Raw genomic sequence first — 70,244 nt, 5'->3', positions numbered from 1 at the left:
CAGGATGGGAGGGTAGACCCCCAGGATGGGAGGGTAGACCCCCAGGAGTGGGGGGGTAGACCCCCAGGATGGGAGGGTAGACCCCCAGGATGGGAGGGTAGACCCCAGGAGTGGGAGAGTAGACCCCCAGGATGGGAGGGTAGACCCCCAGTGTGGGAGGGTAGACCCCCAGGATGGGAGGGTAGACCCCCAGGAGTGGGGGGGTAGACCCCCAGGATGGGAGGGTAGACCCCCAGGAGTGGGGGGGTAGACCCCCAGGATGGGAGGGTAGACCCCCCAGGATGGGAGGGTAGACCCCCAGGATGGGAGGGTAGACCCCCAGGAGTGGGAGGGTAGACCCCCAGGAGTGGGGGGGTAGACCCCCAGGATGGGAGGGTAGACCCCCCAGGATGGGAGGGTAGACCCCCAGGATGGGAGGGTAGACCCCCAGGAGTGGGGGGGTAGACCCCCAGGATGGGAGGGTAGACCCCCAGGATGGGAGGGTAGGCCCCCAGGATGGGAGGGTAGACCCCCAGGAGTGGGGGGGTAGACCCCCAGGAGTGGGGGGGTAGACCCCCAGGATGGGAGGGTAGACCCCCGGATGGGAGGGTAGACCCCCAGGATGGGAGGGTAGACCCCCAGGAGTGGGAGGGTAGGCCCCCAGGATGGGAGGGTAGACCCCCAGGAGTGGGGCGGTAGACCCCCAGGAGTGGGGGGTAGACCCCCAGGAGTGGGGGGGTAGACCCCCAGGATGGGAGGGTAGACCCCCAGGATGGGAGGGTAGGCCCCCAGGATGGGAGGGTAGACCCCCAGGAGTGGGGGGGTAGACCCCCAGGCGTGGGAGGGTAGACCCCCAGGCATGTGGGGGTAGACCCCCAGGCATGGGGGGGTAGACCCCCAGGATGGGAGGGTAGACCCCCCAGGCGTGGGGGGGTAGACCCCCCAGGCGTGGGAGGGGTAGACCCCCCAGAAGTGGAAGGCCACCCACCACTGCCTTCACGGCCCACATGGGCGCCTGTGCCCCTCAGAGCCCGGCGTCCCAGCGCTCAGAGCCCTGTGCCCACCCAGCGCCCAGAGGAGAGGCGTCCTGCCATGGGCTCCACACTGACATTCTGTCCGCGTGCACATCAATGTGTTCTTATCCTTTTTATGAAGAGCACAAAGGTTAGGTGTTTTCACTCACTGTTGTGTGTTTTTAATTATTTTTTTCATTTGATTTCAGAGAGGAAGGGAGAGAGATAGAAACATCATTGAGGAGAGGGAACCATTGAGCAGCTGCCTCCTGCACACTCCCCACTGGGGTTTGAGCTCGCAACCCAGGCACTGCCCTTGCCAGGAATCAAACTCTGGACCCTTCAGTCCCCAAGCTGTCGCTCTATCCAGGTCTTACCTGTTGTAAATTGTGCTGCTATGAACATAGGGGTGCATACATTCTTTCTGATTGGTGCTTCAAGCTTCTTAGGATATATTCCTAGAAGTGGGATCACTGGGCCAAATGGCAGTTCCATATTTAATTTTTTGAGGAAACTCCATACTGTTCTCCACAGTGGCTGCACCAGTCTGCATTCCCACCAGCAGTGTGCTAGGGTTCCCTTTTCTCCAAATCCTCACCAGGACTTGTCATTTGTTGATTTGTTGATGGTAGATATTCTGACAGGTGTGAGATGGTATCGCATTGTTATCTTAATTTGCATCTCTCTGATGATCAGTGACTTTGAGCATCTTTCATGTCTCTTGGCCATCTGAATGTACTTTTTGGAGAAGTGTCTATTCATGTCCTTTGCCGGTTTTTGCATCAGGTTTGGGGGGTTGTTTTTGTTTAGTTTAGTTCTCTCTATATTTAGATGTTTGATTTGCAAACATTTCATCCTATTTTGTAAATTGCCTTTATACTCTAGTGATAGTATCTGATGCACAACATTTTTTAAAGTTTCACGGAGTCCAATTGGCCCATTTTTTCTTCTTATCATCCAGGCCTTTGGTGACATAGCCAAGTCACTGCCAGTCTGGTGTCATAAAGTTTGTGCCCTAGTCTTCTTCTGAGAATTTTACAGGGTTAGCAGACATTTAGGGCCTCCATCCATTTTGAGCTCGTTCTGTACATGGTGTGAGGTAAAGGTACATTCTTTTGCATGGGGATGTCCTATTTTCCCAGCACCGTGTGTTCCCCATACCTTTCCCCTTGAATGGTCTTAACACCTGTCATTTGACTATACACTGAGTGGCCAGATTATTATGATCTCTGAACCCATAATAATCTGGCCACTCATTGTGTGTGTGTGTGTGTGTGTGTGTGTGGCCAGGTGCACAAGGGTGTGTGTCCCTCAGCCCACCCTGTCAAATCTGGGACCCCTCAAAGGATGTCCTACTGTTGGTTCACAGGGATCGGGCCTAAACCAGTGGTCAGACAACCCTCTCACAATCCGGGACTGCTGGCTCCTACCTGCTCATCTGCCTGCCTGCCTGATTGCCCCTAACCACTCTGCCAGCCGGCCTGCTCGCCCCCAAATGTCCCCCCGCCAGCCTGATCACTCCCAATTGCCCCCCCGTGCCAGTGTGTTTGCCCCCAATTGCCCCCGCTGCCAGCCTGCTCACTCCCACCTTCCCTCCCCACTGGCCTACTTGCCCCCAACTGCTCCCCTGCTGGCCTGCTCACTCCAAATTGCACTCCCTGCTGTCCTGATCACCTCCAACTGACCCCACCCACCCCGATGGCCTGCTTACCTCCAACAAACCCGCCCCCCCACCAGCCTGATCACCCACAATTGCACTCCCCTCTTGGCCTCTAACTGCCTCTACCTTAGCCCCACCACCATGGCTTTGTCCAGAAGAACTTCCGGAAGGTCTCCCGGATGGTCTCCCTGTCTAATTAGCATATTACCCTTTTATTAGTATAGATAGAGGCCTTGTGCACAGGTGGGACCCAGCTAGTTTTCCCTGAAGGCTATCCCAGATCAGGGTAGGAGTTCCCTTGGGACATGAGACGGCTTGGGCAAGGGGCCTGTGGTAGTTTGCAGGCCAGCCACACCCCCATGGGGTGAGGGTCCCTACTGGAGGGGTATGGCCAGCCTGGGAGAGGGGCTGAGGGCCATTTTCAGGCTGGCCACACACCCTTCAGGGTGGGGGTCCCCACTGGGGTTCTGGTCAGCCTGGCTGAGGGGCTAATGGCTGTTTGCAGGCTGGCCACACCCCCCAGTGACCCAGTCTCCCAGCCCCTTCTTCTTTTTTTTTTTTTTTTTTCCATTGCCTCCTTGAGGGGTCAGTTGGAAGCAGGTATCTGGGATTTATTTATCTTCTATAATTAAAACTTTGAGCAGAGGCCAGGGCAAGCCAGGGCAGCGGGAAGCTTGGCTTCCTCCATCACTGGTGGCAACCCAAGCCTCCTGCTCTCTTCAGCTCCATGGCCACTGCCATCGTTGTTGGGTAATTTGCATACTTGCTCCTGGTTGGCTGGTGGGCACAGTCAATTTGCATCTTTCTCTTTTATAAGACTAGAGGCCCAGTGCACATAATTCATGCACAGGAGAGGGGGTTTCCCTCAGTCTATCCTGCACCCTCTCCAACCTGGGACATCCCTCTCATAATCCAGGACTGCTGGCTCCCAACCACTTGCCTGCCTGCCTGCCTTATTGCCCCTAACTGCTTCTGCATGTCAGCCTGATCACCTCTAATCACTCCCCTGCCAGCCTGATCAACAACTAACTGTTCCCCTGCTGGCCCAGTTGCCCCTAACTGCCCTCCCCTGCTGGCCTGGTCATCACTAACTGCCTTCCCCTGCTGGCCTGGTCACTGCCAGCCTGGTTGCCCTTAACTGTCCTCCCCTGCAGACCTATTTGCCCCAACTGCCCTCCCCTGCTGGCCTGGTCACTGCTAACTGCCCTCCCTCGCCAGCCTGGTCGCCCCTAACTGCCCTCCCCTGCCGACCTGGTCATCCCCAACTGTCCTTCCTTGCAGGCCTGGTCGCTCCCACTGCCATCCCCTGCTGGCCCGGTCTCCCCTAACTTCCCTCCCCTGCTGGCTGATTGCCCCTAACTACCCTCTCTTGCAGGCCTAGTTGCCCCTAACTGCCCTCCCCTGCCAACCTGGATGCCCCTAACTGCTCTCTCCTGCTGGCCTGGTAACTCCCAATTGCCCTCCCCTGCAGGCCTGGGTCCCCCGTAGCTGTCCTCCCCTGCAGGCCTAATGGCCCCACCTGCCCTTCCCTGCCAGCACTCTTGTGTCCACATGGGGGCGGCCATCTTGTGTGTTGGAGTGATGGTCAATTTGCATATCACCTCTTTATTATAGAATTAGAGGCCCGGTGCATGAATTCGTACATGGATGGAATCTGACCAACCTGGTCAGGGGAAAGGACATGGGCGGTTGGCCGGCCTGCCTGCTGGTTGAACTCTGCATATTAGCCTTTTATTACATAGGATATATACTGAGTGGCCAGATTATTATGCATTCAGAGATCATCATAATCTGGCCACTCAATGTATATGTTGACACAGTGGTGGTTACAAGACAGTGTGACTTTGTACAACTGCACACATGGGTTCATTATGTGTAGGGCTTGAAGCCACTTCCTCCACTTACCTGCTGTGAAAGGTGGGGCACGCGCACCTTCCTGCACCTCCCTTTCCTGTGGCCTGGGTTGAGCTGTGCGGAGTTAGAGCACTGTGGCCCCAGGCTTGGGCTCCTCGGGCTGGGTGCTCTGTGGCCCCATCATCAGATGTGGTGCTTGTGGCAGCGGCCCAGACCTGTGAACCTGAGCATTCTGCGAGCACTCATACCTACGACTGTCCCTCTGCCCAGATCCGCCTTGGCTGTTGGCATGAGTGTCCCCACTCAGCTCAACCTCCCAGGAAGCACAAAGCTGCTGGGCACCTAGGACAGTGGTCAGATGGTGGGGACCCTGGAGTCAAAGTAACAGTACTCTGGGCATTTAGTTGCTTCAATTTCCAATGCCTGGAGAGGAGAGACTCAACCAGAGCTCTCGCCGCTCGAAGACCCAAACCCCCACCCAATTAAAGTAGCGTGGAACTGTAAATGTGTGCCATGCAAGACAGAATATCCTTTAAATAGAGAAATAGCATATTAAAGCAGCTTTGGAAAACTTTTGACTTCACTGTAATGTAGCATTAAACTCTAAAACATAGTTGAGAGACAATGTTCCAGAGCTTCTCAGGTTCAAAACAGTGTTTAGGTATTTGTTTGTCCATGTTCCCAATGCTTATACTTGAACAAGAAGGCATAATATTGGAAACTAGAAGAAAACAGTAATTCAGAGAAAATAACAGTAAATAGATGAGAACTCGCATAGAACATGTAGAAAACAATTCTCCAAGTCAGTTGTTAGGGTAGAAAAGGTTTCTAAGATCCAGGAAAACCTTAATTACACTAAAGAGATCATTAAACAGTGTATGAAACCAATAAACCAAAAAAACCACATAATTATAAAGGTATGTCATACAAGACAGAAATCCTTGAAATAGAGAAATAAACATATTTAAGTAACTTTGGAAACCCTTACACTCACTGAAATGTAGCATTAAATTCTATAACAGAGTTGAAAGACAATATTCCCTCACCCTAACCCTAACCCTATCCCTAACCCTAACCCTAGTCCTAACCCTAACCCTAACCCTAACCCTAACCCTAGCCCTAACCCTAACCCTAGTTCTAACCCTAAACCTAACCCTAATCGTAACCCTAGCCCTAACCCTAAACCTAGCCCTAACCCTAACCCTAGCTTCCCAGCTTCATAACAGTGTGTAGCAAGTTGTTTGTCCTTGTGGGCAATGCTTATATTTGGATAAGAAGGCCTAATATATGAAACCACGAGCAAAAATGAGTAATACAGAGAAATCAACAGTAAATAGATGAGACCTCATATAAAACAGCTGAAACAGATTTCTACAAGTCAGTTATTAGTGGAGAAAAGGAATCTAAGACCCAGGCAATCTTTAATTAAATGGAACAGCACATTAAACAGTTTATGAAACCTCTATTATTTTCTTAAGGTAGCCTAGAACTTTAAATGTGTGTCACACAAGGCTTGAAAGAGAGAAATAAGCACTATTAAGCACCTTTGGAAATCCTTAGACTTTACTGCATTGTAGCATTAAACTCTAAAACATAGTTGAGAGACAATGTTTCCAAGCTTCTCGGGTTCATAACAGTGTGCAGGAAGTTGTTTGTACATGTGGGCAATGCTAATACTTGGACAAGAAGGCCTAATATAGGAAACTACATGAAAACATGAATAATTCAGAGAAAATGACAGTAAATAGATGAGAACTCGTTTAGAACAGGTGAAACAGATTCTCCAAGTCAGTTGTTAGTATAGAAAAGGTATCTAATATCCAGGAATTCCTTAATTAGAGTTAAGAGCACATTAAACAGTGTATGAATCTCATATTATTTACGTAAAGGAGCCCAGATCTTTAAATATGTGTCACACAAGGCTTGAAAGAGAGAAATAAGCACAATTAAGCAACTGGAGAAAGCCTTAGACTTCACTGCAATGTAGCATTGAACTCTATAACATAGTTGAGGGACAATGTTCCAGAGCTTGTCAGGTTCATAACCGTGTGTAGGAAGTTGTTTGTCCATATCTCCAATGCTTATACTTTGACAAGAAGTCCTAATATTGGAAACTATAAGAAAATATCAGTAATTCAGGGAAAATAACAGTAAATAGATGAATACTGGCATAGAACATGTAGAAAACACTTCTCCAAGTCTGTTGTTTGTGTATAATAGGAATCTAAGATCCAGGAAATCCTTAATTACAGTAAAGAGCTCATTAAACCGTGTAGGAAACCCTCTATTATTTACTTAAAGGAGCCTAGAACTGTAAATGTGTGACATGCAAGGCAAAATATCCTTGATATAGAGAAATACGCACATTTCAGCATCTTTGGAAAGTCTTAGACTTCACAGCAATGTAGTATTCAACTCTATAATATAGGTGAGAATCAATGTTCCTGAGTTTCTCAGGTTGTTAACAGTGTGAGAACTCGCATGTAATATGTAGGAAACACTTCTCCAAGTAAGTTGTTTTTGTAGAAAGGTATCTAACATCCAGGAAATACTTAGAGTTAAGAGCACATAAAACAGTGTATGAAACCTCTATTATTTACTAAAGTAGCCTAGCACTGTAAATGTGTGTCATGCAAGACAGAATATCCTTGAAATAGAGAAATAAGCATATTTAAGCAGCTTTGGAAAGCTTTTGACTTCACTGTAATGTAGCATTAAACTCTATAACATAGTTGAGAGACAATGTTCCAGAGCTTCTCAGGTTCAAAACAGTGTTTAGGTAGTTGTTTGTCCATGTTCCCAATGCTTATACTTGGACTAGAAAGCCTAATATTGGAAACTAGAAGAAAACAGTAATTCAGAGAAAATAACAGTAAATAAATGAGAACTCGCATAGAACATGTAGAAAACACTTCTACAAGTCAGTTGTTAGTGTAGAAAAGGTATCTAAGATCCAGGAAAACCTTATTTATACTAAAGAGATCATTAAAACCTATATTATGTACTTAAAGGAGCACATAACTATAAATGTATGTCATAAAAGACAGAAATCCTTGAAATAGAGAAATAAACATATTTAAGTAGCTTTGGAAACCCTTACACTTCACTGAAATGTAGCATTAAACTCTATAACAGAGTTGAAAGACAATACTCCCTCACCCTAACCATAACCGTAGCCCTAACCCTATCACTAACCCTAACCCTAACCCTAACACTAGCCCTAACCCTAACCCTAGCCCTAACTTTAACCCTAGCTTCCCAGCTTCATAACAGTGTGTAGCAAGTTGTTTGTCCTTGTGGGCAATGCTTATAATTGGATAAGAAGTCCTAATATATAAAACAATTAAGCAACTTTGGAAATCCTTAGACTTCACTGCATTGTAGCATTAAACTCTAAAACATAGTTGAGAGACAATGTTCTCGAGCTTCTCGGGTTCATAACAGTGTGCAGGAAGTTGTTTGTACATGTGGGCAATGCTTATACTTGGACAAGAAGGCCTAATATTGGAAACTACAAGAAAACATCAGTAATTCAGGGAAAATAACAGTAAATAGATGAGAACTCCCATAGGACATCTAGAAAACATTTCTCCAAGTCTGTTGTTAGTTTATAAAATGTATCTACGATCCAGGAAATCCTTAATTAGAGTTACGATCACATTAAACAGTGTATGAATTATTTACTTACAGGAGCCTAGAATGGTAAATGGGTGTCATACAAGGAAAGATGCCACAGCATCCCTGGTGCCCTTCTCCATGCCAGCAGTCTTCTGGAGCAGTCCGTTCGCTGGGCCCACCCTTCAGAACGCATAGTCCCAACCTGCGCCCGGCACAAGGGCTCGTCTGCAGCCCTTTCCAAGGGGCCAGAGGACTGAGATGGTGAACACTGCTCAGTGCAAAAATGTCAGCAACAACCATTCTTAAAGGACCGCTATCCACAGCCAAGGTTTAACTTGGGTCTTCACAGGTCAGTACCAGTCCTCCCAAAACCCTAAGGGATTTGCTAGGCGCTATAAAACGAGCCCATCCCAGAGTGCTGGCGTGCTGCAGCGCCAGGGGAGCATGGAGACCAGCCCAGTTCAAGGCACCACGAGGGAGGAAGGACCCAATCTGTGAGTTGTCACCCTGCAGGGACCACGCAGCACCTTCCAAACCTTTGACCCAGGACAGTCTGGTTCTCAAACAGGGAAGGAGCCGTGTATCCAGCGAGGGACTGACTGTCGAGTAAACTCAACCCAAGGACACTCACTTTGCAGGACCTTCCTCACTTGAAGATGGAGGAGACAGTGAGGCGGAGGGGTTACACACACGGGGAAGCCACCAGGGCATGTGCCCAGAGACTCAACCAGAGGTTACACGCTCTCACTAGGGACCAAACCTTTGCACCACTGGACACAGCAAGATCCCTCGAAAGATGCTTGTAAGTCCAAACGTTGGGAGGGGAGCAACCAGAACTAGTAGGAACTATATTAATTCCACTCTCCTTGGGTCCAGCTGTCCCGTGTAGGACACAGCTCTTCACCACCGCACCCCTCCAAGGATAAGGCTGCCAGTGCTTCTGAATTTTGGATCTTAGCATTTTAACCATCTTTATCTCCTTGTTCCTCACGCACATGTGAGGCCCGTGAGGTTTGTGAGCCACCACCTCCGTTAGGAGCACTTTCCCCAGAGCTGGTGTCCTAAGGAAGCGTCTCACCAGGCTGCCCGGGGGTGGCAGGCTTGTGGGGAGCCTCCCGCAGCGTCTCTCATCCTGTCCCAGGTGCTGATCTTGTGACCCAACAAGGACCCAGCATGCAGGCGGCCTGTCCGCTGCATCCTCAGCATGTCTCCTGGCAGCCCCAAGCCCATCATGCCGCACGTGGCCCATCTCCAGAGTGGCGGGATTGGACCAGGTGTGTCGCCCATCTGCCAGCTGACCCTTCCTCAAGCCCAACGGCGTGAGCCTTGGGGACAGTCTGAGAGGGAGATGGGGCCAGGACCACCATGGGGCCCTCCCGGGCCTCTGCCATTCCACGAGAAGGGCTGTGCCGGCTCAGTCTCGCACGGCACTTCCCTGCTGAGAGCACGTGTCCAGAGAAGCAACACAGACAAGCAGCCCCAAGTGGCAAAGTGCTGTGATGCCCGTGAGGGACCAGCCCTGCTTCTCCAAGACCTTCTCAGGAGTAGGCCACACCTGTATGAAATCCGAGGTCCCGGTGACACCTGACCTTGACCCCTCCCCCTCTGGGAAGGCAGCACCTCTCCTGGGAGAGAGCTGCACCACCCAAAGCACCGGATGCAACCATCCAGCCCCAACACTGAGCTCCCTATTAGCTCTCTGGCACCAGTGGGTCCCTTCCCATCATATACACTTTACACAAGACACGCTCCTCGAGGTTGAGCTGTCTGCATAGCCGACTCCCGGGGACTGTCAGGAAAACGGGCCCTGGGTCCATGGGCACACGGCTGCACCCAGGACTGTTACAACACAGGGCTTCCAGGTGCAAAGCTACAAAATCAAGTCTTCAGAGCAAGTCTTGGCTTTCAAAAGAGTTTTAATTACAAATGTGATTCTGAAGCCTGGGCACACAAAAGTGACACCCTCTCAGAGGGAACTCACCACTCCATGCATGTGCATGTGTACATGTGCACACATGTGGGTGTGCACATGTGTGTGTTTGTGTGTGCACGCCCGTATGCAGCAGATTGTCTTCCATTCAGAGAGTGGTACCATGATCTACGTGTTGATATTTCTATAGAAAGAAAGTCACCTGATCAGGACATGTGCAGAGATGAATGTACACCCGTGTTCTGTGAAATAACCCAATTCACCTTCAGTAGCCTCTGCTCTGACCCCCAGTGCACACCAGGTGTGGCCTCCTGTCTCCTGAGTTTCAAACACGCATGCTGGGAAAACAAGGACACAGTGCTGTGGTGACAGACCAAACGTTCTAACGAGTGGCTCGTTTGTGACATGGGTTTGGCCCGCAGTGACAGTGACAGCCCTGGAGACCAGAGCGACACGGCCAGAGGCAGGGCTCCCTTCAAGGCTGGGAGCCGTCTGGGCACTTGGTCAGCAACTTGCAGTGTTTCTGGACCCTGTCATGGCAATGCTTCCGTTTGCATATACAGTTGGCAATTAATGCATGTCTTGCTCTTCAGCAAATCCTAGTCAAGCAGCTTTAACTTAAATATTTAAAAGTTATCTTTCATCATTGAAGGTTGGCAAAAACACACAGAACCTGACAGCGACCATTTCATTTAATCCAATGCTCTGAAACACTCATTCTGTTCCCGACGCAGACAGCAGTTCCTAGCCGCAGAGAGCTCGCTGCAGGGTTAGTTTCAAGATCTGTCTTTTCTGTTACTGGTTCCAATTTAAACTACTTTTGGACACTGTGACGCTGCATTCTAAGGAGGAACACGGTCCCTCCTTCCTGTTCCTTGCGCTAGTTTCAAATTTATCCAGGCTGCTGTCGGGTGAGCATGCCCCAGCTGACCTGTCACATAGAAGGAGTTGAAGAATGTTCCTTTCCAAGTTTTAATGAAAACATGATGATCCCAAGGGAAGCTTTATGGAGAGACGGCAACGATAATGAATGGCTGGCAATCAAAAGTTAATTAGGATCGAGTCCTCAGCCAGGATGGTGCTTTCTCCGTGAACACGGTCCTTAGAAAGGCCGGTGCTGCCGTACTCGGAACTCAAGGAGCCACGTGGCGGAGTCCAGCTGGCAGAGGCCCGGGTCCTGGGGCACTCCCTGACCTCAGTAGATGTCCGGGCAGCCTGAGAAATCCCGCTCGAAGTAGCCACCTGAGTACAGCCAGTCGGGGGTCCCGGTGTGTGGATTCCTGCCCTGGTGGAACCACCTGCAACACAGAAGAGGCTCAGGGATGGCTGGGCAGTCACTGCTGCCGGCCTCCGGGCAGGACAGAGAATCCTCTAATTAGCCATCACCCAGAAATGTGCGTTTCTAAAGGCAGCCACTTCAACTCGGGCTTAGTAATCACATTTTCACAACTACACTCCCCTGCACACATCCCCAATGTCAGCCTCACTTCCTGACAAACCTCGTGGAGTTAACAGAAAACACTCAGGCGGGGCCATCACCAGAGAAGGGGCGCTGAACCCCAAGCCACTTTGTGCCTTCCAGTGAGAACAGTGACAGTGCTATTTCCATCCTTTCGAGATGGCCAGGTCTGCACGGTCTGTTAACTGGGAGGGGCGGATCAAGGACAGAGAGGGTCACAATGGCCTCCAGCTTGTCTATGAGCCAAACCAGTCACTGTCATTAGCCTCCATCAGGCTCCCAGCACATCCGTCACCCCCCTTGGCCTCTGAGTGGTGGAGAGAAGTGGGAGCAGGTGTGGCGGACTCGCGGGGTAGAAGTAATTGTCTTCTCAAGATACAATGTCATTATTTTCACAATAAAAAAATACAGTGTAGGAACACTATTTTCAACTATCGTTTCCTGAAACAGCAAATTCCACATATCAAACTATCCTATATAGTAAAGATGCAATATGCAAATTGACCATCACACGCTCCCATAAGATGGCCACCCCCATGTGGTCACAATATGGCTGCCATAAGATGGCCGGTAGGGAAGGACAGTTGTGGGCGATCAGGCCTGCAGGTGAGGGCAGCTGGGGGGGGGGGGACCAGGCTGTCAGGGGAAGGCAGTTGGGGGTGACCAGGCCAGCAGGGGAGGCCAGTTGGGGGCAACCAGGATTGCAGAAGAGGGAAGTTAGGAATGTGGGGACCAGGCCTGCAGGTTAGGGCAACTGGGGGGAGAGGGGGGGACAGGCAGCAGGGGAGGCCTGTTGGGGGGGACCAGGCTAGCAGGGGAGGGCAGTTGGGGGGGACCAGGCAGCAGGGGAGGCCAGTTGGGGATGACCAGGCTGGCAGAGGAGGACAGTTAGGGGTGACCAGGCTGGCAGAGGAAGGCAGTTGAGGGGGACCAGGCCAGCAGGGAAGGTCAGTTGGAGGGGAACCAGACTTGCAGGAGAGGGCAGGTGGGGATGTGGGGACCAGGCCTGCAGGGGAGGGCAGTTGAGGATGTGGATACCAGGTTGCAGGGGAGGACAGTTTGGGGGGGGGGGGGTGACCAGACCTGCAGGGAAGGGCAGTTAGGGGCAACCAGGTGGGCAGGGGAGGACAGTTGGGGGCAACCAGGCCTGCAGGGGAGGGCAGTTGGGGTGATCAGGCCAGCAGGGGAGAGCAGTTGGGGGCAATTGGGCCGGCAGGGGAGCATTTAGGCATCAATAAGGCTGGCAGGGGAGTGGTTAGGGGGTGATCAGGCTGGCAGGCAGAAGCAGTTAGGGGCAATCAGGCAGGCAGGCAGGCAAGTGGTTGAGAGCCAGCTGTCTCGGATTGTGAGAGGGATGTCCGACTGCCAGTTTAGGCTTGCTCCCACAATGATCAGGCCTAAAAAAGCAGTCAGACATGCCCCAAGGGGTCCAAGATTGGAAAGGGTGCAGGCTAGGCTGAGGGACACCCCCCCCCCCCCCCCCCGCCAACCCTGTGCACGAATTTCATGCACAGGGCCACTAGTCCTATACAATAAAAGTCTAATATGCTAAGTGTCCCGTCGTCCAGTTGGCCATTCAACCAATCAAAGTGTAACATGCTATTGATATGCTAAGGACACTCAACCGCTTGCTATGACATGCACTGACCACCAGGGGCAGACAGTCGAGCAGTTGGCCAATCACTATGACATGCACTAACCACCAGGGGGCAGATGCTCTGACTGGTAGGTTATATTGCTACTGAAGTCCAGCTAATCAGGACTGAGCAAGATGGCCAAACATGCCCTGGAGCCCTCCTGTGGTCCCTCCTTTGCTGTCCAACCTCCCACGTCCCTCCCTGGCCCAAATCGTGCACCAATGGGGTCCCTTGGCTTGGCCTGCACCCTCTCGCAATCCAGGCTAAGGGACACCCCCACCCCGAGTGCACAAATTTCATGCACGGGGGGGGGGGGGGGGGGATTAATGCACCAGGCCTGTAGTTAAGAACATAATATTAAATAGGAAGCCCAACCCCTTTGAAAGTTAGTTTTAAAAACGATAGCCGCATAAAAGTCACCAGGTGACTTCACTGGGCCCTGAACACGACAGGCAAAAATATCCTGGTTAACAACTCAGAACCACCAGTTTTCTAAGACTACAATTGTAGCTTACATGTACCTTTAAATTTTGTTTAAACATTACAGTACTTAACCAAGTCCTTATTAAGTGGACTGTTGTCACATCTATAATAATAAAAGTGTAATATGTTTATTAGAGCGGACATCCTTCCGACCAAGCCAAGGCTGGTAGCAGCCGGAGGGAAGCCTGGGTCCGAGGTGCCAGAGGGAAGCCAGTGCTGGCACTAGGGGAAGGCCTTGCATGAATTTCATGCACCGGGCATCTACTTATGACTATGAAAGAACAAATGACAACTAATTTGTGATACTCCTCTGGGTCAAGGCCTGTGCAGGCACACACATGTGCACTCCACTCACATGTTCATGGGATGAGTGCTCCCAGGCAGGGGAAAGACAGCCAGCCCGCTCCCATCACGGCCACTGGGGCACCGGATCATATGGATGGGGAACATGTGGGGATAGCACGCCACTCCCAGCAGCACCTGGGGGCTTCTGGGCGCACAGTACCTCTTCTCTGAGAACTGTTTCCCCTCAGTTAGTGGGTTGGCTCTGGCTATATTGCCTTTTTAATTTACCATACTTAAAAAGTGCTCAGGGTCAAATATCCAGGGGCCAGGAATGGGAGGCCGGTCCCAGGTGACCTGTCTCACTCCAGCAGGTGGCACTACTTTTGGGAGCATCAGCCTATCAGCGTGGTGGGTACAGCCTGGACAAGGAGCCGAAGCAGAGATGACTTCTCAGCCACAGGGGTGTGGGTCCTCCTCACTGTGCCCAGGTGTGTGTAGTCCTCCTCACTGTGCCCAGGTGTGTGTAGTCCTCCTCACTGTCCCCAGGTGTGTGGTCCTCCTCACTGTGCCCAGATGTGTGTGGTCCTCCTCACTGTCCCCAGGTGTGTGTAGTCCTCCTCACTGTGCCCAGATGTGTGTGGTCCTCCTCACTGTGCCCAGGTGTGTGTAGTCCTCCTCACTGTCCCCAGGTGTGTGTGTGGTCCTCCTCACTGTGCCCAGGTGTGTGTAGTCCTCCTCACTGTCCCCACGTGTGTGTAGTCTTCCTCACTGTCCCCAGGTGTGTGGTCCTCCTCACTGTCCCCAGGTGTGTGGTCCTCCTCATTGTCCCCAGGTGTGTGGTCCTCCTCACTGTGCCCAGGTGTGTGGTCCTCCTCACTGTGCCCAGGTGTGTGTAGACCTCCTCACTGTGCCCAGGTGTGTGTAGTCCTCCTCACTGTCCCCAGGTGTGTAGTCCTCCTCACTGTCCCCAGGTGTGTGTAGTCCTCCTCACTGTCCCCAGGTGTGTGGTCCTCCTCACTGTCCCCAGGTGTGTGTGGTCCTCCTCACTGTCCCCAGGTGTGTGGTCCTCCTCACTGTCCCCAGGTGTGTGTAGTCCTCCTCACTGTCCCCAGGTGTGTGGTCCTCTTCACTGTCCCCAGGTGTGTGGTCCTCCTCACTGTGCCCAGGTGTGTGGTCCTCCTCACTGTGCCCAGGTGTGTGGTCCTCCTCACTGTCCCCAGGTGTGTGTAGTCCTCCTCACTGTCCCCAGGTGTGTGGTCCTCCTCACTGTCCCCAGGTGTGTGTGGTCCTCCTCACTGTCCCCAGGTGTGTGTGGTCCTCCTCACTGTGCCCAGGTGTGTGGTCCTCCTCACTGTGCCCAGGTGTGTGTAGTCCTCCTCACTGTCCCCAGGTGTGTGGTCCTCCTCACTGTCCCCAGGTGTGTGTGGTCCTCCTCACTGTCCCCAGGTGTGTGGTCCTCCTCACTGTCCCCAGGTGTGTGTAGTCCTCCTCACTGTCCCCAGGCGTGTGGTCCTCTTCACTGTCCCCAGGTGTGTGGTCCTCCTCACTGTGCCCAGGTGTGTGGTCCTCCTCACTGTGCCCAGGTGTGTGGTCCTCCTCACTGTCCCCAGGTGTGTGTGGTCCTCCTCACTGTCCCCAGGCGTGTGGTCCTCTTCACTGTCCCCAGGTGTGTGGTCCTCCTCACTGTGCCCAGGTGTGTGGTCCTCCTCACTGTGCCCAGGTGTGTGGTCCTCCTCACTGTCCCCAGGTATGTGGTCCTCCTCACTGTCCCCTCATCCACGCAGGGTCTCACCTTGTCTGCCACTCCGTGTCCTCCTTGGCGCGCTCCTTCCGGGCTTCCCTCTGCTTCTCCTCCAGCCGCTCCTTCTCCTGGCTCGCCAGATCTAGGCCCAAGCACACGGCTGGGTGAGGAGTCAGGTGGACAGTGACGCTCCTGGTCACCGTTCGAGAACCATGGAGAGTAACTGTCGTCAGGAAACCAAACCCAAAGGCCTTGGCCCGGGACGTAGAGAGACAATGGGGTCCTAGTGCAGTACCAGCCCCGGGCAGGTGCTCAGCCCTGGGCCATGTCACCCACAGGGGCAATGTCAGTAGAGCCCTGGCATGGGTCCCACCCTGGAGCCACTTCCTTCACACCGACGGTTACATCAACCTTAACCCTCGGGTCAGCGGCTGTGCTGTCCCAAGGACTGAGGACCCGACCACAGGTGCCCACCCACCGCCCTGCCCTCCACACACGTCCCTGAGCAATTTGCTGACCCACAAACCGCAGCAGGCGCACCCTGCATAGGCACCGGGAGTGCTGCTGCCCTCGCTCAGAGCAATGCGTGGTGAGCAGGAGGCAGCCGCTCATCACACTGACCCCGCCTGCCGCCCCACAGCGGTCACCCAGCGTGTGCCGCCAGGTGCCGGACTCAGGACTGTCGCATCCCACCTGCAGCAGGGCCCACACGACGGCTGTGGGGACTTTATCGACCAGCATGCGGTTCTGAAAGGCAGCCTGCACTCTACCTAAGAATCGAGTACTGGGACTTGACTGGTGTGTATTCCTCTTCATCGCATCTTTCTAGTAACTTAACCTTACTGTTATTTACAAAAGTCCAGTCCTACAGGCTGGACTCTGAAACCGTCACGCTGGCAGTCCGCGTGCTGTGCCGTCCCCGGGCGGCCACGTAACTGCCCAGTGCTCAGGCACGCACCCATGTTGCCGTTCTCCATGCTTCGGATGTCGGGACGCAGGCGGCAGTCTGTGGGGGCCAGGATCTTCTCCATGCCCGTCTGCAGTTCGTTGAGACTGACAGTGAAACTGGTGAAGTTATACATCTGAGGACAGACAGAAATCTGTGACGGCACCGCCCACCCTGGAGCCACAGACACGCTCCCTGGAGACGCCCCGTCAGGATCACACGGGGCAGGGTTCCTTCCTGGGCCCGAGACGCACCAGCCTGGGCTCCTCTAGGCCACCCTACTTGATGCCCAACTTGTAGGTCTGACTCCCCAACATCTCTGGGATGAGTGGCTTATTTTTCACATGCTCTGCTATGTTATTGGACATGGTAATACAATAAAAAATTATAATACATTGTATATTTATTCTAATTCAGAATATGAAAAGTACTATATAATTTATTACATAATGTTATATTTATTATGTATTTTAATATATATTATTGTATGCAACAAATTTATATGTAATAGAAATTGTCAGTTTAATTTTCAAAAATAAATGTCAAAATGCACTGAAGCATTTAAATTGACACACTGGGAAAACAACCCCTGCAAGCCACTCTGGAAACCCCTTTGGGTAAGATGTGGTTGTATAGACCTTCCAGGGTACATGGTGTGTCCCGAGGCACCTCTACCCAGGAGAATCCGGGGCCACTGTGATACTGTGATGTGTGCAGACATGCGTGCCAATTCTGTGTCAACATGCCATGACTCATGCAGACAGAGCACTGCTGTGTTGCTGGAGGTTCTGCGGGACAGGAAGTCCTCGGAGGCTCACACTGAGCTCAGCCTGATCAGGGGATGGAGGGTCCTCTATCTGCTCTGGGACAGAGGCCTGAGGTAGCTGGTGTGCACATGGGGCTGGAAGGGCAGGTAGGGGGGAAGCACTGACCTGGGCAGAGTTGGGGGGCCGGGTGTTAATCCTCCAGAGGAGCCTGCTGCCTGGAATGACCTGCACAGTGTCCTGGACCTCAGGCACGGCGTCCACTTCAGTGCCAGCGTCCTCCACGCCAATGGCCTGAAACACAGAGCACGCTGGTCGGCAGCCGGAGGGAGTGGCCCTCGGGTGCCTTTCACCCCGTTCTGAGCCCACGCAGAGCACGATGAGGAAGGAGGCGCCGCTGCCCCGCTGTGGCCTACAGGCTGGGCTCCCCTGCCCCTGCACGGGCTCCTGCACAGGGGCCCCGAACACAGGGTGCGGAGTCAGTGGCAGGCACGGCTGTCCTCCTGGGAGTCAGGCACCATGAAAGGAGGAACTGGCACCATCAAGAGCACATTCATCTAAGCTAAGGGGACTGAGCAGCTCATTTCTGAGAGGGGCACTTCCCTCCGCGCTGTCCTCAATAAGGACGTGGTCCAGACGGGGGATCGCGTGATATCCCAGCACTTCTAGACCACACCCCACTGGAGACCAAGCCCTTTACAGAGATATGCCGCCTGCGGCTACCTTTCCAACCCGAGGGCGCCTGGAGATGGAGCAGTGGTTATTCACGCAGCTGCTGGGGACAGTGTGCTGGTGTGACAAGTGTCTGTGTGACCCACGCAGTTTAAGGGCCCGCCACCTGACAGCAGGCACACAGTGAGGTCCAGAGCTAAACCTCACTCTGTCCCCTCCAGGCTGCCCAGGACAGCGAAGCTCAGTGCACACCGAAGGCATCAGCCAGGGTCTAACACGCCGGTCTGCACAGTCTCTAAGTGGAATTTAACTTCTCTGAGTGACAGGTCATGGAAGCCACACTGCCGGCACATGGGAACGACCACATGAAGACACGGAGCAGGCGGGAAGGCCTGTGCCGCCTGAGGGGCGTGTCATCGAGAACACGGGGCGCCTCTGTGAGCGCATCTCCAGGTCCAGCTCCGAGGCTTAGGGCAGCGGGATGCAGGCTCCCGGGAGAAGCCCCCTGCCTGGCACAGCCCTGACTGTAGGTGTCGTCTGGACTCAGAACTGAAACGGCAGAGGACGCTCACTCGCCTGAACAGGTCTAAGCTGACAGGGCAGGCAGACAGGAGGTCTGTTAAGAGGCATCCAGAACATGGCATTTCCAGAAGGAAATGGAAGCGCCTGGTTCTACTTTGCTTGCCTGGGGGACAGACGCTGTGACACAGGACCTGTGCCCTCCCGCTGTCAGAGTGCAGATACACCCTCCCGACCCAGTGGCCCACAGACAGCAGCTTCACTGGCAGCAGGTTCTGTGCCTCGTCTTCCCACAGGGCCCTGCTGGGGGTCATGGCCGGTTCCTCTGCCAAGCAGTGCTAGGAGCGGGGCAGGAATGGTGCGAGAGCGGGGCAGGAGCGGGGCAGGAGGGGGGCAGGAATGGTGCGAGAGCGGGGCAGGAGCGGGGCAGGAGGGGGGCAGGAGAGGAGCAGGAGGGGGGCGGGAGCGGGGCAGGAGCAGGACAGGAGGGGGGCAGGAGAGGAGCAGGAGGGGGGCGGGAGCGGGGCGGGAGTGGGGAGCGGGGGGGTGGGAGTGGGGCGGGAGTGGGGAGTGGGGGTGGGAGCAGGGGCAGGAGTGGGGCGGGAGGGGGGCGGGAGCGGGGCAGGAGTGGGGAGTGGGGGTGGGAGCAGGGCAGGAGCGGGGTGGGAGCGGGGCAGGAGCGGGGCAGGAGCGGGGCAGGAGTGGGGTAGGAGTGGGGTAGGAGCCGGGCAGCGCCTTACCGACTGTGACTTCCTCGGGGTCTCCCCTCTCCGCTCCTGCTTCCGGAAGGACTCATACGCCGCAGGGTCTATGCCCCACAGACACTCCGTCCACTTGCCGTAGATGATGAAGAGCTTCTTCTTGCTGGAACCAAGGGGTTTGGAAGCCAGGCTCAGACAGACCACCCACCCCAGTGCAGCATCCCTTCCACCGCGGCGTCAGTCCTGCCTGGCTGTCCTCTTACAATCTTAGGCTACCTCTGCACAAAGACGCAAAGACAAAAACTTGCATTTTAGGATCTCTGCTCTGCCATTCGACACTGATGGTCCTGATACCGAATACCAAAGGAAGGAAGAGGGAAGGGCAATAGCTAACAAGGTGGGTGAGGGTGGAGACAGGCAAAGAGGCCATGCTCAGATGTAAAACCCCATGTGCCGACCCCCCGTGAGCGCTGACTTCGAGCCCTTTCTCTATAAACCCCGGACAGGCCTCTTCCCGCGGAGCGTGCTTTTCCCTCCAGGCCACACTGACAGGCGGACTCCGTGTCCTTCTGCCACCTGCTTCCTCAGGCAGTAACAACCTCTGGGCCCTTCCCAGACGGGCCTCCTGTTGGCTCCCGAAGGAGCAGAGCCAGCGTCGGGCGGTTCCTGTGCAGCCTCCGGGAGAGCACAGGGGCCCCGAGCTCCCGGGAAAGCTGCTGTGCCAGGGGGGGCCGGGGCACCGTCCTCAGAGGCCCAGCCTAGAGGCCGCACCCTCTCAGGAGACAGCTCGATGGACGCGCACTGTCACTCACAGGCCAGCGTCAGGAAACGGCTCACTCGAGTTTGGGGTGGAAAACAAAACCAGACCAGTGGGCGCCGGACCTCCGGGGAGAGGCTGCTGTCCTGAGGGTGCAGGAACAGTGGTTCCCAGGCTGAGTGGGACTGGGCAGAAGGCCTGCTGCTCGCAGGAGCTTGTTTCTACTGAGCATGGACAGATTCAGGGAGCGGAAAGGAGTCTTGGCCATTACTTGGCCCAAATCACTTATGGGGGAAATGAGAAAATTGAGACCCAAAACGAGATTACTAAACCAAAGAGGGGAAAACTCAGACAATGTGCTAAAACGATACTAACCATTTCTCTGCTCAAAGCCTTTAACTTCCCCCTTTACGACTGGCAGAACCAGTGTCGTGTGGTGAAGCTCACAGAGCCTCGCGAGCTTCACCGCCCGCCCGCACACATGGCGCGGGAGGACATGGGGCCAGACTACAGCCGCGTGGTCTGCAAACCGGCAGCAGCATCTCAGGAGCCCTCCTGCTTCCGCCTGTCCACATGGCCCCGCCACTCCCCACCCTTGGAGTGACGCTAAAGCTGCTTTTACCTCCTGTTATGCTCAATCATGAAATGGTTTTCTAAGTAAAGAACGGTACAAAGGGGTCCTAATTTTTCCTGCCCTGAACAGACATCATTGTTTAATGACCTTCTTTGAAGTGCACACATGCTCTCTGAGCCAACCCGCACGCGGACCTACTTTTTGTCTTGAATGTGTCCTTCCACTTTGTGAAGCTCTTTTCCAAACAGCCCGCAGGGTCTGAAGTGGAGCACACATTTGTCTCCAGTCCTGCGGGAGAAGCACAGGCCTCGGTTGTGGGACTTGAGCCGTCCAGAAAGATGAGAGAGCGGGAGACAAGGTGAGAGAGGAAGAGCAAGAACAGGAGTGGGAGAGGGAGGGGAAGCAAGAGGGGGGAGGGAGGGAGGGAAGGAGACAGGGAAGGAGGGAGAGCAGAGGCTGCCTGGGGCTGGGGAGTGACAGCCAAGGGCACAGGGACCTTTCCAGGGTGACGGGAAGGCCCCAGCAGTGCCCGCGGGGACAGCTGCACAGTCCAGTACTTAGTACATATCACTCTATCCTTAGGTGCCCACTTTTACTGGGTGGACTTTATGACATGTGAATTACATCTCAATGAGGTTGTGGAAAACAGAACTGGTATCAAGGATGTCCAGGAAGAAGGAATGACAGGCCGCAGTGTGGACAGGACAGAGGATGATCACTGTATTGTTTAAAATTTCAAACTAAGACGAAACCGATTTGGCTCAGTGGATAGAGCATCTGCCTGCGGTCTGAAAGGTCCCAGGTTCAATTCCGGTCTGTGCACATCCCCAGTAGGAGGTGTGCAAGAGGCAGCTGATCGATGATTCTCTCTCATTGATGTTTCTAACTCTCTATCCCTCTCTCTTCCTCTCTGTAAAAAAATCAATAAAATATATTTTTAAAAATTTCAAAATAAGTTAACTTGTGATTAGAAAGAAAACTTTCAACACAGAGCGTGAACGGTGCCTCACGCTGACCAGAACCAATTCCCACCAACGCGAGGGAATTGGACAGCGAGGTGGACAGGGAGGGGCAGAGCAGAGTGAAAGCGAGTCCTGAGATCACAGCCAGCCTCCAGGACAGTGTGTGGGCCACGCGGCGTGCGGTACCTGTGGTTTAGGATCTCCACCGTGCCGTACTGCTCTATCCAGAGCTTCCCGATGATCACGTTGTGCACACAGCAGGTAGGGTTGGTCCAGGTGTAGGCCTCATTGTGTCTGTCAGAGACCAGAAAGCACGCCTGTCAGAGCCAGCAGACACCGGTGCGGACGAGGAAAGCAGCAGCAGGGAGTAATTGCCCTAATACCCACGGCAGAGAGCACTGCTTTGAACTCCCTCCAATAGCGGCTCCTTACTTAGCATTCGTTTGATTCTTCTTTCCTTTGTAGCAACAACAAAGGTTTCTACTTGATATCAATGCGACTGAGACAAAGAGCTCTGCTGTGAGGATGTGAGAGCCACCACCTCCCGCCAGGTGCTCCCAGTGGGATGCGTGGTCTGCAGTTTGCAACAGCACTGCGCACACCTTCCCTTTTGTTCCTCATCCTCCCGTGACCTGACCCCAGAAGAAAAGGCCCCCGGACATGAAGGGAGCGGATTGCCAGATCTGTGTCCCAGGGAGGCTGCGACATCAGCTCGGTGCAGGGTATTTCGAGACAAATATCTGCAATGCCTTGAATCTCCCAGTTGGAAGCCAGACACTTGAACCAACAAGGTTTGCAACCTTTCAACTCTACCCGCCTTGTCCCAGGAAAGTGAAGAAGACCACCGCGAAGTCTCCCGGAAGAACTGCTCCCCGAGGTTCCTATGCACCCCTGGCAGCCAGCCAGGCAGGGCCAACAGGGAACAGGTTCCATCCAATGCTCCCACGGTGCTGCCGCAGCTCAGAACAGCCCCTCCCTCCCCCATTGTGGCCTGGACTCTGATGGCTCTGCAGATGCTACAGACTCCACTTTTGAGCTTTTGCTTTGAGGTGTGGACAAAAAGAGGCCACATGCTAACCTGACTAATTCAGGGAGGCCTGCATGGTGGTGTTGCAAACTCAGTAACCACAGGATGGTCTGAAATTAAACTTTTTAAACTAAAAGCAGTGACGGTTCGAAGTCCTGTTCTAGGTGAGTCTCTTCCCTGACGAGGTCCATCTCCACCTTAGCCGAGCCTGTTGTCTTTCTGCATCTCAGACAACCTATCCCGGAGGTCAGAGTAATTTCCCTTTTCTGGACCCCTCAGAGCACAGGCACCACTCTGCGGAGACATAACCCCCCCCCCCTGTCATGGAGTTAATTGTTAACTATCCCGCACCCGCTGGGTAAAAGAAGCAGGTGTCCATCATTTTACTTCTTATCCAATCCCAGAGGTCTCCCGCTGTGCTTACTCCCGCCCCCCTCACCCACCACCAATGGAGTTCCTGTGACCACCCGCCCTCCTGTGACAGTGATGCATGAACAAGGTGCAGCCCGCTGTTCTCCAGAGCCCTGTCTCCACACTGGAGGTTCTGCTTCCGGCAATTATCCACAGTTTGGCTCAAATAAACTCGCAAACACTCTTCACAGGCTGAACGTTTTTTACGTTAGCAGTGTGTTATCGACATCAGATCGGGGCAGGCAGATTTAGACTGGACAGGGGTGGGGCATCCTCCAAGGTACCCCTTGCTGTGGCTCCGGAATTCACCCCGCCTGCACTCGGCAGGGCAGGTCTGTGTGACCAACAGCACAGTGTGGGGGAGGGTGCAGTTGAGTCATTTCTGGGTCAGGTCATAAAAGACACTGGCTCCCTCCTGGTGGCTTCTCCCCTTGGACCCCCGGCTCTGAGGGACGTCAGCACCAACTGCCAGGGAAACAGGTATGTGCCCAAGTCCCAGGTGCCCAGCATGACCCTGCGCAAGTCCCGGCTGCTCAGAAACCACGTCCTGAGCTGCAGAGTGGGGTCTTCGCACAGGATAGGTCACTGCTACAACAGTGCCCGGAGTGTGCGCAGGCCACGAGGGAGCACGCCCAGGCCGCCTGGGGCGTGTCAGGTGGGCACTAACAGGGGGCAGCCCGGCCCCTCCCTCCAGAGAAGAGCCCCAGGGAAGAGGTTTCCTTCCACAAACAGCTGAGGGGAGGGAGGCAGCTCCGGCCCAGGAGGCTCACCTGAGAAGCTCCAGAGTGATGGTGCCCCGGGGCTCCGCTTCCACGCTCTTCCCCCAGAACTTGAGCTTCGGGTAGATGGAGCCGTGGAACAGGAAGTCCTGACCGAGTCCTTCAGAGTAAAACGCACTAACAGGAGGGTGGTGGCTGACCTGCTCGGATATGAACCTGAACCCTAGGTCTTCCCTAGGCACGAAAAGAGAGGGGAGCCCGTTAGTGACAGCAAAACCCATGAAGGCAGCACAGCGTCCCTGTCAGCTCAGGGGCCACGCGCACGGGACTGCAGGGCCCTCATGTCCCGGAGAGGCCCTGGGAAATGGGGACCACTCCACGCTGCCACACGTGGCAGAAATATGCAACACAGAATTATGCTCTGGTGTCACACTTGCCTAATGCTGACACCACACGCATGCATTAAACTGTGCTCCACGGGGCCACCCAGCACACGGAGGTCTGCAAGCATCTCTTAGAGCAGCGATCACCAATTGGTGGTTCGTGAGGTCCGAAAGGTTGGCGACCGCTTAGCCAGTGCCTGAGTGCACCCAGGGCAGACGCCTGCCGGCGCTCAAGGGCTACCCACTGCCCCCCGCCAGGAGCCATGACTCCCAGCCTTCCCAGGGGCTCCTCTTCCATCTCCTCTAGGCTCCTGTAAGGTGGGTGATGAGATGTCTCACGCTTTAAGATATTTCTGTCCAGGAAATAGGATTTTTAGTACACTCTCTTGTTCAAGAAGAATGTCATGTTTTAATTATTCCGGATCTGTGAATACACCTACAGTTGTAGTTTAATCATTATAAAAGCTCAACCTCATAATTACTAACTTAACTGGAATCTGAATTTCCAACCATTACAGAGGAAAAAAAGTTGAAAAAATAGATTTTTAAAGGTTGCCTGCCAAGGCATGTAATTTACACAATAAATGCCTGTCTAAGCAAAGCAGTCTTTTCTCAGCAGCAGCCCAGGAGGATCTGTGGCTCCCTAACAGGAAGGCTGCTCAGGTCCCAGGATGCACAATGAGCCACAGACACGGGCACGCGGGGACCTGGGACTGAGATGGGAGAGTGAACTGGGGTTTAGAAAGAGCGTGAGTTTTCTCTGTCCGGCGTGGAATGGTGGTCCGGGCCTGATGGGGTGCAGATGAGGTGTTCACCCAGCACTCAGCACTAGTCATGTTCCTTCATCCCATGGGGCTTATTTCCACCGCCAAAGTTCTGTTCATACCATGCCTTGACTCCCTTTTGTTCAAGACATTTCAATGACACTCGGAATGTACCAAGATACTAACTAACCCCTCTGCTCGCATCTAGCTGAGGCCGGATCCCGGCCACGGGCACCCACACCTGCAGACAGAGGCAGACACCCGCTCAGCATAAGTATCAGGACAACGCTACTGGATTCCAATAAAAGACCCCCTTAGTAGTGACTCTTGGGCATCTGGGCCTCAGTTTCCCCGTATCTAAACTGAAGGCACAGGGCTGCTCACCGTCTCTCTCGCTGTGGCATGCTGTAGCCCATGGTCACCTGCTGCACCTGTCATCGGCAAAGAAGCCCGGGAGGCACACACTGCTGCTCTCTGCTAGCACATCCGCTTTCTCCACTTAGCAAGACTTCGAGACCACTGCTCGCCACCAGCCCACGCAGCCCCACCGAGAATCCAGACGGCATTCCCATACCAGTGGAGCCAGGGGAGGACAGCCACGGCACCGGCGGGCGAGTGAGACACCGATCTGCCTCTGGGGTGTGACCACTAACCCATGTCACACCGGGGAGCGGGGGCCTGCAGGTGCTCAGGCCTGCCCGCGTCTCCAAACAATGATCCTGCCCCCACATGGTCTGTGACCAGAGCTGACACAGCTGCACACACCATCACAGCCTCTACTCACCTCAGCGCCATTGTAAGCAGACAGACACCCCAATTCCCCAGCCACTCACTCACCTAATCATCACAACACATGTGTAGTAAAGGGCTGGCGACCTCAGTTAGAAACTTCAAAGAAACTTCACTTCTCTGTGCCCAAGATGCCACTGACCAAATAACACACCATTATTTTATTGTATAAAAGAAAGAAAAAGCCGAGACCAGTTTGGCTCAATGGATAGAGCGTCGGCTTGGGGACTGAAGGGACCCGGGTTCGATTCAGGTCAAGGGCATGTACCTTGGTTGCAGGCATATCCCCAGTAGGGGGTGTGCAAGAGGCAGCTGATCGATGACTCTCTCTCATCGATGTTTCTAGCTTTCTATCTCTCTCCCTTCCTCTCTGTACAAAATCAATAATATATATATTTTTTTTTTTTAAAAAAAAAAAAAAGAAAGAAAAAATGCTGCAAATTAAACTAGGACAGAAAAATGAAAAATGTCTTATCATCAATGAATACTACATTTAGAAAAAGTTTCAATAATCACGGGGAAGTGATGTGCATAAGGTTCAATGGAAAAGGACATAAACGAGCATTGCTGCATTATGGAAACGTGTGCGCACACAGGAGAGGACCGTGGCCAGACTTCAGCCCGACTCACAGATGTCCGACTCATCGTTCTCCCTTTTCCTAACTGTACACATCTCCTCAGCAGAGCACACTGTCATAACTAAAGACAAACTAGCATTTAATAAAGGACTGCAAGAGGCTCCCCCTGGGACCCGAGGGTGGGCGAAACAGGAAAGTCCATACATGCCACCAACTGCTCCGGAGCCGGCCAGGCTGTGACCCTCTGGCCTGGGGGCCCACACCCTGCCTGTGAGCTCTGGGTGGCACGCTCAGCCAGGCCGCCTGGACCAAGGCTCACTCTGAGCGACCACACAGCACGAGAGGCAGGGACCCTGGTCCACTTCACACCAAAGCTAACAAGCTTGTTCACAGACTCTCCCTTCTCCACTCCTGAGTCCAACACAGGATCACATTTCCAACTCTACTTCCCAGCACTAGGGTTTTGTTACAGATCGACCCGACATCCCCCATATGCGACCCCCCTCACCCCGGCAGTGCTCCAGGCCCCTCAGTGAACCTGCCATCCACAGGGCCGGCTGTCAGAGGGCAGAATCATGCTGCAGGAAGAACTGCACCCTCCGTCCTCCATAGCACCGTGCATGGCACTCAGGCCTGGCCTTACCTGACCAGCTCGTACGTCTCTCCCAGGAGTGGGTTGAATGGCTTGCCGGTCCTCTCCCACTGGGAAGCCACCGCCGACACTGCAAAGGCAGCCACACACTGCAAACAACACACAGGCCGTGAGCAGTCCCCACCAGGAAGGGCCCGAGGCTGCAGGGAGCAGCTGTCACCTGGCATGTCTGCATCAGGATTCACTATCTAGTGACTGTTCGGTCTTCCCCTGTAACGTGCCCAAGGTCACAGAGATTCCAGGAAGTGCCCTTTGTCACCACCACTTCCTCAAAACCACAGACAGCAGGAGCCCTGCTGCTTTCCAGGTCCCAGCCAGTCCTTCAGCATGCCCTGTGGCAAGGGCCATGCGTTTATCCCCTTTAAACACACATGGGCACATGAATACACATGGCACACATGCTGTATACATGCACATGGGCATGAACACACACAGGTACACTCACACACGCACGGGAACACGTGGACAGGCAAGCACATATACTCGCGCATACATGCACAGGCACAGGTGTGGTGCTAAAAAGACTGGGAGGAGCCGAGGCGCAGGCCCCATGCACTCCTGTGGAGAAACGCCCAGCACAAATGTCTCAGCTGCTGGCAGGACAGCACCCAGAGTGCGTGTGCACTGTGCTGCCTCTTCTCCCTTGGAGAGGTGCCCAGTCAAAGAGGGTCACATCCACTCACTGCCGCGGTCTGGCTCCCCCAGCGCAGGGCCCGCCCACCTGCATCCTCTCCAGGGCCTTGGGCTGGCAGGAGGCTCTGTGGACGAGGTAGATGTGCTCCATGTACTCCGTGATCCGCTGCAGGAAGCTCAGGGGCTCGTTGAAGGCGATGGGCATCGTGATCTTGGACAGCTCCTGGAGGGACAGCGGGGACATCACAGGCGGTTCCCAGGAAGCACAGCCCCTGGCCTGCCCCACGCGTCAGTCACTTCTTGGAGCAGCAAAGGCCTGTGGGAACAAGATCTGGAACCCGCTGAGCTGGGTGAACCGACCTGGAAGGGAAGCCAGGCCCTCCCGCCACATGGTGAGCTCCACTCTGTCTCCCATAGGATGGCTCCCAGTCCTCTGCCACTTCATGCCCCCTGCCCTGTTCCAGACCACGTGCACACCAAGGTGGCAGGAGCTGCCAACTGGCCGCCTCCAGTGGCCCTCCCCCTAGAATGTATGCATGCCTATGTTCACATCCTACAATAGCTAAGATCTATAAACAGCCCAGGTGCCCATCAGTAGATGAATGGATAAAAAAGCTATGGTACAGCCCTAGCTGGTTTGGCTCACTGGATAGAGCAACAGCCTGCACACTGAAGGGTCCTGGGTTCGATTCCAGTCAAGGGCAAATGCCCAACTTGCGGGCTTGATCCCCAGTATGCATGCAGGAGGCAGCTGATCAATGATTCTCATCACTGATGTTTCTCTCTCTCTCTCTCTCTCTCTCTCTCTCTCTCTCTCTCTCTCTCTCTCTTCCCCTTCCTCTCTGAAATCAATAAAAATACATATATATCTTTTTAAAAGGCTGTGGTACATTTATACCATGGAATACTATGCAGCAGTAACAAAGGAGAAGCTCTTGCCCTGTGAGACAGCATGGAGGGACCTGGAGAGTGTCACACTGAGTGACATAAGTCAGTCAGAGAAAGACAAGTGTCACATGATCTCCCTCATGTGGAATCTAAGTAACAAAACAAACTGATGAACGGAGTGGGTCCAAATACACGGAAGCAGGGAGCAGAGAGGGAATCTCAGAGGGAAGGCGAGAGGGGAGGTGTGGTGTGCATCTATGCATAACCCATGGGCACAGACAATGGCGAAGCCCTGGGGGTGGGGGCGGACTGGAGAGGGTCAATAGGAGAAAAAAGAGGACATATGTAATACTCTCAACAATAAAGATTTTTAAAAAATTAATAAAATAAAAAACAAAAGAATCACTAGCCTCCCATCCTGTCCAGGGTGACTGGAAGCCTTAGGCAGGGAAGGGAGACCACCCACTCTGACAGCTGCTCTCAGGCATCGTTCAGGCAAAGCGAGCAGCGCAGGAGCAGCCAGGAGGACGCTGCAGGGCCTCTAGGGGCGTTGTAGGGAGGAGGTCCGACAGACTTAGACAAGGCAGAGGCCCGTCCAGCAGGAAGCTGCTGACAGGGAGGGGGGCTAGAGAAGGGAGGAGGGAGGACAAGGGAGGAGGGGAAGAAACGCAGACAGTAATTTCAGGAAAGATGCTGGCCTGGCTCACACCAGGAGAGGAAACAGTGACCATGAGATTCCACTGCTCACCTGCTCATCAGAACCCGACACCCACTGTGGGCACGGTGGTGGGAGGCAGCCCCGCACCTGCTGGTGGGGGGCAGTGGTGTTCCCCTCCTCCCCCAGATTTGCTGCCTGGGCAGAGCTGCACGTGCACTACCCTGGGTCCAGAAATGAGCCTACACCCAATAGCAGGTAGGGCAGAAGGAGTGGGAAGCAGCCTGGGAGCCCTGGCACTGGGGGTGGGTAAGGTGGTGGGAAGCCTGTAGTTATCCAGGAAAATGGGAGGAGACACACAACATCACTTTATGATTCCTGGAAAGATGGAGCACAGAATTTCTTTATTTGTTGCCTCTCGGGGACGGACAGGGACAGGAAGCTGAATGAGCATATAGAGGGATACTCTTGTTTGAGAGCGTTGACTTAGGACTTACAATGTTAAAATAAGTTTTATTTAGGAAAGCAATCTGCACGCATGGAGAATAAAATGCAACAGCCCTGGGCACAACCACCCAGAGGAGCCCCTTCCCCAAAGCAGGGATAGGAGATGCACCCCGAGGACTGCAAGAGCTAGGGGCACCCAAGGACTTGGATTTCGGGACGAACACGCTGTTGGGTGAGTTGATCCTGCTCCCAGAGCTGCCGTGCACTTGGGATAAAGCGAGGGAGTCACTGGTTACTTGCTAGGCTCAACCATCAGCACTAGGCAGCACCAGCGTCAACACCTGAAGTGTCGGTGTGTGGGGGAGAAGAGAAACATATGTGAGCCAGAAGAGGTCAAATCAACCTGTCATCCCTGAAACAAATCAAAGCACAGCTGCTGTCCCCCACAGAATACGTAAAGAAGACTGGGGATGAGAGCAAGCCCGCAGCTCCCCAGGGCCCAGCAGGGTCCCGAGGCCTCTCTCCCCCCGAGTGGCTGGCTGCAGGTTGGGACAATAAAGGTACAGGGTGAGCTGGAGCCTTGAAGAGGCTCTCACAGCCACAGATGCACTGGAGCATGTCCAGCAGGTTAAACCCTATTCGTTTAAAATACATAAAAAAGAGCCCAGTGTCGCTCAGTGGTTGAGCATCAATCCATACATCAAGAGGTCACCAGTCAATTCCCAGTCAGGGCACATGTGGGGGTTGTGGGCTGTCCCCAGTAGGGAGCATACAGGAAGCAGCTGATTGATGTTGATGTTTCTCTCTCATCGATGTTTCTATCTCTCCTCCCTTCCTCTCTCTAACATGACTAAAAATATATTTAAAAATTAAAAAGACATACTACTCACTTATGCCAGCATACTTGGTGATGGTAGTGAATCAAACACATAATCTGAAGACTCTGAGGAAGATTCGTCCATTGCTGCTGACCTCCTAATGACACCACACTCACCGCAGACAGCCCAGGTAGTATGTGAGGCGGGTCAGTGTGAGCTGACCTGCAGCCCTAAAGAGTGCATGGGTCTTGGCACTGAGCCCAGCAGTTCTTAAACTCAGAGCAAGAGCAACAAGCTGTCTCCTGATGGAAGGACCCCACACACAGATGCAAAACCAGAGATAACAGGAACCCTGAACAGAGTGCACACCTGACAGTATCATGGTAGTCATGTTTAAAAAGAGCCCTATCTTTCCTGACCAGCGTGGTTCAGCAGCTGGGTGTCACCCCATGCACCAAGAGGTCAACAGTTTGATTCCCGGTCAGGGCACATGACCAGGTTGTAGGCTGGATCCCCAGTGGGGGCGTGCAGGAGGCAGCCAATCAGTGATTCTCAGCATTGATGTTTCTGTCTCTCTCTCCCTCTCCCTCTCCCTTCCTTTCTAAAAAAAAATCAATGAGAAAAAATATTTTAAAAAAGAGCTCCATCCTTCAGCAAAATATAGGAAATACTAATGGTCCAGTGCACAAATTCATGCACATTGAAAGGAAATTAACTAGAAGAAATATTTTAATATTGCTATTCACCCTTTCTCTATAATAGAAGTAACAATAATTGGTCTTCAGAGATATTTTGTTGACAATACCACTTTCTTTCAGCTTCAGAATGTCAACAAAAACAACCAAATTCACAATTAACAGGTTCCCTGGTTGTCTAGTGGTTAGGATTCGGCGCTCTCACAATTAACAATGACAGATTAAAACACATGCATGCAATTGGCACCAGAGAGTCCTTTATATGTATCTCGAATGCATGAATCAATGTTTATTTTTATTTTTTATTTTTTAAATATATATTATTGATTTTTTACAGAGAGGAAGGGAGAGAGCTAGAGAGCCAGAAATGTCGATGAGAGAGAAACATCGACCAGCCGCCTCCTGCACACCCCCCACCGGGGATGTGCGCGCAACCAACATCCATGCCCCTGACCGGGATCGAACCCGGGACCCTTCAGTCCACAGACCGACGCTCTACCACTGAGCCAAATCGGCTTCAGCTCAACGTTTATTTTTAAATTGCTGGGGTGCATCATATGTACCGGCTGGTCAGTGGGTTGGCCAGATGGACAGATGGCAACTTAGCCTTTTATATATATATATATATATACACTAGTGGCCTGGAGCATGAATTCGTGCACATTGAAAGGAAATTAATTAGAAGAAGTATTTTAGTATCGCTATTCACCCGTTCTCTATAATAGAAGTGTCAACCAAATTCATGATCAACAATGACAGATGGAAACACATGCATGTGATTGGCGATAGCAAGAGGTTTATATGTATCACACGTGCACAAGTCAACTTAGACTTTTATAGATATAGAATAAATTTGCTTAATTAGACCTGCTTTCTGATTTAGCTAAACTTTTTTCCAGCCCAGTGAAGCACCCCAGCTTCTCTTTCAGGTATTTGTCAGCAACACAGCAGGAAATATCAATAAGAAGCAGATTATTATTGTAGATCACACAGGGAAAACAGAGGGTAAATATTTAACTGCAGCAGTGACAAAGCCTGAAGTCATTTTCAAGGTCTACCATTTCTTACTTCTTTTTAGCCAGGTCAAGTTTCTAAGCTTTCTAAATCTGTTTTCCGGCTAATGAAAAGAAAATAGGATTCTACCGAGTCTCCTATCTACCCACTCCAGGACTTCTGTGAGGATTAAGTGAGATGAGGCATGGGAAAACAATTCAGACTCCAAGCATCAGAACTCTGCCTGCAGCCCTCATGGATGGCCTTCTGGGTCTCACCCTCTATGTGTGTCCAGGAACCCCACAAACACCCCCATTTCACACCGATTACCAAGAGCACATCACAGAACACTGAGGGAAACGTCCCAAGTTTAACCTAGAGACTCGTTCCCTCCTGTCCATCAGTAACCTCGCTTCCTCACCTTCTCCCCTTACATCTTTGTGCCTTCCCGGTCTCATCATCTTTACTCCATGCCGTTTATAAATCTGCAGAGTCACCCTAGCCGGTTTGGTTCATTGGACGAAGCATTGGCCCATGGCCTGAAGGGTACCATGATTGCAGGCTTCATTCTGGCACTGGAGGCAACCAATCAATGTGTCTCTCTCACATCAATGTTTCTCTCTCTCTGTTTCTCTCCCTCCCTTTCACTTCCTTTAAAAACCCTAGAATGATGAGTAACAAAACAAAGCAAAACAATGTGGGGAGTGAACCCTTCTGTGCGTTCACACTGTCTAACGCTGAGCTCAGACAGGCTGCCACTCACCAGGCCGATGCACTTCTTCAGGATACCCCACACACTGAAGTCACTCCTGGTGAACATCGGGGCCGGCAAGGCCGTCCTGAAAACAGGAACCACAGCAACACCTTATTATTAATCCAACGTGAGGTTCCCTTATGACTGGTGATTTTGCTCAATGACCATTTTTCTCTCGTTTTCCTGGCATGCCTGGGGAGAAAAAGATCAGCCTGCTAGCTCAGTCCCAAAGAAATGGACCTGTGGGAGGAACCCTGGGAGAAAATGACTGTGACCACACCAATGACTCTCCTTCCAGACCTGGGGAAGGTTGCCTTATTCCCAGAGCAGCAGTGTGCCAGCCGCCTGCAGCACCGCAGAACCATGGACAGAGGCCAGGCCACAAGGTCCCCAAGAGGGAACTGCATTAAGAAAACCTTTTCAGCCCAGCCAGCGTGGCTCTGTGACTGGGCATCAGGGCACATGCCCGGGTTGCGGGCTAAATCCCCAGTTGAAAGTGTGCAGGAGGTAGCTGACTCATGATTCTCTCTCATCATTGATGTTTCTCTCTCTCTCCCTCTCCCTTCCTCTCTCTGAAATTAATAAAAAAACAACACATATTTTTAAAAATGTTTAATAAAATAGTTTAAAAGAAAGAAAACCTTTTCAGAAATGCACTGTTTGCCCCTTTCAGTGTGTGTGTGTTCCTGAGGCACGTCCCTGCCCCGTGACTTCCCTGCAGACCACAGGCAGCCCCACAGGCATGTCTGCTCCATGAGACCCAGCGCACAGGAGACTGGGATGGGGAACCCCTGACCCAAGTGGGGCCTGGTCTCCCTTCTGGGGATTTGGCTGGGATGAGACCCTGACTCCATCTGGGAGGGAGGGGTGCCCAGTGGGACAGAGGTGCGGGTTTGCAGGAAGTGAGATGGACCAGAGACTGAAGACTGAGCACCACCCGGTGCTTCCCTGGACGGGGCAGTGCTCTCAGGACAGGAAGACTTGAGCCGGCGCCTCCGCTCCAGCACTCTGCTTGGAACGGCGACAGCAGTGCTCTCACCCCATAAGGACCCCAAGCTCCCCCTTGGGATGTCAGTTAGGGCAGCTGAGTCAGGGCACACTGCTCATTTTTAGGGATGGAAGGGAAAAGAAAGAGGCAGCTGGAGACAAAATGAGAAAAACTGCCATTTATAGAGCGCCACATGCCAGGCTGCCAGCAATTGACACCTGGTCAATTGGCAACTGTCATCTGGGCTAGACTGCAGGGGGCTGAGAAGGGAGCATGGAAAGAGGAGGGGAGAGGAGACAGCAGAGATGGAGGAGGTGGAGACACCACAGCCCGATGTGGGGGCCCTGGAGGACCCAAGAGAAGCCACTGTGGCTGGGCCCAGAGACAGTAGGGAGGGGGCCAGAGAGGAGGAGAGGATGCTGCCCTCAGCCTAGAGGAGGTGACCTTAGAGTTCACTGTCCACACTGAGATACTTCTGAGAGGAAAAGGGTGCTGTTCTGGAATTCCAAGGAGGGGCACCATGTGAACACCCACCTGAGATGGTTTTCTTTCTCCTTTTAATTTCTCACCCAAGGATATATACATATATATATTTTAAATATTTTTTATTGCCGAGATCAGTTTGGCTCAGTGGATAGAGCGTCGGCCTGCGGACTGAAGAGTCCCAGGTTCGATTCTAGTCAAGGGCATGTACCTTGGTTGCAGACACATACCCAGTGAGGGGTGTGCAAGAGGCAGCTGATCAATGTTTCTCTCTCATTGATGTTTCTAGCTCTCTATCCCTCTCCCTTTCTCTCTGTAAAAAAATCAATTATATATATATATATATATATATATATATATATATATTTTTTTTTTTTTTATAAAATATTTTTTTAAAATATTTTTTATTGCTGTAACTGGTTTGGCTCAGGGGATAGAGCGTTGGCCTGCGGACTGAAAGGTCCCAGGTTCGATTCCAGTCAAGGGCATGTACCTTGGTTGCAGGCACATCCCCGGTAAGAGGTGTGCAGAAGGCAGCTGATCAATGTTTCTCTCTCATCGATGTTTCTAACTCTCTATCCCTCTCCCTTCCTCTCTGTAAAAAAATCAATAAAATATATTAATATATATTATTTAATTAAATATATATGTAATATATATTTAATTAAAATATAAATATATTTTATTGATTTCAGAGAGGCAGGAAGAGGGGGGGAGAGGGAAACATCAATGATGAGAGAGACATTGATCGGCTGCCTCCTGCATGTCTCCTACTGGGGATCAAGCCTGCAACCCGGGCATGTGCCCTTGACCAGATTGACCAGATTGAACCTAGAACCCTTCAGTCCACAGGCCGATGCTCTATCCACTGAGCCAAACCAGTTAGGGCTCCCGAGGATATTTTTTCCATTTTAGAGAGAGCAAAGGGAGGGCAGGGAGGGAGGGGGAGAGAGAGACTTGGATTGGTTGCCTCATGCATGTGCCCTGACAGAGCTGGAGATCAAACCTGCAACCCAGGTACATGCCCTTGACTGGAAATGGAACCTGTGACCCTTCAGTGCTGAGCTGACACTCTTAACCACTGAGCTACCATCCAGGGCCCACCTGAGTTTTAAGTGAGGGGTGAACATGGCCTGGTTAGACCTGTCTGAAAAAGTGACTGCTGCAGCATGAAGAAAGAGGGGGTGTGGGTGCAGTTACAGGGTGACTGCAGAGACCCAGGGGATGGGGTGGATGTGACAGCAGTCAGAAGGACTGAAGGGGCCCAGGCGTGTGTCAGAGTTGGGAAATGGGAAGGGGAGAAAAAGGGGAAGCTTCTGGGCTGACTCGCCAATGTCACTATGGACCAGTTGCGGGGTGCGGAGGAGGGGCTGACAGCGGAAATCGGGCCTGCATGGGCCAGGTCACCTTAGCATGCAGGAGCTGTGACAACATCGACCGAGCAAGCGACTGAACAAGTAAAAGTATGAGTCCTCCAGGGCAGGCGTGGGGTAAGCATTTGGGCCTAAAGCTCAGAAAGGTCAGGCTGAAGGTGGATGGCACCCTGGAGCCCAGATGCAAGCCAGATCAGGGTGGACAGAGGCCCACCTTCCACTGACACCACCTCACGAGCTCCACCCCGCTGACGCATAGGGTCACGGTCATCAGAATCTTCTGGCCTGCGAATGAAACACTGAGAGGAGACGGGAATGTGGTCTCCCTGCACTGAAGGAGGAGGGTCCCCTGCAGTGTGCCAGGCCCCAGGTGTGGTGCCAGGTCGCCCGCCACGCTCAGGCTTCCCAGCACTGTGGGGCAGGGTGGCCATCCTGCCATTCTACAGGTGACAGGAACAGGAGTCGCACAGCACCATCACTGACTGGAAATCTCGGCTGCACGGATGCCGGGTTCTGTCAGAGGAGCTGGCCCACATGGCCCTCCGGCCTCGGTGTGTTGGGGGCCGTCACGGACACACTGAAGATTCTAAATCACACACGTGGAGCGCCATACCTGTGCCTCTGAATCCCATTCTCCTGTGGGGGCCTTTCCCCAGCTTCCCCAATGCCGTTGCTTTTGCTGGTGTCCACAGGCAGCCTTCCGGGGGCTCTCTGACTGGCCTCTGAAAATTCCCCAGAAGAGTTATCAGAATCAAAGCCTGCGCAAGACAAACAGAGTGGTCATTTTCGCAGGACGTGGAAGCTAACAGCCTGCCTCCCAGAATTCTGTGCAAGCAGAATCCCTGAAGGTCTACATTGCTTCTACGGGCACATTCAGGTTCATTAAGTCTGCTTCCCAAGAACGAAGGCAGAGAAGCAGGAGCACTGGGGGAGCTTCCAAGGGAGACAGACCGCCCTCTCTGACCAGGATTTCACATACACCAGGTTCCTTCGGGCCTGCTGGGCACTGTCACTGACCTGAGGCTCAGCCTCAGGGACCCAGAACAGGGTTCCTGTGGCTTTATTCAATGGCTCACACCCTTCTGGGCCGGAGCCTCTACAACACTCTAACCTGGGCCTCAAGGAGGCAGCGTGTCCTGTCTGCACAAGATCTGCAGTCCCACTCCACACCTCCTCTTCAGATCCAACCCACTGGGCCAGTTTCTAAGGAAGGCAGACACTGTGCCATGCCAGAACCGATCGGACTGACGGTCACTGAGAGCGAGTGACTGGTTTAACTAGAGCACTCCTCCACAGCATAGAAAACCGGGGAAAGGAGCCATCTAGGCCTCACATAAACTACAGCTGAATATGTTCTCCAGGCCACCCAGACTCAAGAAGAGCGCCCACTGGCATGTGCTCCAGGGCCCTTCCCCCAAAGGGCTTCCTCTCCACGGAGCAGACAGCGGTGGGGAAGGAAGGCGTGCTCCGCCCCATGAGGAAGAGCGGGTGCACCAGCAAAGCAGAGGGACTGGGCCGCCAGGGCGAGGTGGCTCCTGCCGGTGCCGGGACGACCCAGACTACTTCAGCAGGGTCCTGCGCTCACAAGGTCCCGCCATTTCACAGAAAGTAAGGCGAGGCCCAGGTGTAAAGCTAGGGGCTAATTGTTGTCAGACCCCAAACCTAGTACAACATCTGCTGCTGAGCCTCCCTGAGAATAGCAAATATCCTTTCATATTCTCCCATGTTGACAAATTTATTCAATGTCGGAGTGAGATTAATTGCACGATGATTTTGAAAGGATACAAATGAACCTAACTGACAACTGTCTTCTGAAAGAGCCTCTAATGTTCACAGCCAATCCCAAAAGCACATCTACTTGACGCCCAGTCTACACTTAGCTTGGAGCATCCTGACTAAAGAGAATGTCTGCAGGGCCTGCCCACTGCCTGTGCCAGGCGGCCCATCTCCACACCCTCCCTCAGTGCTGAGAGCTTTATGTGGACCGTTTGCTTCGACTATAGCCGGACGTGTGCCCAAAAACAGGCCACATGTCGTTGACAATTATGTGAAGGTCTTGCCTCAAATTAGGCCAGTGCTCTGTCAACATGTATTTACTGCAGAAAAGGGGAAGTCTGAAGTCACTCGTGATCTGATCCTTCAGAGACAACCCCTTCCAGCAGGCCAGTTCGGGAAGTTTTGGCCCTCGGTCTGTACATGGTTTCATGGACCTGAAGACCTTCCTGGAAGAAGTGGTTCCTGTTGAAGTCGTTCCTCTAATAACTGCTGGGTTCAGAGACTTTTTAGGTGAGTTAAAGGGGAGCCCAGTGCTCCAGACAGTGAAGCAGGCTGCTCTGCATCGCGGTGGCTACTTCACTGCGGGGGACCCTTCCCATTGTCATTCCTCCCATTGTCTGTTTTGGACCCAAAGGAGGGAGGTGACAAATCAGTTCACCTGCCTTTTCCCCCTTTCCTGAGTCCATGCAGAGCATTGCTGCTGTGCAGACAGACGAGAGGCACCACCCAAACACCACACCACGGAGTTCCAGACCTCTCCGGGAGAATCCTCTGGCAGAAACTCAGACGGCCAGCAGTCTCGGTCACACTGGTTCCCAGGAGAGAGGGACCCATGGAGGCCAGTCTCTCTGGAGGCCTGAGGGCAATCCCCTGAACCCGCCACTAGTGGAGGCTCAGTCTCATCAGGAGCTGAAGTGTGAAGAGCACGTGAGTCACAGACACACCTCTGGGAGGCACCTGGCCATGAGGGATGGCGGCGTGCTCAGTGCCTCCCTCCTCCTGGGTTTGCCACAGGAATGAATCAGTAATCTGGGCTGCCTGTCCATGCACTGGCCCCCGCTCCTCCTTTGGGAAAGAGAAGCTTGGTGGTGATGGAAGCACGCCCCAACAAGGTGCTGACAAGGCTCAGGGGACAGCGAAGCAGGCCAAGAGACAGTGACAGCCGTCACAAAGAACCTTGTGCTGTGCTGGGCTCCATGTCGTTTTGGCAGTAACACAGGTGGCCCCCTGACTGCATGTGGGAAGACTCACTAACACCTGGGTACCCAAAACAAGATTCCAAAAGTGGGCTGCGAGGGTGGCGGGTAGAAAGTAAGCGGCTGTCATGAACTTTAAGAACTTTGGACCTTGCCGAAACCAGTTTGGCTCAATGGATAGAGCGTTGGCCTGCGGACTGAAAAGTCCTGAGTTCAATTCTGAACAAGGGCATGTACCCTGGTTGCGGGCACATCCCCAGTAAGGGATATGCAAGCAACAGCTGATCGATGTTTCTCTCTCATCGATGTTTCTAATTCTCTATCCCTTTCTCTCTTCCTCTCTGTAAAAAATCAATAAAATATATATATATATATATATTTAAAAAAATAGCTTTAGACCTCAAGTGGTCACTGTGATGGGGGAAAGGGGCTGCTCCAAGTTTATATGTCCCACCCAGCCCAGTGACCCAGCCTACTGCCCCACCGCCCTCATACAAACACTCCCATCAATGCTGTTTCCACTTGGGCACACCAAGCAGCTTTCCAACTACAGGCTCTGTGCCGCTACTTAGAAAGGCTGTGGGGAAATGGAAAATAACTGAACTTTGAGCATTTACATGCAAGAGCAATTCCTTTAAAGACTAAAAACGGAATTGCCCTTTCTTTTTATTTCCTGTTGTCTAAAGCTGAGCTTTCTCCCCAGATCTGAGAGTCAAGCCTGGGAACATGCTTTCCTGACCATCCTCAATCTGCAGACCCGGGTGGGGGCTTTGCGCTCCATGAACTAGTGAATGATGAATCTTTTCTCTGTGCTCACCTGTGACGGCATCAAAGAACTCCTCGTCCCCGTTCATGCTGGGCAGCCAGGAGCCCTGCCCCGATCTGCAGTCTCCTACTGAATCATTGCCCGGGTCTACATTGACGGTGTCAGGTGCGTCACACGGGAGCTTTGGGGGTAAAATCCAATAGGTGGTGGAGATCTAAGAGGAGAAACATTTTGACATACTTAACTTTCAGAAGTTTTATGGCTTAGAAACAATTTTCAAATACCATTTGTCATTTTTTCAATCAATCTCAATTACATCTTAGCAAAGAAATAAACTAATAATTTTATGTCAAATGCATGAGCCTGGCCAGGGGCCTCAGTTGGTTGGAACATCATCACCAACACAAAAGGCTGTGGGTTTGATTCCCAGTCAGGGCATATAACTAGTTTGGGGGTTCACTCTCTGGTCGGGGCACATATGGAGGCAACTGATCAATGATTCTCTCTCACATCAGTTTCTCTCTCTCCTTTCTTCTAAAATCAATAAAAAACAGGCCTAGCTGATTTTGCTCAGTGGATAGAATGTCAGCCTACGGACTTGCAGTGTTTCCCAAAGTGTGGTACAAGGTAACCCCCAGGGGTATGGGAAGAGTTTGGTGGGGGTACGTGTTGCACCGGAGTTTGGTGGGGATATGCACTGCACCGTGCTTAGCTGTGCCTAATACATCCATTTTCTTTTGACGAGGGGTACTCAGCGTTACGAAAATTATAGAAGGGGTACTCATATGTCAAAAGTTTGGGAAACACTGGACTAAAGAGTCCTGGGTTCAATTCAGGTCAAGGGCACATGCCCAGGTTGCAGGCTTGATCCTGGTAGGGGGTGTGCAGGGGACAGCCAATCAATGATTCTCTCTCATCATTGATGTTTCTATCTCTCCCTCCCTCTCCCTTCCTCTCTGAAATTAATAAAAAATATATATATTTAAAACAAAACAAAACAAAAAAACATGATTTAAAAGAGAATTTTTAAAAATCAAAGAAAAACAAACAAGCATATCCTCAGCGAGAATGAAACAAAAATCTTTAAAAATAACAAAATTTGGAACCCTTGTGCACTGCTGGTGGGAATGCAGACTGGTGCAACCACTGTTGAGAATAGTATGGAGTTTCCTCAAAAAACTGAAAATGGAACTCCCATTTGACCCAGTAATCCCATTCCTAGAAATATATCCCAAGAAACTAGAAACACCAATCAGAAAGGATATATGCACTCCTATGTTCATAGCAGCACAATCTACAATAGCTAGAATCTGGAAACAGCCTAGATGCCCGTCAGCAGATGATTGGATCCAAAAACTATGGTACATCTACACAATGGAATACTATGCTGCCATAAAAAAGAAGGAATTCTCATCATTTGCAGCAACCTGGATGGAATTGGAGAACATCATGCTGAGTAAAATAAGCCAGTCAATGAAAGAGAAATACCACATGACCTCACTCATTTATGGATAATAAAGAACATTATAAACTGATGAACCAAAAGATAGATATAGAGACAGTAAAGCAACAAGCAGACTGTCAAATTAAAAATAACAAAATTTGTCTGGCCAGAATGGCTCAGTGGTTGAGCATCGACCTATGAACCAGGTCAGGTATGATTCCTGATCAGTACACATGCCCAGGTTGCAGACTCGATCCCTGGGGGGGAAATAGGGGGGTGGAGAGATGCAGGAGACAACCAATGATTCTCTCTCAACATTGTTTCTATCACTCTCCCTCTCCCTTCCTCTCTAAAAGCAATAAAAATATATTTTTAAAAAAATAACAAAATTCATCTCAGAAAATATGAGAGGAAACATTTATAATACAAATATCCAACAATGAATACATCAATAAGTAATCATTATTTGAAGTTATTTTTATTTTAAAATCTTCATCTACAGCCTCTTCATCTACAGCCAAGGTTGATGTGCTCAGTGGTTAGAGCATTGGATTCGATTCCTGGTCAAGAGCACATACCTGAGCTGCTGGCCCTGGTCAGGACATGTGCGGGAGACAACCAAGTAAATTAAAAATGAAACCATCACCTAAGTTGTATAAGAAATGGTACAACGACTGGCTTGGGACAGTCACTCGAGCAGGTTAGTTTCCATTCCCACATCAGAGTCCAGACACGGCTCAGGGGTTGTGCTGAATTCTTTCTCAGAATAGGCAGGTGGTTATAAATGAAAAATTATGTTAAAATATTTATTTCACATCAACAGCAAGCCAATTTTCAATTCTGGAGAAGCTGCTGTATAAGTTAGCTATTATCAGCATAAACTGAAATCAACTTAAATTTCCTCAAAATTATTTTGACTCAGCCCAGCTGGCATGGCTCAATGGTTGAGTGTCAACCTATAAACCAGAGGGTCATCGGTTGGATTCCCAGTCAGGGCACATGCCCAGGTTGTGTACTCAATCCCCAGTGTGGCATATATAAGAAGCAGCCAATCAATGATTCTCTCTCAAGTCTAACAAATGCACCTTTATGTTTTTTCTTAGAAAAACAGATCTAATCACTTGGGAATCAGGTGACTGGCTAAGAGCTTGTGGACCTGGAGGGTTTATGTCCACAGTCAGCTCACTAAAGAGCAGGGTTGCATGTTCTTTCTCTTCTCTATAAAAATGGGCAAGGCAACCGAGATGTAATCTTCACACAGCACAGAAAGTTCACCAATGATACAAACACTCTGGCTCCTTTTTGGAGGTTAACTATGAATTCTGAATTTGAATTGTTCAAAATAATATAAATTATATTTAATAACTTAAAAATGCATTAGCAAGCAACAATCAGACAGAGGATAAAGAGAGGACTTCAACAACAAACTAACCCAATGAGATCTGGTAGACACATGCAACATATGCGTTTTCCGGTGCACACAGGACATTCTCCAGGACATATGAGACCACAGATCCATTTCAATAGATTTTAAAAGGCAGATATTATACAAAGCATCTTCTCTGACCACAAGAGGATGAATTATAAATCAACAAAAGTAAATGTGAAGAGCCCACAAAAAAGTAGAAATTAAATAGCATGCTCTTAAACATGGATCAAAGAAGAAATCACAAGGGAAATATCCTTGGATGAGGATTAACAACAACAAAAGCAAGGTGGTTGAATCCTATCTAATAAAAGAGTAATATACAAATTAACCATCACTTCATTACACCCATAGGCCACACCCATCAGCCAATCAGCAGCACATATGCAAATAAACCCATCCAAGATGGCTATGGCCACAGAGAGCAGGAGGGAGGCTTGGGTTTCCCCGGCAATAGAGGAAGCCAAGCTTTCCACCTGTCCTTGCGGGCCTAGGCCTCCACTCAAGGCTACAAAGTTTCAATGACATAAGATACATAAATCCAAACAGAAATGGCAGCAGCCATGGAGCTGGAAAGAGGAGGAGGCTAGGGTTGCCCCCAGCAATGGAGAAAGCCAAGCTTTCGGTGCAGATTGGCCGGCCCAAGCCTCTGCTTAAGGCTACAAAGTTTCAATTACAGAAGATACATAAGCCACAACTGATTTGGCTCAGTGGATAGTGTCGGCCTGCGGACTGAAGGTCCCAGGTTCGATTCCAATCAAGGACATGTACCTTAGTTGCGGGCACATACCCAGAGTGTGTGTGTGTGCGGGGGGGGGGGGGGGGGGGGGCGGCGGGGAAGTGAAACAATTAGAATTTCTGTCTCATTATCATGGTAATCTTATCAGTCGGATAATGAGGTATTAATGGAGATTTAATGTGCATCTCATAACAGAATCCCTTGGAGAAAACACACAGGGAAATTGCTGTAAATCCACTTAATGATGGAGAAGTCCCAAAACACCATATTCCAAAGGATGAAAAATGCGGGATGCAAATGAGAAGGAATCAAGGTCAATAACACCGCGGGGACATGTTTCTAACTCTCTATCCTTCTCCCTTCCTCTCTGTACAATAAAATATATTTAAAAGAAGAAGAAGAAGATTCATAAGTCCCAACAGAAATGGCTGCCGCCATGGAGCAAGCAGAAGGCTTGGCTCCACTCCAGGCTACAAAGTTTCAATTGTAGAAGATAAATATACCCCAGATACCAGGGCCTCTGCTTGGGTTGTCAGGGGGCATGGCCAGCAAACCACCACAGGCCCCTCGCCCAGGCTGCCCCATGCCCCAAGGGAACCCTCATCCTGATCCAAGACATCCTTCAGGGCAAACCAGCCAGCCCCTACCATGCACCAGGCCTCTATCCTATCTAATAAAAGAGTAACATGCAGATTGACCATCACCCCAACACACAAGATGGCTGCTCCTATGTGGTCAAAGATCCTGCCCCCATGTGGACACAAGATGGCCACCACAGGATGGCCAGTAGGGGAGGGAAGTTGGGAGGGATCAGGCCTGCAAGGGAGGGAAGTTGTGGGCAATCAGGCCAGCAAGGGAGGGCAGTTAGGGGTAACCAAGCCGGCAGAGGAGGGAAGTTGGGGGTGACCAGGCCTGCAGGGAAGGGCAATTGGGAGGGAACCAGGCCTGCAGGGGAGGGCAGTTGGGGGGACCAGGCCTGCAGGGGAGGACAGTTAGGGATGACCAGGCTGGCAGGAAGCAGTTAGGCATCAATCAGGCTGGCAAGGGAATGGTTAGGGGGTGATCAGGCTGGCAGGCAGAAGCAGTTAAAGGCAATTAGGAAGGCAGGTAGGCGAGCAGTAGGGAGCCAGCAGTCCTGGATTGTGAGAGGGAGGTCCAACTACCTGTTTAGGCCCGATCCCACCAGGATCGGGCCTAAACGGGCAGTCAGACATCCCTCGAGGGATCCCAGATTAGAGAGGGTGCAGGCGGGGCTGAGGGACACCCGCCCCCATGCACGAATTTTGTGCACCGGGCCTCTAGTCAGTAATAATAAAGCTCCCAACAAAGAAAAGCCCTGTATTTGATGGCTTTGCTGGTGAATTCCACCATTTCGATTGGAAATATCATCAAACCTCCTCAAAGTTTTTAAAAAAATGTGGAGATGGGAAAACTTCCTAACTCATTCTATGAGGCCAGCCCACAACCATGACACCAAGGCCACATAGACACTAAAAAAAAAACAACTACATGTCGAAACCGGTTTGCTCAGTGGATAGAGCGTCGGTCTGCGAACTTAAAGGTCCCAGGTTCGATTCTGTCAAGGGCATGTACCTTGGTTTCAGGCACATCCCCAATGGGGGTGTGCAGGAGGCAGCTGATCCCAAGTAGGGGGTGTGCAGGAGGCAGCTGATTGATGTTTCTAACTCTCTATTCCTCTCTGTAAAAAATCAATAAAATATATTTAAAAAAAAAAAAAGAAAACTACAGACTTACGTCCCTTATGAACATTGATACAAAAATCCTCAACAAAATACTAGCAAACTAAATACATTAAAATGCATTCAGCAAGCCGAAGCTGGTTTGGCTCAGTGGTAGAGCATCGGTCTGCAGACTGAAAGGTCCCAGGTTCGATTCCAGTCAAGGGCATGTACATTGGTTGTGGGCACATCCCTAGTAGGGGGTGTGCAAGAGGCAGCTGGTCGATGTTTCTCTCTCATCAACGTTTCTAACTCTCTATTTCTCTCCCTTCCTCTCTGTAAAAAATCAATAAAACATATTTTTTTTAAATGCATTCAGCGAATTCCTGCGGAAAACCAAGATGGTGGCATAGGTAAACACCTAACTGCAGCCTCTCACAACAATTTCAAAAAAATACAACTAAAATACAAAATGGACATTACCCAGAATTACAGGAAAGTCAACTGACTGGAAATTCTACAACGAGAAGGAAAGAGAAAACCAGAAGGAAAATCAGAGGAGCTGTAAGAGCCTAAGGTACCGAGACACCGTGCGCGTGGGGAGAGGACGGAGCCGGAGGGGAGGGGAGGCCGAGTGCCTGGCTGGCGTTCCCTAGAGGGAAGGAGATAAAAGCTCCAGACTGTGCTGAACCCCAGTTCCGACAGCACTGAACCCCAGTTCTGGGCGAGAACCTGAGGACCCAGGCTCATACGGAGGGAGCCTGGGCTGTAAGGCGGAAACTTAGGGTAGCGGCGAAAGGCAATCCCGGAGGCACACAAATTGCGCGCAGAGAACAGACGGTTGACTGTGCCGCTGGATTGCCCTAGCGGGAAGGAGACAAAAGCTCCAGACTGCTCTGAATCCCACTTCCAACCCCACTTCCAAATGAAGTGAACCCCAGTTCCGGGCTCATTGGGGGAGAGCCTAGACTGTTTGGTAGCAGATGAAACTCGAGGGCACCTTTCTCTCAGAGGTGCTTGCAGCGAGTACCAAAGGACACTGAGGAACACTGAAACTCAGGAACCTCATGGGGCGGGGGGCTGAGGAAGCCAAGGCTGTAGGCTCCACCCTGAAACTCTGCCCCATCGAAGCTGAACACAGAGACTTTTAAGGCTACCAACTCAGGGAAGCTGCGAAAATGCCGAGACAAGGAAACAGATCACAAACGAAAAAAATGGAGGACAAAAAGCAACTGGATATAGAGTTCAAAAACACGCTCATAAGGTTTTTCAAGAATTTCCTAGAAAAGGCCGATAAAATAAAGGAGACCTATGAAAAGATGAAAAGGGATCAACTAGAAATAAAGAATACACTGTCTGAAATAAAAAATATTATACAGAGTCCTAAAAACAGAATGGAAGATCGCAAGAATCGAGTCAAAGATTTGGAACATAAAGAGCCAGAAGACACTCCGCAGAAGCAAGAAGACAAGAGAATCCAGAAAGTTGAAAATAATGTAAGAAACCTCTGGGACTTCAAGCAAACCAACATCAGAACTATGGGGGTCCCAGAAGAAGAGAGAGCAAGATACCGAAAACATACTGGAAGAAATAGTGACAGAAAACTTCCCCTGGGAAAAGAATAAGACTTACAAGTCCAGGAAGCACACAGAACCCCAAACAAAAGGAATCAAAGAGGACCACACCAAGACACATCATAATTAAAATTCCAAGAGCAAAGGACAAAGAGAGAATATTAAAAGCAGCAAGAGAAAAGCAGGTAGTTACCTATAAAGAAGCACCCATACGAATGTCAGCCGATTTCTCAACAGAAACCATGCAGGCCAGACAGGAATGGCAAGAAATACTCAAGGTGATGAATAGCAAGATCCTACAGCCAAAAATAATCTACCCAGCAAAGCTATCACTCAGAATCGAAGGCCAGTTAAAGAGCTTCACTAATAATAATAAAAAAAAAGCTAAAGGAGTTCATCACTGCCAAACCAGAATTATATGAATTGCTGAAGAGGGTTCTTTAGGAAGAGAAAGAAAATAAAGATAAAAATTATGAACAACAAATACCTAACTATCAACAAGTGAATCTAAAAACCAAGGGAATTAAATAATCTGATGAACAATATTAACTGGTGAATATAATAGAATCAGAAGTATGGAAGGTGAGTGAACTGACGATTCTCGGGAAAAGGGGTGTGGGGGGTGCGGGAAGACACTGAACATAAAATGTACACCTATGGGTGAGGATAATGGGGGGTGGGGGTTGGAGAAGGGCAGAGGGAGGGGTGGGAAAATGGTGAAGGGGAGCAATGGAGGGGAAAAATAAAAATGAGGAACATTTGTAATAAAAAAAAATGCATTCAGCAACACACTCAAAGGATTATATACCAAATGGGATTTATTCCTGGAATACACAGATAGTTCAACACAGGAAGATCAATCACTGTAATACATCACATTAACAGAATGAAAAACACATGATCATCTCAATGGATCTAGATAAATCATCTGACCAACTTCAACACTTTTCATGATATAAAAAAAAAACACCCCACACTCAATAAACTACCAATAGAAGGACACTACCAGAACATAATAAAAGCCAAAGATAAAAACTCCACAGGGAACAACACACCCAAAGGTGAAAGACTGAAAGCTTTTCCTCAAATTTCAGAACAAGACAAGGATGCCCACTCACCAATGCCATGGATTGTAGTACTGGAAGTTCTAGCCAGAGTAATCAGACAAGAAAAAGAAATGAAAGACATCAAAACTCAATAACAACAAAAAAATTTCCTGATTCAACAATGGGCAAAGGACTTAAATAGACATTTCATTTCACCAAGGAAGATGCACAAATGGCCAACAGGGTGGCCTTGACAGGCAGGCAGAGGGACACCAGCCTGACCCAGGGAGCCAAGGGACCAGCACTTCTGGTAGGGACCCAACAGGAGATGGCCTAGAGCCCCACCATCCACAAGTTTCCCCAAGTCCCTTCCTCCCCTTGAAACTGATATTCAACAGTGAGTGCCAGAGACACACTAGATACTTGGAGGAACAGGGACATGAATCCAGAACAATCCAGAACGAAGTGCTTCAAAACCATGACAAGGTGAATTGGAGGCTCTCCCGTGCAGTGTTTGTGTCGATGAATCTTGTCATTCTGTCCTATGGCAGAGAAAGCAGTTCCAAAGCAGGGAGAGGAAGGAAGCTCAGGGCAGCAGCCCCGCCCACCCAGGCACCATGCGCCCTGAGAGCAGCGGAGAAATCAGAGGAATCAGACCATCAGTAGGGCCACTGCTCTCTACTTGTCCACTTCCGAGAGCAGAACCAGAGCCCTGGACCAGCAGGTGGCGGCTGGACAACTGGAAGACCCAGTATTGCAACCCTAGGGGCAGTGGGAAGCCCTGGGGGAGGGGGGGAGGAGTGGAGTATGCCCATGCTCCTACCCCCACCCCCAGATCCCCCACTGCCCTGCCTGAAGCATCTATGCAACCAGACCAGATGCTTCAGATGCCATCTCCATCTGACAGAATCCAGTCTGAGACCCTCGCCCTTTCACCTGCTGCCTCTCCCACCCCAGGTCCTTCCTTGTCAGTTCTCATACGAGTTCCACCTGCTCAGCCTCTGAACCAGTTTCACTGTGCTGAGAAACCGGTCATCCTAACATGACACCTGCCTGCTCACTCCCAACTACACTTCCTGAGCACTAATGGGCGTGGGGTTTAAACCGAGGTCAGGAAAATCCCTGAATTACTACACCCTCCCCCCAAAAAGAGAAAAATAAAAAAGGGAAAATGTGTTCGTTTTTCCCCAGGAAGATGACTCAGACTCTCTACTAGGTTCTCCAAGGGGTCGCTGACCCAGAATAGGGTTAAGACCCCCACCAGGGTGTCCAAGCATGGCCGAGGTACAGCAACCTGGTGGGACATGCTGCACATCCCTGGACCTCCCTCCCAAAGCTGCACTTCTTTCTTTTTTAATATATTTTTATTGATCTCAGAGAGGAAGGGAGAGGGAGACACACACACACACACACACACACATCACTGATGAGAGAGAATCATGATAGGCTGCCTCCTGCATGCCTCCCACGGGGAATCATGCCCTGACTAGGAATTAAACTGGTAACCTCCTGGTTCATTGGTCGATGCTCAACCACTGAGCCACACCAGCCGGGCCAACGCTGCACTTCTTATGAGGTTCCCAGCAGCCGGGTGAACCCTGATGAGCATCGGCAGTCAACTCCATGCATGCAGAACTGCCTTACAAACAGAACGTGGCAACACTGGGTGTGCATCTGCACGGGAAACCACTACCTGCTCCTCGGGTGGTGTGACATTTCCACGCTAATTTATCTGTGGAATCCCGGCACTCGGAGCCTAACTCACCCCGAGCTCAGCACAAGTGGCCCTGGCCCCTCTTCGGTGTCAGACAGGAGCCTGTTAACATGTGCCACCACTGCAGTCCTGAAAGCTGCTGCGGGAACATCAGCCACAGCCACCCTGATAGCAAGGCTCTAGTGGAAGTCACTTTCCAGCCAAGCCCAGAGTAGAGGTGCCAGATGACAGTGACTTTTCTCTCAGCCTGGGAGCAGCCTTTGTCTGTTCAGTGGGACACACAGTCCCACCGGTGTGTCACAGCCTGCCCTCCCCGCTGGCTGCCATCGTCCTCTCTGGAACCCGAAGTCAGGACAACTTCCCACAAACCATCCGCAGACCATTTCTCCCCAAGCACCTGACACCAGCCGGAGCAAGCTTCTCCTGGCACCTTCTAAGGCCAGCGCTTCCACCCTCTTGTCAAGGAACCAGCTCAGGTCAGACAGTCTGCCCAACCAAGAGCCACTCAGGGGTCTCCATGCCGGCGTGACTCGACAGAGCCGTGGGAGGGAGATAGATGCCCAGGTCAGAAGCGCACCTTCCCACTGCCCTTCTCAGACCCGCTGCCGGACAGGGCTAGCTCAGTCAGCACAATCCCAGAGTCCATGTCTCACAACCCCGCAAGATGCCCCTGACACGCAGAGAAAGCGTGAGACAGACGCAAACACCAGGCAAAAGGCTACAAGCAGCCCTGCTGCTCAGTCCTTCCGGAAGGCGTGCTGCAGTTTAGTCCAGGGCACAGGTAGAGTACTTGTGTCACCAGCAGGTCCCCGTGACAGCTCTTTTCTTTTCTTTTAAAATATATTTTATTGATTTTTTAACAGAGAAAAAGGGAGAGAGATAGAAAGCTAGAAACGTCGATGAAAGAGAAACATCGACCAGCTGCCTCTTGCACATACCGCTACCCGGGATGTGCCCGCAACCAAGGTACATGCCCTTGACCGGAATTGAACCTGGGACCTTTCAGTCGGCAGACCGACGCTCTACCACTGAGCCAAACCGGCTTTGGCCCTAAGTTCTTTTCTGAACGTGGGTAGAAAAGGAGAGAAGCACCATGATGTTCATGGGCATGGCTAGGTGACCGTTTAACCACATGGTCATTAAGGAGAGCTGCGGGCATGGGTGGGTCCTCCACACCATGTGTCCACCGTGGGCCTGACCCTGGCAGGGCCAACACCTGAGATTTACCATCAAAAACACTTTGAAAACATAAAATTATAGCAGAGATACAAATTAACCACTATCCATGGAAACTGCATTTAAAGTGTCGAACTAATCCCTGAAATATTAACACTTAGGATTTAAGAATTTCTTAATACTTAAGTCATGTTCAAATACTAACTTCTGTTCAGTCTCGATAAGCTAAAGATCAACCTTGAAGTACATCGAATTTCAGAATCAAGCCTTGCCCTTGTTAGTGCTAAACTCTACCACCCTAGTCTGTTTGGCTCAATGAATAGAGCGTCAGCCTGTGGACTGAAGGGTCCCAGGTTCAATTCCAGTCAAATGCCTCGGTTGCAGGCTCCTCCCCAGCCTGGGCCCTGGTTGGGCCTCGTGCAGGAAGCAACCAGTCAATGTGTTTCTCTCACATCAATGTTTCTCTCTGTCTTTCCCTCTCTCTAAAAATCAATGGAAAAATATCCTCAGGTGAGGAATAAAAAATAAACAAACAAACTCTATGAAGTCAGCCTTCCAGCAGGAAGTACAGCAGTGACCAGAAGACAGCCACACCCACACTGTCCACATACTGTCCAGGGCCTCAGCTGAGTGACAGCAGGTCCCCATAGGCCCAGGGGTCTTTTTATAGTCATCATTATTATACAGTATTACTGTAACATTATTATAAAGCATCACGGTAACATTCAAAGAATGCACATCTGCCTAACGAAGACTTATTTGGCTTCACTTCTAAACTGGGTTTGTGTGTGTGTGTATGTGTCACCGACTGCACCACTGGAGCTCCGGCCATCAATGTGTCTCTCTCACATCGGTATCTCTCTCCCCGACTCCGGTGAGTATTAACAGCAACAACAACAAAGAGTGTGAACTGGAGCCAGACTGCCTCTCTGCTCCATAGCTCACTGCCTGGGATGCAGGTAAGTTACTCAGCCTCTCTGCCCCTCAGCTTCCACACGAGTGAAGGAGGCTCCTGTTAGCACTGGCCTCGCAGGCTGTGGTGAAGACCACGGGGATGAAGCAGCTGCAGGTGCTTCCAGCCACCCGGGCACAACTGCTCCATGGCATCCTCCCCTCAGGTAAGAGCTGCCAACAGGAGGGCACAGAAGGCAAACAGGAGAGGTAGATTCGGCTAAGGAGATCCGTCTATTTACTCATCACTCACAGTCATGTTTTAAATGACAACACCAGCCCCGGTCAAGGAGGAAGTGTAGCCAGTAAGTTTCCCGTCTTCAGCCAGGGAAAGGAACTATTTGGAGCACCTTCCATGTGCCAGAGACTGCAGGGGACAATCATTACATCCTCTTCTCTGATCAGCCCACAGGGGTGGTACTGTCACAGGGAAAGGAACCGAGTCAGGAGGGGCCTCTGCTCTCTAGCTGTGAACTGTCATCTCCGGGGACACAGGCAATGTGACCCATGTCCGGATGGGGACGAAAGCGAGAGCTGCTTCAGGATAAAAACCCAAAAACCTGAGCACAGCTTCCTGAGAGGTTTGTCCCCCCCCCCCCCCCCACACACACACACACACACACACACTCAGGAGCGACCTGAACCAAGGGACCACCTAGCTTCTGGGCTCACCAACTTATAAAGTCAACCACCGGGTTTTGACCCACTGTTGAATTTAACTGTAGAGCAGGAAGGAACCTTTGAAAACCGGGCTCCATCTGCGCTTACAACTTACCAAGTGTAAGTCCTACTCTCCTGGTTTCCGCGCTGTAGCTGAAGGAAGGGACCTTTTAAAATCTGATGCCCTGTCTAGTCTAGCTAACATGCGCGTCAGGTAAGAGCCCCCCACAGTCCGCGGCGTCTGCTCCGGTGGACAAACAAAATTAGGCAGAGCAGGATGGGGGGACACAGGCACAAACCTTGGGGAAGCCGCCACAGGTGGTCACCCCAGGGGAGGGGTGGTCTCCCGCAGCGGCACCGACTTCTCACCTCAAACATGGAGAGAAGCCAGGGGCCCAAACGCCCCGGCCGGCGAGCCCACCGTACTGATGACCCCGACCGCGCAGAGGCCGGCAGGCACCCGGGCCTCCGAGTTCACCCAGAACCCGACTTCCGGTTGCGGCGGCAGGTCTGGCTGGGGCCACAGTTGCCTGGCGACGCAGGGTCTCGGCTGCCGCCCGGGACCCAGGCCCAACGCCCCGCCACCGGCACCAACTTTCCTCCCCCAAGTTCCCTCGCGGCCGAGACTGCAGGGCCGGGGCCTGCTCGCCGAGGGGTAGGCGCCGGGCTCCGGCTACCCGGGCCCGGTCCGGCTACCCGGGCCCGGTCCGGCTACCCGGGCCCGGTCCGGCCTCCCTGCCGCCCGACCGCCCGGTGCCGGGAGCCGTTCCTGGCGATGCGGGGTCCGGGCCGGGGTCCGGGCTGGGTCACTCACCTGGACCGCGGTCCGCCCGGCGGCCGCCTAGCCTCGCTGCCCGCCCCGCCCCGCAGGCCCGCGCGACCCACTGACACCGAGGCGGAAGTGCGGCCAGCCGCCCCGCAGACTGACAGCCCGCGCCAGCCACTTGAGGCGCCCCGCGCCACCCCGTAGACCGCCGCCCGCCCAATCAGCGCTCGACCCGAGAGCAGCACTGGGAGGCGGGACTATACTAATCACTTCGCTGGAGTGACACTGTCTACACTCCTCGAAGGTCCCGCCCATACATAGGAGTGACGGCGCGGACAGCCAGTCATAGCATGAAGAGGCGGGGTTATGCAGATATTGACCCGAAGAGGGCGGGCGAGAGGTAGGCAGGGGCGAGGCCTGGAGAGCTGAGTTTACAAACAGTGAGTCAGGTGGCTGGCGCGGGCTCTGTGCCCAAGGCTCCCAACCTCCTAGGGCGGGCGGTGCCTCCGTCAACGCAAGCATCTTGCAGGCCTCCCCACCGCCCAAACTCCTTGGCATGCCCTTCACTGCTCAGCAAAACCCGGCGCCTATTTCCCCTGGCTGCATTCCTGACCATTCCCTTTCCTGTTTGAAATCTTTGGGAGTTCCTGACCTGCAGTGCTCCATATTTAAGCCCAAGAGCTCTGGAGTGAGACCCCAGCTTGCATCCTTACTAGCTGTGTGGCCTTGAGCTTATGAGCACGGCAATTTTCCTTTGCAAATCAGTGTCTCCCACCCTAGTCCATTTTGTCTTGGGTCTGATTTGGGGGGGGGGTGGAGTAACGCGAACCAGGCTGGCTCAGGGGTGAGCAGGTGACCCTGTACTGGCCAAGGAGGGTCAGCCCTGAGGCTTTTGCTGGAGATCAGAGAGTTCAGGTCAGAGGGATGGCTGAGACTCTCCCATCTGCTCACAGACCTTCCCAGAATTGAGGGAGGTGACAGAAAGATGTAAGTATGGGACTACTGAAGCATCTTGTCACCATGAATGGAGAGAGCACCTGAAAATGAAGCCAACCCAGGAGAAAGCAAGACCAAGTACCCCGAGTCACCTGGGACCCGCTGCACCTTAAGCATGCTGTTTTCTAGACTTTTCCGTTATCTGGCCAGCTACCGTTTCCTTTCTGCTAAAGCCAGTGAATAGACCCCCAGGGCACTGCTGGTCCCTGCGGTCACAGAGCGCATCCTGAAGGCCCTGTTCCCGGCTACCTGTCCCACAAAGCCAGTCCCTGTTGGGCCTCTGCACTCCCTCCTCAGCCTGTGTTTCTCCATGTCCGGCAGTGGGGAATGACACACATGTTGGCCCCAGCAGGACAAGGGTGCTTGGGGGTCAGGAGAGGCCTCAGTGGCAGACACTGTGCTCCCTGTAAACAGTAGGGTGTAAGTGAGCGGCAGGGCCTCTGTAGCAAGGGTGGAGCTCAGGCAGCATGTCTGGGGCCAGAAAGCCAGCCACTCCATCCCCAGGCGGGGCCAGGTCACTGGTGGGCCCACTGTCAGCCAGCGCTGGAGAAGAATCTCTCCCAGCCTCTGCTGCTGAGAGGAACCAGAGGGAGGTGGGGCTGGGCCTCAGAAACAAAGGTGTTTCCATGGTTACCCTTGAAGAAACAGACTGCAGCAGGAGAGGGAAGGGTATGGAGTGCATGCCAGCCCCCAAGCCCGGACAAGGACAAGGACAGTTGCCAGGGAGATGCTTGCAGCTTCCCTTGCAGGCCTGGCCCTGACCCGGCAGAGTCCTGGAAAATCACCACCCTCCACACCCCTCACCCTGACTAGTCCCTAAGTCTCTGACCCTCATTCAAAGGACAGGCCTTAGCCCAGCCAGTGTGGCTCAGTGGTTGAGCGTCAACCTATGAACTAGGAGGTCACGGTTTGACTCCCAGTCAGGGTACATGCCAGGGTTGTAGGCTCCATCCCCACTGTGAGGCATGCAGGAGGCAGCCAATCATCGATTCTCTGTCATTATTGATGTTTCTATGTCTCTCTCTCACTTTCCTTTCCTTCCTGAAATCGATAAAAAATATATTTAAGGAAAAAAAAGGGGGCCAACCTTAGAGAGGCTCAATCTATCAGCCCGACCTTGGCCATGACCTTGGAGGTGAGTAAGCTGAGGCCAGAGGAGGCTGGGGTCCAGTGAGCCTCCAGTCTTCCCACGGATCACCTCATGCTACCCCCTTTAAACAGAAGCAATATGCTGGGTTCCCAGCCACCGCTGCCTCTTCCTGGCCCCGAGGCCAGCATTGGGTGTGAACCCCCCCCCCCCCCCCCCCGCAGGCGGAGGCTGGAGAGAAGGTGCCTTAGGACCAACTCAGGAACATTTTCATAATCTTTGCTAGATGAAGAGGCTAATTCCAGAAGCAAAATTCTGCAGGAATGGGACGAAGGACAGGAGCGGAAAAGGAGACAGAGGTTTGGGCCATGCAGTAATGACATGACAACAGTGGCAGCGGACATTATCCAGGGCCTGTGATTCCTATGCCTCATCCAGGTTCACGTTTGCAGCAGCTGACCGGTAGACACTGTGTCACCATTCCCACTTTGCAGATGCAGAGACTGGCCCTGCTCTGCAGAAGTAGCCCCGACACGACCCAGACCGGGATCTGCACCTGAACAAGATGCCTGGTGCTCCGGGTGGCTGGGACCTTAGGGCCTCATGGGTCATGATATCAACTGACTGATGACCTGCTACATAGTTGGGGGGGTGTCATCACAGTGTCCTCTTCCGTCCTGAGCATTGGGGCTGGCTCTCAGGACCCCAGGCACCCATCCATATGTAATCCTCAGAGCTTGAGACATGCTGGTCTAATCATTTTGGGGTGACTATTCCCACCAGAGCTGCTCTCAGACCAGGCCAGACTCCAGAGTGAACCCCATAGTCCTGCCAGTCTGTGACTCCCGAGGCAGGGATGATTGGAGCCTCCTTGTCACAATTCCTTCCTGTCAGAATCAGGGACTATAATGGCCTATGGCTGCCCCCGCCCCCCCCCCCTTCCTGGAAGGCAGCCAGCGGACCCTGTGGGCTGAGGTCTGGCTGCTGGGGTCAGAGATTCCAGCCACATGGAAATGCATGCCGGGGCTTTGCCCCGAGAAAGCACATTGACATCCATCATCCTCGAGGAGGCTGAGCAGAGGCAATTGCTCCCCACTTCGGATGGGGAAACTGAGGCTCAGAGAGTGGAGCAGCCTGCTCAGGGCCTATACAGCAGAGCAGATCAGCGATGCCAGCCCTGCCCATAACCCACTGCCCTTTCCCCAACTCCACTCTTACCTTCTCAGCAGGTTTCTTATCTCTGTCTGTGGCCAGAGGCCAGAGCTGCCTCCTGCGCTCCAGCAGGGCTGGGCATCCAAGAATGCTGGGGCCCGGCATTGCTGAGCTGGCCTTTGCCCCCGGGAGCATGGCCTGAGGCTCACTTCTCTCCCTGTCACCCCCACTCCTTTCTGTGGATTGCTGGGGAGTCTGCAACCTGGAGGCAGCACGGGGCGGTGGCCACTGCAGCCTGGCCCTGCCCCTCACGTGGCCCAAGCTGATCCTTCCCACACAACTTTCCAATCTCCTGTGCAACGTGACAGCACTTGGTGCCCTGTTGTCAGAAGAGGGTATTTTTAGTGTTGAACCCACCACCTAGAGAGAGACAAGTTATCAATAGCAGCCTCAAAGGGCTTTTTCTTTTTTCCCCCATGGCTTCGGGACCTGAGCAATCTGTGCCCATTAAATTCTGCCAACTTTTAAAAAAATGTATTTGCAGTGATTTCAGAGAGGAAGGGAAAGGGAGAGAGAGATAGAAACACCAGTAGTGAGAGACAGCCTGGCTGGTGTGGCTCAGCAGTTGAGCGTGGGCCTATGAACCAGGAGGTGACAGTTCTATTCCCGGGCAGGGCACATGCCTGGGTTGCATTCAGGAGGCAGCCGATCAATGATTCTCTCTCAGCATTGATGTTTCTATCTTTCTCTCCCTCTCCCTTCCTTTCTGAAATCAATACCAAACTAAAACCTGGGAGACTTTTCTATGAAATGTCTTGTAGGATGCTGGAGTGGCCATCCACCTTGCTGGGGGGACATTTGAGCCCACTTGGCTGCCTGCCCTTTAGAATTCCTTAGAGCTGCAGGCAGGTAAGGCGCCTGGCATCATCAGGGACCCAGTTTCTATATTATTTTCCCACCCTCCTAGTGTTGGCTCCCATTCTCACTGTCACCTCATGGCCCAGTATGGCTGCTTGTGCTCCAGCCATCACATGTGCATTTGGCCAGGAAGAAGGAGAGGGGGAAAGAACAAGCACAGAGGTGCTGCCACCCCCCCTCCCCCTGTGAGTCAGCTCCCTGGTGTATCTGTCCCTGAAGGTACACCAAGCACTTCTGCTGACATCTCACTGGCTAGAACTTCACCCCTTCTTGGTGCAACAGCAGCATTCTACTGAGTGCATTGCCAGCCTGAATAAGACAGAGGACTCAGGGAGAAGATCGTGGGTGGCCATTTGTCAGAGGACCTGTGCAGACCCCGGATACCACCTAGGCCTGCCTGCCTCTGGCCTCCAGGTGTCCTCCAGCTTCGGCCAGGCTAGGCCCAGAGGTGGACACCTCTCAAGGTGTGATTCACCATCACATCACTGCCTGGGAAGTGGGGTGGGGGCAGGTGCAAGGCAGAACTCTCAGCTCTCAGGCCCTGACACCCTTGCTCCAGCAGCCTGTGGGGTGGAGCCTCGGCGCTGTCCCGGGCACTGAAGCACTGGAGGCTGCGCCCTGAGCTCTAGTTTCCTCTCCAAGTGCCTGCTGAGCACCTGCTGCCCGCTGCCCTGCTGCCCTGCATGGGGCAGGTGTGCGTGCCCATGAGCACTCAGACCTGGGGGCCACAGGGCAAGCAGGGGCCTCTGCCCTTCTCTCTCCACCCTGGGGTTCTGGTGGAGGCAGGCGCATCTGAGCAGGGACCAGTGAGGCAGGAGGGAGAGGGCTTTAACTTTCCAGATGGGGCTAGCCCCAGTGCAGGGTGGAGTGGGGGGAGGGGGAGTTTAAACATACCTGGGGAGTAGGGGTGAGGTATGGGGGGGAGCAGTGATCCATTTCTCTAGGTCTGGGCACGGCTCTCAGCCACTCACTGGCCACGCACACTCACACAAGAAAACACAGAGAACAAGCTGTCCCTCCTGGCAGACCCTGGATGCGTGGGGGCCACCAGGCCAAGGCGGGATGGGAGCTCAGCAGGTGGAGGAGCTGGAGGGGGGGGGGTGTCAAGGGTGTGGCAGGGTGGGTACCCTGAAGCAGCCCCTCCTTTAGCCTTGCCGGGCCTTTGCTTAGGAGGCCGGTGGGTCTGGGAAAGCTTTTTAAACAAAGCCCATCTATTTCCCCAGGGCCATGAGGACAACTTAGGGGGTCCCTGTGACTGTGGAAGGCAGGGTGGGGACTGTGGTAGGAGCACCCTCTCTGGAGGGTGGGGTAAGAAATAGCGGGCATTTGGGTCCTTCTGGGGATAGGCGTGCTCCCCCTCCATCATCCCATCCATGGGAGAGGAAGGCAGGGGAGGGGAGAGGATTGCCAGGTACACCCCAAACTTGCCCTCACAGTGGAGAGGTGAGAGGGGCCCAGTAGGCTGGAGTGCGGGCTGGGGGTGCCAGGGCCTCGGGGCTGCAACCTGTGTGATTTCGTAGGGCTCTGTGCTCAATTGACTGCTCTGTCACCATTTGAAATTCTTTTTTTTTTTTTAAATCAATCTTTATTGTTCATATTATTACAAAGGTTCCTCATTTCTTCCCCCCTCCACCAGGTTCCCACCCCACCCTCCGCCCCCTCCCCATCCCCCATTGTCCTCATCCATAGGTGCACAGTTTATGTTCAGTCTCTTCCTCCCTCCCTTTCCCCGAAAGTAAATCCCTTTTCAGATAGTAAATCTGTTACTTAGCATTTTCTCATATCAATAATACCTCCACATGCCCAATGATACACTTCACACAAAAGACATTTCCAAATAGGTCAACCAGCCTCATCCAGGCCCCACCCAAGGCACTCACAGATCAACACCCCAGTGCTATACTAACTCAACACATCCAGATCTAAGCCTTCACCGCTTGATTCAGCAGACCCTCAAGTTCCCGCAAAAGTTTCCAGCCATGTCTGAGAGACAGCCGTGGGCAGGGACAGGCGAGGAGCGAGCTGTTTCGGGCTTGGCTGCTCCGGGCCTGGCCTCTGTTGCTCTGGTTCGTTCCACAACCAGCTGCTCCGGGTCTGGTCACTGCCGCTCCCGACCTAGTTGCTCTGGACTTGGCTGTTGCTGCTACAGGCCTGGCTGCACCCGACCCGGCTGCTCTGGGCCCGGTTGCTCCGGTCCCGGCCTCTCCGGGCCTGGCCGCTCCCAGCCTGGCAGCCACTACTTCGGGCCTGGCCGCACCAGACCCGGCTGCTCCGGGCCTGGCCGCTCCCAGCCTGGCAGCCGTTGCTCCAGGCCTGGCCGCTCCCAGCCTGGCAGCCTCTGCTCCGGGCCTGGCCGCACAAGACCCGGCTGCTCCGGGCCTGGCCGCTCCCAGCCTGGCAGCCGCTGCTCCGGGCCTGGCCGCTCCCAGCCTGGCAGCCACTGCTCCGGGCCTGGCCGCTCCCAGCCTGGCAGCCGCTGCTCCGGGCCTGGCCGCTCCCAGCCTGGCAGCCACTGCTCCGGGCCTGGCCGCACCAGACCCGGCTGCTCCGGGCCTGGCCGCTCCCAGCCTGGCAGCCGCTGCTCCGGGCCTGGCCGCTCCCAGCCTGGCAGCCACTGCTCCGGGCCTGGCCGCACCAGACCCGGCTGCTCCGGGCCTGGCCGCTCCCAGCCTGGCAGCCGCTGCTCCGGGCCTGGCCGCTCCCAGCCTGGCAGCCACTGCTCTGGGCCTGGCCGCACCAGACCCGGCTGCTCCGGGCCTGGCCGCTCCCAGCCTGGCAGCCGCTGCTCCGGGCCTGGCCGGTCCCAGCCTGGCAGCCGCTGCTCCGGGCCTGGCCGCACCAGACCCGGCTGCTCCGGGCCTGGCCGCTCCCAGCCTGGCAGCCGCTGCTCCAGGCCTGGCCACACCCAACCCGGCTGCTCCGAGCCTGGCCGCTCCCAGCCTGGATGCTCTGTGCTTGGCTCCTGCTGTTCTGGACCTGGCTGCTCCCAACCCGGCTGCTCTGGGCCCGGCTTCTCCGGGCCCGGCCACTCCGTGTCTGGGTGTTCCTGGACTGGCCACCCTGGGCTTGGCCGCCTCTGCCTCAGGCCTGGCTGCCACTGCCCCAGGTCTGGCTGCTCCAGTGCTGGCCGTTGATGCTCTTGTTCTGGCTGCTGCTGCTCTGGGGCCTGGCCACTGCTGCTCCAGGCCCAGCTGCCACTGCCTTGTGCCTGGCCACTCTAGGCCTGGTCGCTGCTGTTCCAACATTCTGTCCCTTTTTTCTTTCTTTTTTCTTTTAAAAAAACAAAAAACAAAACGCATTTATGTTGCAATGTTGGCTGGTGCGTTGAGTTCTGACTTAGTCTTTGATTTTTCAAGATCTTCTTTGTATTCTTTCTTAAGTAATTTTACTATCATTTGCTCTCACTTGATTTCTTCACATTGAGAACTTCTTTGGTTTCTTCCTCCTTGTCCTGGGAGCTCAGCAGGTTGGCCTGTGGCACCCCTTTGTTCTCCGCAGGCTCCTGTGCTGCTTCAGCCTGTTATTGGGGTCGGCGCCGCCCAGGAAGCAGCCCCCGTCCTTGGCTCCGTTGCCCGCGCTCAGCAGTCGAAGGCTCAGGGGCACCCCCCCCCCCCCCGGGGGCCCAGTCGCCCGGCTCCTTGCTGGCGCCCGGCTGGCCGGTGTCCGGCAGGGGCTCCTGCTCCTCGTAGCGTTCCTCCAGTCTGGAGCTTTCTTTCTCCCTCCCACTAGGGGAGTCCAGGGTCAGAGTCAACAGACTGTCCTCTGCGCAGTGTGCGCGACTCCGGGGGCTCGGCCTTTCGCTGCGCTCCCAGGACTCCACCTCACAGCCCCGTCTCCCCCGCCCGAGCCTGGGTCCCCAGGGACTGGCCCAGACCTGGAGTTCGGGGCGGTCTGGACTGAGGCTCAGTGCCGCCGCCGGAGGCTTTGTTTCTTCCTGCTAGGGTAATCCAGCATCAGAGTCAACATTCAGTCCTCTGCGCGCCATGTGCGCGCGACTCCGGGGGCCCCGCCTTTCGGCAGGATTCCGCCTCACAGCCCCATCTCCCCCTGCCGGAGCCTGGGTCCCCAGGGTCTGGCCCATAACTTGGGGCTCAGTGCTGCCGGTTCGGAGGTTCAGCCCAGGCTGGGGGTTCTATTTCCTTCCTGCTAGGGAACGCCAGGCAGCACCCAGCTCTCTCCTCTCCGGCTGCGACCTCTCCGCGCGCGCGTGCGTGCGAGCGCGCAGCATGTCTCCGTACCTTAGGCTTTTTTTCAGCTCCTCTGATTTTCCTTCTGGTTTTCTCTTTCCTTCCTATTGTAGAGTTTTCAGTCAGTTGACTACCTGTAGCTCTGGGCAATGTCCACTCTACATTTTAGTTGTATTCCATTGAAATTGTTGTGAGCTGCTGCGGCTAGGTGTCTACCCGAGCAGCCATCTTGGATCCTCTGACCATTTGAAATTCTTAACTTGGGGGAGGGTCCCCAGTTCTGTAGCCATCCTAAGTGAGGGGGCTCAGTGCAGGACTCAGGGCCCATGGGTGCTGCTCTCCAGTTTCGGGGCTTCACCGCCAGCTGGGGGCTCCGACCCCTTCAGTAAGGGTGGCAGGGGGTGAGCAGGCCAGGCTTGTTCTGGGAACAAGGCAAAGGGGCTGACGAGAGGCTTCGTGCTAGCCAGTTTGCCAGCACTGCCCCAGCCCAGGAAGGCAGTCTACCCGGAATCCCACAGCTCGGGCTCAGGGGACCCTCAGGGCTGGATCCTCTCCAAGGTACCCCCTGGAGGCAGAGCTAGCTGGCACCTCCAATCACTCACTGGCCTCAACAACACGACCTTCTGGGTTCCTAGTTAAGCTGCATATAGCAGGTGCTCAATAAATGCCTGCAGGAGATGGGTGGGATGATCTGATCTGGGCAGATGACCAAGGGTCAGATGGAGCCAGCAACCTCATGCAAGTCCAGGCTCTGCCACTTTCTTAGACTCAGTATCCCCAGGGCTTGGTGAGGCCAAGAAGTCAGGCATGGAAAGCCTCCTGGAGAGAAAGCCCATGCAGGAGGGACTTGGGGGGCAGAGGACATGGAATTGGGCCCCCTGACAAACATCTGGTGCTCTGCCCAGCATCCACCTGTCTTCTAGGAACAACCCCAAATTCTCCAGTAGGGACCCCCACCCAACCAGGCTGACCTCACTTCTAGCTCCAGACAGGGGCACATGATGGCACCTGACACATCACTTTGGAATGATTGGCATGCCGTGGGCTTGGGCACAAGGCCCTGCATCTGATCTGGAACTGAGAGCTGTGGAATGCCAGCCTGGAGGTGCCACCCTGAGGAACAGCTGCATGAGCGGGAAGCAGGCCTGTGCCAAGGGCTGAAAGACAGGCTTTGATGGGAGTTATCTGGTTCCTGGATCCAGCCATGCCTGAAGGAGACATACCATCGGTGTACTGTCAGATGTATGCCCTGTGGAAGCACGGTTTCTATGCCCTCTTCTCCACACGCAAGGAGAATAGCCACCTGTTCGGACAGGCCTCTGGACCCCTCCTCCTCCATCAGGACATCCCAGGCTGGGACACCCCCTCCCAGACGGCACACAGGTGAGTCACTCCAGGACAGACTCCAGGAAGCCCCAGGTGTTTCCCAGGTGGCTTTTAGCCCCTGGCTCATCCGGTATCGCGCCATCGCACACATGGGAAAACTGGGCCTCGGGAAGAGAGGGGCCTCCCCGTGAACCTCATTACTGGTCACAGGAGTGTTTCCAGCTCTGCCTGAATCTGCTGAGCAAATTTAGAAACTGTGAAAGGACAAGGCAATGCCCGGCAAAGGTGGGCCCTGGCAGGATGTGGGGAAAGGGCAGGGGCTGGGGAGAGGGTAGTGGGTCCCGCTGGAGTGGCAGCCGCCCTTTACCCAGGGCCACAGGGAGACGTTAGGTGGCCCTCTGTGACAGTGTGGAAGGCAGAGCTCTGGTCTGGGGCTAGGGCTCCATGTCCTCAGTCCACAGCCAGAGCTGCGCTGTCTGCCGGGCCCTGCCGGGGTTTCCCGCTGTGGGTGAGAGGGACAGGGGCACAAAGCCATTTGGCCAGACAGGTCCCGAGCACACAGCCAGCCTCCGAAGCAAAGCCCAGTGAGGCTGGAGGAGGGGCTGCTTCGGGGACCCCAGCCCTGCCACACCCTTGACTCCGCCCCTCCGCCTGCTGAGCTCCCGCCCTCTTGGCCTGGGGCCCCAGGCATCCCGGATGTACAGGAGGCACAGCTTGTTTCCCTGTTCGGTTGCTGTAAGAGTGTGCGGGGCAGTGAGTGTCTGAGAGCCGTGCCCAGACCCTAATTCCGGAGTAATCATTTGACCCACGACCTGTCCGACAACCAGGGCGCTGTGGAGGGGGGACCTCTCTGACCTGGCCTGTCCCCGCAGGCGGGAAGGAGACAAGCACCAGCTTCCTCCAGGAGCCCTGCTCCTGGCCAAGTCAGAAACCAGCCACAGAGACACACACGGACCCACAGACACGAGAACAGCCAGACCCACATCCACACGAACGGAATGCACATACATAGACACACATAAAGGCAGACAGACATACACAGCCACAGACAGAGACACACACACAACTGGCCCTGCTCCTGGGGATCGTCTCATTCTTTATTTTCCTGACAGGCACAGACTCTCCGGGGAGCTGCGGACCTGGGGGAGTATCAGACGTGTTGGGGCCAAGCTCTGCCTTCTCCTGCCGGAAGCCGCTCTCTGAGCGGGGCCCTCCTTCCAGCCCCGGGCCCCCAAAGGCTGCCTCTGCACAGGATGACATGCGGGATCAGCGCTGCCCCTTTGCCCAGGGGTTGGGACTAGGCACACGCCACAGGCACATTCACATGCAGGAGCAGATGCCGGTCTGGGCCCCAGCACGGAACAGCACGGGCAGGACTGCAGAGGCCTGGGGAGTCCTGAAGGTTCTGAGAGCCCAGGTGGGAAGGGGTCAGGTGGGCTGCTCCTGCCGGGCGGGGCTGGGGTGGGGGTTACCAGTGTGTGTGCTGGGAGAGGCATGCAGGCTGGGCTGGGAAGGGCTGTGGACCAGGTCTGCGCAGTAATCAGGACACCAGGCCCAGTTCACCTCATCAGCATGTGGTCAGGACGCCCAGCCTGGTCACTGCAGGGAGGCCCAGGGCGGGACAGCAGCCCCAAAGGGAGGGGGGGCTGTGGATGGTCAGGCTGCTCCAACTGCTGTGATGGTGGACTGTGGGCAGAGGGCTCAGAGCAGGGACACACCCCGGTGGGAGCAGGAGCTCCAAAGGCAGGCGATGGCAGCCAGCAATGGGCCAGGGGCTGGCCAAGAGTCCAGACAGAAGAGTGGCTTGGCCACCACCCAACCAAGGCTGAGGGCAGGGAGTTTGGGCCTCCCCTGGGGGTCTCCTCTAGAGCTCTCAGGGCCCAGGCCCAGTGCCCAGGCTCCTCAGCACTGCCAGCAAAGACACTGTTGGGGGAAGGGCAGACAGAGGCCCCTCACAGGACCCCCAGGGCAGCTGCTGGGAGAACTGTGGCTCCACCTGCCGGACAGCCTCCCCTCATCCACAGGGTGGTTAATGACACTGAGCCACCACCTAAGACCCACACTGCTGCATGTGCAAGCCAGCCACCAGGATTGTTTGAGCAGGGCTTCCTGGGGAGTGAAGGAAAAGTTGGGAGAGCAATGGAGCTGCAGGGAGAGATCGCAGGGAGAAAGTCCCTGCTGGGAAGGAGGTGAACATGCGAAAGACAGGTGGGAGCTCCTGGATGCAGCTGTGCCTGAAGCCCATTTCCTGATGTTCCCGCCGTGGACAGCAAACAAGAAACACTCCCTTCCTGAAGCCTCTCTGAATTGTGGCCAAACCATGGCAACTGTGCCCCTGGTTCTCCTGTCCTCTCTCCCCTTCCTGCCAACGGGGCCTGGGCCCAATTGAGCCCTGACCCTCAAGGCAGGGAAATCAGACTTGGCTTCTATTTCAAATCTGTGGCATCAGGAGCCATTCTGATCACACCCGAACTCTGAGCTCATCAGGCTGCACCCATAGCTGGCTCAGAATGTCACTAGGGAAAAAAAAGACAAGGGACAAAAAAAGAAAAATCTGCATTTCCATATTTAAATGAGCTGCCACAGAAGGAGAAAGCAAACATCGGTTCCTTCAGAGCGGTCACAGCGCTGACCCTGGAAACGTGCCTGGGCCATACTGGCAGGACAATCGCCCTGGCAGCTGGCTCGGCCTCCTGGCTCCTCTCATTAGTGGGCCATGCCCCCACGCACAGGGCAGAGCACTGTGGCGGCAGCGGTGGCCTGCAGCTGGTTGGGGAGAAAGCTTCCAGCGCAGTGAGAGCGTGGAGCACAGCCTGCTGCCCGTGACAGCGCCGGACATACAGGACGTGCAGAAGCACAGGACGCATGGGACAGTGTTTTGCTGGCCTGACACTGGTGACCCCAACTTTATGTCTCCAGTGCATAGCCCCCTGCCCCCAGCCCCAGAGCTGCGGGCCCAAGCTCTGATTCCAAGCCCGGGACTGAACCGGGGGGCTAACAACTTCCCCACCAGAATGTCCAACCGGCATCAAGCTGGACACGCTTCAATCAGAGCACTGCACCATCCCTCAACCTGTGCCACCTACAGACTCCCCGCTCATTCCTGTCAACACCATCCTCGGAGATGCCTGAGCCAAAACCCTGTAGTCAGCCTCGATCTGTCTCCCATACCTCTCATATGTCAGCTGCAAAAGACACCATGTGCCCAGGCCAGCGTGCACCCCTTGGGGAGGGGACCTCTAACCCTGCAGAGCCCAGAGGGTGGAGGCACAATTTCCCCAGTGGGTCACTGGGAGGGGCCAATGGGCCCAGACCCACCTCCACCCCGGCCCCAGGTGCTTAGCCCTCCTTGTTGGAGATGAGACGCTTGTACTTCCTGTTATACTGCATCAGCGGGTGGCGGCCCCTGTGCCGTGACCTGTGAAGCATGGGCTCCAGGACGTGTGTCAGGCAGTGCAACCAGTGCATCCCTGTCTGGGAAGTGGCCCCAGGTCAGGGGTTCCACATCTGGACGCTGGGGCAGCCTCGTGGGCAGAGGGTCAGGCCCACACCTGAGCAGGTATGTGAGGAAGGGCTCAATGTGGTCAACTCGCCACCAGGTGGCAGTTTCTTCTCCTGGAAAACATGCCACCGTGGGGGCTCGGCCTGGCTGTGGTTGGTGGGGTGGACTTCAGAGGGGGCAGTAGCCAGGTCAACATGGGGGGGGGTGGGAGTCCACACTCCTCACCCCAGCAGGGCCTCCAGCGTGACCACCTCATGCCAGTTCCGGGTGGTCGGTGCCAGGGGCCTGTTACACCGCCTCTTCCAGATGGAAGCTTTCTGGTGGGTGTTTGCATTTGATATGAGGACCTTCATGCTGGGACCCACAATCACATGTCCACCCACATGGCTCCAGCCCCAAACCCCTTGTCTCCACCAGGTCTTTGTCCCTCCACGCCCTGACCAGCCCTCCAGGCCTCTGGGCACTGCCTCTGAACGCGTGAGTATTCTCACCTGCGCCACTTTCCTGCCCACACAAGGTGCATGACCAGGAGCTTCAAGTCCCACCCACTGGGAAGATGTGTCCTTTGCTCAGCTCCAGCTCAGCAGCAGACCCCAAAGGCCAGATTGCCACCAGGGGCTGCCAGCTCACCTCACCCCACATGGCAGGCTGTCTCTTGAAGGGGAGTCTGTGCTGTGCTCTCCATCCCCGGCCCTGCTTCCTTCCTCCCAGCCCGCAGTTAGCGCTGCACACACACTACTTGACTTCATACCCTCTGTCACAGCACAGCCGGGTGCTGAGGGCTAGCAGTAAGAGCTCTGGGTGGGTGGATGGATGGATGGATGGATGGGTGGGTGGATGGGTGGATGGGTGGATAGATAGAAGGATGGATGGACAGATGGTCACTCAGTCATGCTTCCTCCTGCATGAGAAGTTGCAGGCGCTGGTTTTGCTAGTTGCCTAGGGTTGGTGTGAATGGGGCACTTCCCCCATGGCCTCCTTGTTGGACTGGACATATTTCACCCCAAATGTCAACTGTTTCAACAATGGAGAAACCAGAGCCCCTCTGTTTGGGGGTCTGAGTGAGTGGAAAGTTGGGGTCTGTCCTCTATCCCAGCCCTCAACCAGCCTTTCCCAGGGTTCCCCACCATTTAGGGCCTGGATGCCCACTCCTTGGGCATCCTATGCCCCAATGGTTGGTGCATTTGCTGGCCTCAGGGGCCTTGACCTCAGGAATTGGCCAGGAGGGTGGCCATTAAGAGAGGGGTGCCTGGCCTTGTGTGACCTTGGGCAGTGGTGCCCAGCTCTGTACAGGGCACACTGGTCCTACCAACCTCATAGGGTAAATAGGGGGCTAATAAGATCATACATGTAATTATGGTGCTCTCCACATGGGCCACGGCCATTCTCAAACCACTGGCCCAGCCCTGGCCCTTCCTCTCAGAGGAAGACCACCCCTGAGTCTGACTGAGTCCATCCCCCACCACAGCTGCGGTGGAGTGAGTCCAGGGAAATCTCCAGAATACTGGTAGCCACAGGGTCACTGAGGCTTTGAAGGAGCCAACAACTACACAGACGCCCCCTTTATGGACCCTCCATCCTGGATGGTAAGCGACACATACTCCTCCACGGAGCCTGGGGAGGAGGGTCCCAGCCAGTGAGTGGGAGAGCCAGAACCCCCTCTGAAACCCCATTCGACTTCATCTCCCAAGGCTGGGGCTGGGGTGGGGCATCAGCTTCTCTAGCCAGAGCCAGCCCCGGGAGGGTTGGAGAGGAGCAGGGCCTGGTGGAGTCCATCCCACGGGAGCATGGACAGCGAGCCCTGGCCCAGCACAAAGGCACAGGAAGGCTTTGGTGATGAGACGATGGGTCCAGCAGCCCTCACTGACCACTCCAGGAACTCGTCACCTTGCTTGTGTCACCACCAATTAGTGCCTGGTCCTGGCACAGAGCTGGCCACCAGTCACCTTGGGTGCCGTGAGGGAGAGCTGGGGGCGCTGGGAAGAGGAGCAGGCTCTGCTGGTGGGAAGGAGGGGCATGGCCAGGTACGCAGCGAGGCTTCTGGGAGCCTGAGCTGGAGCCCCACATGCCCAGCACAGGCTGCAAGCAGCTGTGGAATAGTGGGTCTGCTGCAGCCAGAGTGCAGGTCCCCTCCCAACACCGGCTCTGAGAGAGGGCAGAGGGAGCTCCGCCCCCACTCCTCAAAGTTTCTGAAGTTCCTCTCGGGGCTAGTGGGAGGAGTAGATGCCAAAGGATCCGGAAACTGCTGTAAGGATAGGAGTGCCTGAGCCTGGGGTCCGGTCTGCAGCCTCTGCCCCAGTCTCCCAGCCCCCACCCACCCACAGACACTGCGTTTCCGTCCTCTCCAGGCCCGCAGAGGTGTGGCTGCGGGAGGAGCCCTGCTTCCCCCCCTCAGGCACTGTTCCCCTTGTTGTCACTGTCAGACGTGTGTCTGTCTAGCTGCCGTTCTGAGGCCCCAGACTGATGCTGGGTGATTTTCCCCGGTGTGTGGGTGTCTGTGTATCTGCGTGTGGGCATGTCTGTCTGTCTGTGAGTGTCTCCAGCTGAATCTGCCCTTGACCCTGTCTATCTGAACATCCCTGGAGGGAGGGGCATTCCCTCCCTTGCCTCTCCTCCCCCACCCCTTCCCGCAGGCGCTAACGCAGTTGCAGCTACTGGTGCCTTGATTGTGCCAGCGAGCACAGTGACCTCTTCTGTCTATGCAGTGCTGCCACCTCACGGTGCTGTCCGCCAGGGGGGCCGTGGGCTCCAAGCTGTGGGACACTCCCCCCTCAACCTGGGGCCCCTCCTGAGGGCCTGGTGGGCAAGCTCCCCTCCTGGCAGGGCCCACTGGCTCCCCATCTCTCCTTATGTAACTCCCCATCTGCCTGAGCCTTGTAGGTCACCCTGCCCGCCTCACTGGGCCCTGACCACGGAGAGACTGAGACCCAGAGTGCCACGCAGATGGGGGGATGGGGGCTGACCCTGACCAGAGCACAAGCTCTCAGAGGTTCCTCCTTTTTTTTCTTTAAGACGTTCCTCCCCTCAGACTTGCTGGCACCAAGGATGAAGGAGGAGGGGTCGCGAGGGTGCAGGTGTTTCCCCTACTCCTACTCCAGGGCCCCTCAGGCATCCAGCTCCCGACTCCCGATGAGGCCGGGTGGGAGGGCACGGGGCAGGCCGAGCGGCCCAGAGCCCGGCTCCAGAGCAGCACGGCGGTGCGCACCAGGCTGGCCCTTCTCGCACCCTGGCCCGGCTCCCAGCCCCGCCCTTTTCGCGTCCTGGCCGGGCTCCCAGCCGGCGGCGGTGCGCACCAGGCTGGGCCGGCGGCTGGCGGGCACGCGGCGCTGTCCGTGGTGCTGCCGGCGCCGGGCGGGGCGGGGGCGGGGCGGGGCGGGGGCGGGGCGCGGGCTGCAGCCAATGGGGCGGGCGCGGAGCCAGGCGCCGGGCGCGGGGGGCGGCGGCTGGGCACGGGGCGCACTTGGCGGCGCGCTGCACTTGGGGCGCACTGACGCTCCGGCAGCGGTTCGGGCTCCGGCTCCGCTCGGGCCGCTGAGGTTGGGCCACCGGCCCGGTTCGGGTTGGAGTACAGCCTGGACCTCCTCGGCGCTGCCCGCCCGGCCTCTGTGCCCGCGGACCATGCGCCGGGCATCCCCCGGTGACCCCGGCTGGGTTGAAAGCCCTCTCACCCCAGGCTCCCGGGCCCGGGCCCCTCCCGGCCGCCCCGCCGGCGGTCCGCGCCCTGCCCCGGGCACCGGCGCTGCGTGAGCCGCAGGGCCATGGAGCGCCCGCCGCCCGACGGGCCGCTGAACGCGTCGGGGGCTCTGGCTGGAGAGGCGACGGCGGCGGCGGGCGGGGCGCGCGGCTTCTCCGCCGCCTGGACCGCGGTGCTGGCCGCGCTCATGGCGCTGCTCATCGTGACCACGGTGCTGGGCAACGCGCTGGTCATGCTCGCCTTCGTGGCCGACTCGAGCCTCCGCACCCAGAACAACTTCTTTCTGCTCAACCTCGCCATCTCCGACTTTCTCGTGGGTAAAGCCCCCACCCCCCAACCCGCCCGAGCCCTTTCAGCGGCGGGGATCCGAGCGCCGGACTTGGGCGCCTTTCGTACGGGCACACGCCCTGGTGGGGGCGGGGCGGGCGGGCCGGCCCGGGGAGGGGGCGCCCGGGACTCGCGGGGCGAAGGGCGATGGGCGCGGCGAAGTTCCTGGCCTCGCCGCCCGCTGCGGGGCGAGGGTGAGGGTCTGGGGAAGGGGCCGGGCATGCGGGCGCTCGAGGCGCCAGGCTCAGCGGCCGCGGGCACAGCGCCGGCTCCTGCAAACAAAGGCTGTGGGGGACTTAGGACTGTGGCGGGCGCCGGGGAAGGTTTGGGGGAGGGGCACGGGATGGGGGTTAGAGCCGTGTGGTGGGAGGGGGCATGGGAAGGGGGCGGGGAGCGCTCTCACGTGTCCGGGAGCTGCTGCGGCTGCAGCGGCGCGGAGGGGGCTGGAGCGCCAGACACCTGTTGGGGCTGCGCGTGCGTCTGCCAGGCGCTGGGAGAGGGGCTGGGCGGCGGGAGCGGTGGCTTGGCCGTGGCGGAG

At 54.1% G+C, this 70,244-nt stretch overlaps 2 protein-coding genes and 1 long non-coding RNA gene across 8 annotated transcripts in view; 2 read left to right on the top strand and 1 right to left on the bottom strand.

Annotated features, from left to right (window-relative positions):
• Window positions 1–10,022: 10,022 nt before the first annotated feature.
• Window positions 10,023–52,693, bottom strand: OSBPL2 (oxysterol binding protein like 2). Of its 4 annotated transcripts, none has more exons than XM_084888996.1 (14): window positions 52,566–52,693; window positions 39,394–39,556; window positions 36,218–36,362; window positions 32,770–32,845; window positions 27,599–27,733; window positions 26,869–26,966; window positions 23,763–23,945; window positions 21,741–21,848; window positions 20,791–20,880; window positions 19,301–19,424; window positions 17,538–17,663; window positions 16,618–16,741; window positions 15,711–15,801; window positions 10,023–11,352 (listed from the first exon to the last, which is right to left on the bottom strand). In XM_084888996.1, exons 2-14 carry the CDS (start codon window positions 39,428–39,430, stop codon window positions 11,250–11,252), a joined length of 1,440 nt encoding a protein of 479 aa, XP_084745122.1. In that variant the 5' UTR covers window positions 39,431–39,556; window positions 52,566–52,693; the 3' UTR covers window positions 10,023–11,249. The 4 variants fall into 4 exon arrangements, with proteins under 4 accessions (XP_084745122.1, XP_084745123.1, XP_084745121.1 ...); XM_084888997.1 differs by having other exon boundaries at window positions 36,218–36,326; window positions 52,566–52,672; XM_084888995.1 differs by lacking the exon at window positions 52,566–52,693 and adding an exon at window positions 52,121–52,365 and having other exon boundaries at window positions 36,218–36,326.
• LOC311625093 lies at window positions 11,359–15,411 on the top strand. Its single transcript, XR_014795429.1, has 3 exons — window positions 11,359–14,669; window positions 14,778–14,864; window positions 15,253–15,411. It is a non-coding gene; the product is annotated as an uncharacterized lncRNA (long non-coding RNA).
• Window positions 52,694–69,139: 16,446 nt separating the features above from the next.
• Window positions 69,140–70,244, top strand: part of HRH3 (histamine receptor H3) — a 4,272-nt gene continuing 3,167 nt past the window's right edge. For 2 of the 3 annotated variants that reach the window (XM_084889045.1, XM_084889044.1), the window contains exon 1: window positions 69,140–69,696. In XM_084889045.1, the coding sequence (XP_084745171.1) occupies window positions 69,444–69,696 (253 nt within the window). In that variant the 5' untranslated portion in view covers window positions 69,140–69,443. The remainder of the gene's footprint in view (window positions 69,697–70,244) is intronic. The other variant, XM_084889046.1, reaches the window with a different exon arrangement.

This window comes from Pipistrellus hanaki (genome assembly GCF_964339955.1).
Source record: "Pipistrellus hanaki genome assembly, chromosome: 6".
Taxonomy (NCBI): Eukaryota; Metazoa; Chordata; class Mammalia; order Chiroptera; family Vespertilionidae; genus Pipistrellus; species Pipistrellus hanaki.
Note: the sequence above shows the minus strand (reverse complement) of the source record. Positions and strands in the feature narration are given on the sequence as shown.

Coding starts and splice junctions, on each gene's coding strand:
- OSBPL2 (XM_084888994.1), bottom strand. Junction 17,664..19,300: donor CCCCGAGGAAGTCACAGTCG/GTAAGGCGCTGC, acceptor TCTGTGTTTCAG/GCCATTGGCGTGGAGGACGC. Junction 15,802..16,617: donor CATGGAGAACGGCAACATGG/GTGCGTGCCTGA, acceptor GCTTGGGCCTAG/ATCTGGCGAGCCAGGAGAAG.